Source organism: Carassius carassius, chromosome 27 (genome assembly GCF_963082965.1).
Source record: "Carassius carassius chromosome 27, fCarCar2.1, whole genome shotgun sequence".
NCBI lineage: Eukaryota > Metazoa > Chordata > Actinopteri > Cypriniformes > Cyprinidae > Carassius > Carassius carassius.
This window is the reverse complement of record NC_081781.1, coordinates 10,083,422-10,155,510: the sequence shown is the minus strand read 5'-3', so window position 1 is coordinate 10,155,510 and position 72,089 is coordinate 10,083,422. Positions and strand designations below refer to the sequence as shown.

At 38.0% G+C, this 72,089-nt stretch overlaps 1 protein-coding gene across 1 annotated transcript; it reads right to left on the bottom strand.

The window, feature by feature from the left end:
• Positions 1 to 31,160: 31,160 nt before the first annotated feature.
• Positions 31,161 to 51,952, bottom strand: LOC132106676 (NBAS subunit of NRZ tethering complex-like). Its single transcript, XM_059512582.1, has 4 exons — positions 51,900 to 51,952; positions 48,614 to 48,758; positions 48,283 to 48,409; positions 31,161 to 32,003 (listed from the first exon to the last, which is right to left on the bottom strand). The coding sequence occupies exons 1-3, from the start codon at positions 51,944 to 51,946 to the stop codon at positions 48,284 to 48,286; spliced, it is 318 nt and encodes a 105-aa protein (XP_059368565.1). The 5' UTR covers positions 51,947 to 51,952; the 3' UTR covers positions 31,161 to 32,003; position 48,283.
• Positions 51,953 to 72,089: the final 20,137 nt, after the last annotated feature.

Genomic DNA, 72,089 nt, shown 5'->3' with positions numbered 1-72,089 from the left:
AATTCGATGCACCTGTGCCTAGTTAGGGACAGCGGTTGGTGATTGGAGGATACGCTGGACAAGGCAGTACTTAAGGCCAAGTTATTTTACAGTCTGGCAAGCTCTCTTTGGTGTGTGTGAAGCACTGGGTTGTGCCCGTCTTGGTACGCTGCTGGTAGCTGTCTAACTCTCTCTCTCCCTCAGGCTGGAATTGTATGATTGTGAAGACATCGCGAACCTTAAAGGTTGAGAAGTGAACAGATTATACGGCGAACTGAGACGACGTGAGAAAGGGGATTGGAAGTGGCGTTGATGGGAGTACTAAGAGCCAGTCGAAAGTGCCCTGTATATTGACCTGGCGTTGTGTAGATCTCTCCAGGAGGAGGAGGGTGGCCCTACCCCTAATATAGTGTGGTGGGAGAGCCGAAGGAATACTTATTGAAGTAGTCGCAACGACGACATCACTAGCTAGGCCGCATATTCCATCGCCAGATCCGAACCAAGCGAAGTGAAGGAAGACGGGTGTCCTTTCCGTACACTGAGTGTGGTGGGTGAGTCTTCGTGCTGTGAAAACCTATAATTTTGACGTGGTGTTGTATATTGCTGTGGGCTGCTGTGTATTGCCGTGTGTCCTGTCAGATAAACCCCCGCCTTCACGCACTTCGGCGTGGGAGGACAAGGAGATTGCTGGTCCTGGCCTAGTTCAGTACAGTATATGTTGTGAGCGTGCTTCAGATCTCCGGAGATAGCACGGTACGCTGTGTCCAGCCCAGAGGTGAAAGCCATCCAAAGCAGAGTAACTGTGTTTTGTGTCTAAGTTGATACCTGTGGAGAGGAAAGGAAAGAGAGTGAGTAACACAAGGAGAAACAGAGGAAACCTGTACTTACAGTGCGCTGTGTTCAGCCCAGAGGTGAGAGCCATTCAAAGCAAACTAACGGTGCTATTGTGCCCAAGTTGATATCTGTGGAGAGAAAAGGAGAGAGAGGGAATAACACGAGGAGGAATAGAGCGAACCCTGTACTTACAGTACGCTGTGTCCAGCCCAGAGGTGAGAGCCATTCAAAGCAAACTAACTGTGCTATTGTGCCCAAGTTGATACCTGTGGAGAGAAAAGGAGAGAGAGTGAATAACACGAGGAGGAATAGAGCGAACCCTGTACTTATAGTACGCTGTGTCCAGCCCAGAGGTGAGAGCCATTCAAAGCAAACTAACTGTGCTATTGTGCCCAAGTTGATACCTGTGGAGAGGAAAGGAGAGAGAGAGTGAATAACACGAGGAGGAATAGAGCGAACCCTGTACTTACAGTACGCTGTGTCCAGCCCAGAGGTGAGAGCCATTCAAAGCAAACTAACTGTGCTATTGTGCCCAAGTTGATACCTGTGGAGAGAAAAGGAGAGAGAGTGAATAACACGAGGAGGAATAGAGCGAACCCTGTACTTACAGTACGCTGTGTCCAGCCCAGAGGTGAGAGCCATTCAAAGCAAACTAACTGTGCTATTGTGCCCAAGTTGATACCTGTGGAGAGGAAAGGAGAGAGAGAGTGAATAACACGAGGAGGAATAGAGCGAACCCTGTACTTACAGTACGCTGTGTCCAGCCCAGAGGTGAGAGCCATTCAAAGCAAACTAACTGTGCTATTGTGCCCAAGTTGATACCTGTGGAGAGAAAAGGAGAGAGAGTGGGTAACACGAGGAGAGACTGAGGGAACCTGTACTTACGCCGCTGCCTGTGGAGAAAGAGAAAGCGACCGCTGCCTGTGGAGAAAGAGAAAGCGAGTGAGCACCCAAGGAACGAACTGTGTGAACCAGTACTTACTGTGAGCTGTAATCAGCGAAGAGGTGAGAGCAAAACCAAGCTGAACTAACTGTGCCTGTGTGTCCCAGCCGTTGCCTGTGGAGAAAGAGAAAGAGCGTGAGCACCCAAGGAACGAACTGGGTGAATCAGTACTTACTGTGAGCTGTAATCAGCGAAGAGCTGTTGCCTGTGGAGGAAGAGAAAGAGAGTGGGCACCTCGAGAACGAACTGAGTGAACCAGTACTTACCGTGAGCTGTATTCAGCGAAGAGGAGGAAGAAGGAGGGCGCTACGGATACCTAAGACTCAGGCCGGGGCCCGAGCCCCACGCCCCGGATCCCCGTGGCCCCCTTGCTCCCTGACCTCTTCCCGGCCATAGCCCATCTGGAGGGCCGAGTCAGAGTTTAGTTTTAATTGCCCTTTCCCTATTCCCTAAGCTATTTTTAAATATTTAAATAAAGATTGTTTTATCACTTACTTGTTCTCGTGTTGCTTGGCCATTGGGTCGGGTTTGGGGACCTCCTCGAGGTGGAAGTTGAGAAGGGGTGTGGCTTAGTTAAAGCATAGCCAGCCCCTGGGTGTGACATATACACGGCCAGAAGAGTGAATGACCAGTTCATCTTCTCCATGCTGTCAGCCTGTCTGTAACATCGCCTGAATGCAGCCACTCATGGACTTAATAATCACCATGCAACCTGTCTCTGTCGGGTTTAAGAAACACCTTAGAGAGCTCAAAAAGGAATTATGACTACAGTATCATATACCATTTTTTTGCAAACTTTTTTATCTTATGCATGGCCACAACCTCATCAGTACGGTATTTCATCAACACCAAACTACAAATGTGCTTTTCTTTTCAAACTGTATTTAACGCTATCATTAATATTATTTAAAATAATAATAATTTTCACTACAAACAATAGATACAAGTGAGAATCAGTCTCAACAGGAAGTTGAGTCCTTTCCTTTTAATGAGTTACCGGAGCAGATGTCTTTCACTTGTTTTAAGGGCAAATGTATTTGATATTATACTGGTGTGAAAAGGAGAGAAGTGAGAGATGAGTAAAAATATCTACACTATAAAAAGATTAGTGCAATACAATGTTTTACAAGAGAATGCTATTTCTGTCTTTCTACTTCATAATTTCATGTTTAATTCAATGTGTCTCTTTAATTTGCGAAATTTAGTAGCAATTTCTGAGTGACAATAGTTTCAAAGTAAAGACTTCATTTATTATTCGTTCATGAACTAATTATATATGCAATAGATGGATTGATAGAGAATGAGAGAGAGAGAGATTGCATGCTTACATCACACGTGACTCATTTCCTTCCTCACAGACTGCATTGATACTCTTGCAGCTGAAATGGATTACGAGGAATTAAGATAAACCAGAAGAAAACCATCTGTGGAAATATGAAAACATTGTAAATCATGGCAGTCGCACTGAATTATGTAGTATAAAGCAAATGTCTTATTACCATAGTGGAGTGGAGGCCAGAAGAGAAATACTGAAGTCAAACAAAAAGCAAAAGGATGCTTTTTTTTTTTTAATTCTGTCATAGTGGTCCCAGGAAGTGAGAGAGAATGAAAGGAGAAACCCCTCATCTGCCCTGACCTTGAGTAATTGTGTGTTTTGGTAAATAAGCCATCCGGGACTAATCAGTGTGTAATTGTATTTGTGGCTGTATTAGGCTGCGGTGTATGTGGAAGGCTGGAAGGTGCCATGTGTGCAGCCCACTGCTCTGACCATGTCACTGTTTCCATTAGCAACCTGTCACCGAGGGTCCCTCATTGTGTGTTGCTACTTCCAATGGGCAAGATGTAGAGAGTGTCTGGGTCGCTATGGCTACGACTGTCTGGCGCTGAATCATCAACCTCTCCCGTGCTGGAACGAATTTGCATACAGAACTGCCAACCTTCACTTTTTCCACAGCAATCAGAAATATCCACGAGTGCCGTAATCCCATCATTCGGCACGACTTCGACTGCTCACAGCATCAAACAACATTCTGCACTATTTTGCCGGGGTGAGTCAATTTGGCCTGGGAAATGATGCAAAGACTGCTCAGTCACACATCTAGAGAGGAAGATTTGAGGGAAAGAACATATTTGTAAACATGAAAAGCTGGAATATGACCTCAAACATGTGTCACCAGTGTGATCTATGTTGAGAACATGCATAACATTGACAAATGCAACAGCTGTCTCAGCACAGCAGGAGGGGCACATGGACCTTACAAGAGCAATTAATTAATGAAAAGCTTTAATAAGTCTAATCTTTGGCCTCACTGAGGGCAAGCTATGCAAAAGTGAAGGAGAGGAAAAGGTAAGAGCATTTATCAGTTAAAAGGAACATTTGAACAAAAATATCTGAACAAATTTTTCATGAATGGCATGATGGAGAGAAGAATATGGGATGAGTGCTTGTGTGTACTGTTTATACCTGCCTGTCATATATTTAATGTAAATATATTACATATACATTGCCGATCAAAACTGTGCGATCAGTTATTTATTTTTTCAAAGAAGTCTCTTATGATCATCAAAGCCGGTTTATCTGATCAAAAATACACAACAAAAAGTAATTTTGTAAAATATTATGGCAATTCAAAATAATAGTTTTCTATTTGAATTTACTTTAAAATATAATTCATTACTTTGAAGAAAAGCTACATTTTCAGCATGATTACTCCAGTCTTCAGTTTCACATTAATCTTCACAAACCATTCTAATATGATCAATATGATCTAATTATAATCAGTGTTGGAAAAAGTTGTGCTGCTTAATATTTTTGGGACTTGTGATACTTCTTTCACTATTCTTTAAAAAAAAAAAAACAGTGTTTATTCAAAATATAAATGTTGTGTTACAATATACACTACTAATCAAAATTTTAGGGTCAGTTTTTTTGTTTGTTTAAAAAAATATATACTTTTTTTTTTTTTAAATAGCACTAGTAAAGATTTAAGCATAACATACTCCATTTATACCAAAAAAGAAAAAGAAAATGCAACATGTTGGAAACTATACAGCTATACAGTAACTTTGGCATCCTGATTCGAGTGTCACCTTGAGGTCCTTTTCTGATCTTTTTCCCCTCTCCACTCCCACTGCGTCCTATCCCCTCTCTCACTGAACCCTGTCAAAGGCAAAAATACAACAAAAAATGCAACCCCATAAATTAACTTAGTTGGAAAATGGCATACAAGGCAAAAACTTATTGGCCTGCAGTTTTCTCATTCTTCACTACGTAGCCTATGTCACTGGCAAATATGAAATCCAATGAATTAGCCTGTTTCTCATCTGACTCATCTCATAATGATCTGTCATTAAAATGTTACTAGGGCGCAACTTTACTGGGGCAAAAAGAGTCTAGCCCCCATACTGCACTTCAGTTTCTGGCCTGACTAAAAAAGGGAAGATCTCTGTTTTATTCATAGATTGCACATACAAGAACTATCTGTTATGAATAAACACACAAACCATCCAGCTGTCTCTATAATTTAATCAATCACCACTCTTGGTCTTCAGATTTGAGTGTTGTTGTTGGAGATAAAGTCACACAGGTGATTTTGAAGTTGGAATATCTGTTGAGTATGCTATGTTGAATCCTATTACCGAGGTTAATACTATTTATCAAGTTCCTCACCACACACAAACACACACACCTGGAGGAAAGCCAAGTGTGAAGTGTGTGAACTAGGATATATACTGATACTGGGCAAAGGTTCAATTATCCGCTTGAAGCAAGGATTCAGCTGGGCTCTTGTAAAGGGAAACAATCCAAGCCTCAAATCTTCGTCTTTCTCCTTCTCCCCCGAGGCCAATCCATTGGCAAGGATTAAAACCCCTGCTTGTCTCTTCCCACTGGTCTGGACATCTGAGCAGTTTCTTGCCAGGATGCAACTGAATGTTAAGCTACAGAGATTAAGTCTCTCACTGCACTTGTTGGAGGAGGATTGTAGGGACTATTTTGCCATCTTGCCGAAGCAGACGTTAGGGGTGGAGTCGAAGTGGAGTCACAACAATCCAGTTTAACCCCTGGGCTAATTTCACTTCATTAGCTCGGTAAGTGCCTTCAGTGGCAGATCTCGAGCAGTAGTTTGAGAGTCCAAGGTCTAAGTGATTGTGTGTACTCCAAGGCATACGAGGACAGCTGGATGCTTCTTTTTCGACAATTACTCGACTGGAATCACTAATTAAAAGTAAACATGCAATTGCATAAGCTAAACTTAATCGCCACATCTAATTAGCAACTCGCTCCTGAACGAGGCACCGGGCATGTGGACGCTACTCGGCATGACGCCAAAGTAATATAGCTGGAGAAATGTCATAGCTTTGTGGCCATTCTTTACCCTGGACTTTTTGGAAATATAATGGCAGTGTTTTGCTCATCATTGCTCAACAATTACTTAATGTGCAATTAGACAGAAATGTCACAGGTCTCTGGTGGCTTTCTGCCATTATGTGTCTAATGCATGCTTTGATTAGATGCTTCCAGGCATGATTTTCTACAATCCTCAACAGGTCTTTACCAGAAGGTCAAACTCACAGCCAGCATCCATGGCCTAAACAATGGCTCTTTGCGAGAGCGGAGATTGACACAGCCTGAATGTTTGTGTCCTCAGAAAGCATGAGGCAAGATAATTTTCGTACTGTACAAGGTGCTGTAGTGCTTGTATTGCATGTTTCCTGGATTTGAGGCCTTATTCAACTCAATTTTGGGGCCTCTTTGCTGCTTTACATTTCAGACATGGATAATTATCCTCTCAGAGATTTTTCCTGTTGCAATTTATTAAAAAGCCAATTTGACCCAGAACACAGGCACTCTGGATGAAATCCGGATTGGAAGTTAGAAATAGCTTTTATATTAATCTATCAGTTTCCATACAGGCAAAATCTCTGCAGCCAAAACCCGCCTAATTCTGAGGTAAATATTTTCTCACCGTACATTAATGAAAGCAAACATGTAAAAATTGAACATTTCTCACAAAAAAACATGCATAAAGTGTTCGCCAGTGCGTATCTGTTAGAAGCTGAGTGCTTTTACCTCATCAAGTGAGAAGAAGTGGCTGCTCTCTGCCTGATAAGAATTTAATTAATTCAATTTGTGAGGCCACTCTGAGTCAGCGCAAATCTCCAAATAACTTCTGAATGACAGTAAAAAGTGCACAAATGGTGATTGAACGCCTCTAATTTGTGTTTGTTTATGAAAGCTTTCAGTGCAAGACTCTGATTCGGAAGCTCACAGTGATAAGGAAAGAAAACAACACATTAGGGTCCACTTCACAGTATAATGGCATGCAGTTTTGTTTAAATTTCAACTGCAAGCATTATGGAAGCAATGTTTAAAAATGTGTTTAATGTGTTTAAAAAAAGTTTTTTTTTTATATATATATATATATATATATATATATATATATATATATATATATATATATATATATATATATATATATATATATATATATATATATATATATATATATACACACATATACTTTTGCAGGTACTGTGTGCTACCTGGATGAAAAAAAGTACAGATTTTTTATTTTTTTTATGAATTTGCCTTTGAAATTAAATGGTCTTTTCTGATGTCAGAATACTGAAAACTGACTGCAACATGACAGATATGAATAGAATTGGCCCCTAGTTTAAGGTTTGCTTAAATTTAAAATTTAAATTTTATAATGGATTATACGAGTACATCTGTAGTGGCTCCATCATAATGCTTTTCTGATGGCAGTTTTGCAAGACATAAAAATTTGACCAAAAATCCTGTGTGATTCATTTTATTGCCATTCTGTTTTTGAAAAGTAAAGAAAATAGGTTTGTTATCTTGAGGCAACAATGTGCAGTTAAGTTTAAAAAAATATAATTTGTAAAGGCAGTCTAGAAGTACTTCAGATAATTAAGTAACATCACACAGGCGTGTGCTGCAGTACTAAATACCAGTATGACTGTAGGCAAGGCTGTGGTTGTGGATCTAAAACACCTGGCTAGTTTTTGAAGAGGTGTTTTTATATAAACGGACAGGTGCAGAGCCTCAGGATAGTGATGTACAGGAGTTCACACAGTTCCAATCTGAGACTGTGAGAAAGAGAGAGAGATGGTTGACTGGAGTGTGAAATCGGTCTCTGACTGTTTTATGGTTTTAGCAGTTAATTAGTGCAAGAACACAACCATACTCAGATTCACACAAATCCACACACCTCAAATACACCAATTATTGCACAAATATTCTACCACATCTCAAAACATAACACAAACACAATTATGTTTCCCTTATACTCTCAATGCAGTAATTACTGTAGAACTTGCTTGATTTCTCTTAACAATGCTTCTATTCTTGTTCTCCCTTTCTTTCTCAACTTGTTTAATGGTACCAGTACCAATATTCTTATCAGAATCAGACTTTTAAAAAAAATTTAAGATGATGTCCTTGCTCACACAGAAAATCTGAAAATCCACATTGTATCTGCAGCCATAGACACCATATAATGCACATATAAAATACAATATACATATAACAATACAATATTCAGAGTATGTAGGATAGAAGAGAAATATTGAGTATGCAGAGTGTCCATTGGTCATGTTCAGTAATCTTTGTGGCCTGGTTCACTGTCTTAGATTAGCAGACCCTCAACAAGGAATAAAAGCTTGCAGCCAATTACTTTTTCAGCAAACTTGATAATGTGCTGTAGCAGTTTTATTAGCGCAGCCACATCAGACGATGACAGAAGACGTGATTACACTTTCGCTTTCGATTAATCGTCTGTGTTTGTATTGTCCCTTGGATAAAAGCATCTGGAAAATCAATAAATATAATGCGATATGTAAATGTGTTCTGTTGCGATGCTATGAACATGTAAATCTCATTCTTTCCAGTCAACCACCTATTAGCATTCCGATGCTACATTTATCCACCCAAATCCCTGGTAAGTAACGTGGGACGAAAGTAACAAAGTGATTTTCTCCGAGCCTCTTTCTGCATTTGCATTCCCAGCTATGACAGCATATTCAGCATGCAATCCTTGATGGAGCTGAGAAATATCATGTGATTTCCTCATCGTTTCCCAAAGTTAGGTCCGTAAAACTGTTTTCGAGTACAAAAAGTAAATTATTGAAGCGGTAATCTTTTCAAATTAGTCGTGTTGTTTTTCTTGTTTCATGTGTCACAGTAATGATCAATCTAAAGGTTATTTAGTGCTTTAACACATCCTAAAGTTTGCATTTTCATATTTTTTTCAGTATAAAATTAAATCGAGTTTAAATGTCAGGAGTTCCTGTCGGGATGAAAGTAACAGTTGTTACTTTTGTCCAGCTACAGTGACAAAAAGTATTTATTTTGTTCCAGTGCATGCTATATTGTAAATTTCTGTATCTTGCATTATTTATTAAAATGTTTATGTCATATTATACCAAAAGAATATGTCTGAGTGAGGTTCAGAAAGACAGACAGAGGTATGGTTTTATCCAGATGTTTTTGAGAGGGCATTTCTGGACATAGAGGAACATCACTCTCTGGGCAGCTGCTACGTCACATTTATATTTAGGTTTTAGCCATATCTTAGCCTTTACACCTCCACCTATGAATTTGCAGTGTTTCCAGATGTTTTAATGCAAACTTTCAATTTATGAATAAAAACAACTGGATGGAAACATAAATAAGACTACTGTTACATTATGTTTAGAGGTTTTTTTATTATGCTAATGTAATTAAATTTTTATATTGTACATTCTGTTGAAAAAAATTTATAAAAATACATTGAAATTGACAATAAAAAAAATACAGTCAGGTTTTGAGACATCTGATGAAACTTAAATTTAAAATGAAAATATGAAAATGTAATTTAATAATTTTTTTGCAAAGATAAAGGACAAAATATGTTTGCAGTTACATATTAACAAGGTTACAATCAGGTATACTTAAGAAAAATAAGAGTAACAGAAAAAAAATCTAGCTTATAATGTTGTGTTACTTTCGTCCCAACCGAATGGGGTCGAAAGTAACAACAAGTAGAAATATATCTCTGTCTACAACATTATCTTTTAAAATGATGTTTTTCTGAAAAATTGTACTTTCGCCCCTGCTCTCCCCTAAGATCTGACAGTATCGGTTCTGCTTTCGGTACTGGAGGGGAAAAAATTAATGTACAGTACTATGTATTTTTGCTTAATAATGTTATCGTGCACATTTTATCTCACCAAACATTTCTAATGTGCGATCATATTAAGACGTTTGTCTGTGAGATCTGCAAGATCTCTCATGCGCGCCGCGGAGGCTGTCTGTCAGTCACACACACCACAACGAGCGCGAGCGCGGCGCACACACACGCATAAGGGGCCATTCACATATCGGGTCTTTTGCATGCTCAAGTTCGTTATTTCAAATGTAGACGCGCACGCGGTGCGACGAGCTCGTTTTTTCCAGGCGCGTCCGCACCGCATCGAGTTAAAAACATCTCAACTTTTCAGAATGCCAAAAGCGCACCGCGGGTCATGTAACTTCCTCACCTTTTCCATAACAACGTTGAAAGCTCAGCCAAGATGAAGGAACAGCTGATAGCTGTATGTGGATTTTTAAATTAATTTAGTAGCAGTGCTACTGCAAGCAGTTTTTAGTGCTGCAAATCCATTTATCCATTGCTGAAATTTCCGCGTCTTCATGGAGAGAGCAGGTAATGGTTGCTTAGCAACGGCAGACTCCTCAGGAGCGCAAGTGCCCAAAGGCTTTGGGGAAAAAAATCAGAAAGCGGCGTGCCTAGCGTTTTCCACACGTTTTTAGACGCAATATGTGAATGGCCCCTTACAGTATGAAAACTCCTGCTTAATGCAAAGAGTGACGATGGCGGAGACAGCAAAACGTTCCAAAGTGTGGTTATACTTCACTAGAGTTGATGCAGACAACGCTGGTTGTCATAAGTGCAACAAAATTTTTCATGTAAGGGTGGAAACACAAGCAATCTGTCAAAGCATCTTTCAAAAGTGCATTATGTGCAGACAGAGAAAGTTTTCGACTGCCTAACACAACACAAAGTAACACAACACAAAGTACCGATAAGAATACCGTTAAAGTACCGGACCGTTAAGCAGTATCGGTAAGAGTAGTAATACCGTTAACGATACCCATCCCTACCAGCCAGTGGTTCGGCAGAAAATGCTGTAACTAAACGAGCTCACCCCAGGGTCACTTACTCACACATTTCGAGATGCCCATCACACTCTTTCATGTCTCTGCCTCTCTCTCTCTCTCTCTCTCTCTCTCTCTCTCTCTCTCAGCTGCTTTAATTACCCCTCCACTCAGTGTCATCTCATGTCTCATTTCAAAACTTTGCTTACAGAAAGAAACCCAAACTCTAATAGCAACTGTTCTAAATTCACCAGGGTCCACAATTTGCAAGTGTATTAGCTATATATATATACATATATATATATATACATATATATATATGTATATATATATATATATATATACATATATATACATATATATACATATATACATATATACATATATATATATACATATATATATATATACACATATATATATATACATATATACATATATATATATAGACATACACTGTATATACAGTATATGCAATTTATAGACTAATGGATACTAACTACAGTCAAACCAAAAATTATTCAGACACCTAACAATTCTCACATTATCACACTTTATTCACTAGTTTAGTTAGTTCAGAACAAATTCATCTTGATAATGTCAGATAACCTTGATAAAAAAGGTATGTAATGAGTTAGGCTGAATAGATGTCAGATGTTGAATTTAAGTACACAATTAGATAATGCCAAATTACGTCAACCAATTACCAAGCAATGCTGCTCAGTCTGTGGTGTAAAAAGGTCGCAAAGAAAAACACTTAAGCAAAAACATGGTCAGGTCAGAGTGTCTGAATAATTTTTAGTCATAGATTTTTTAGCAATTTTACTGGAAGTCCACTGTATTAAGAATTTTTTGGTAAACATGTCACAGTTTACTTTTTGCTATCACTTACATTAATAAACTAAAGTGTCCTACACTCACTAGTTAAGAAATATCAAAAATTATATCTGGTGTCTAAATAATGTTTGGTTTGACTGTATATATATATATATATATATATATATATATATATATACACACACACACACACACACACACACACACACAAACACACACTACAGTGCTCTCCGCTAATATTGGCACCCTTGGTAAATAAGACCAAAAGCGGCAGTGAAATTAAATTGCATTGTTTATCTTTTAGATCTGTCATCCCCAAAAATTTACTAAATTCAAAAATTTCATATTAGTAAAACAATTGAAAGTGGGGGGAAACTTACATTATGAAATAAATGTTTTTCTCCAATGCATGTTCGCTACCATTACTGGCACCCCTAGAAATTCTTATGAGTAAAATATCTATGAATTATATTTATGTTCATATTTACATTTTTAGCACACAAGGGTGACTAGGAGCATGAACTTGTTAAGCCATGACTTCCTGTTCCACAGGATTATAAATATGAGGAACACAAAGGCCAAATTCCCTTAATCATCCATCAGAAGGAGTAAAACCAAAGAATACATTTCTGATGTAGAACCAGATTGTTGAGCTTAACAAAATAGAAAGTGGCTGTAAGAAAAGAGCTAAAGCATTGAAAATCCCCATTTCCACCATTGGTAATAATCGGTAATAATCAACTAAAATGTTACAAATCAACCTGGAAGAGAACATGTTTCTATATCATCCTAATGCACGGTGAGGAGGAGAGTTTGAAAGGCCAAAGACTCTCCATGGATCACAACTGGAGAATTGCAGAGATTAGTTGAGACGTGGGTCAGAAAGAAAAAAAAAAAAAAAAAAACATCAAACGGCCCTATACATCACCATATGTTTTTCAAGAAAAAAAAAAACTCCTGGCTCATCCCAAAACAAACTCCACAAACTGGAACTTCAAATGGCTTCTATGGTCAGATGAAACATTTAAAAAAAGAGAGTTTTTTGGCAGCAAACCCACCAGATGGGTTTGGTGCAGACAGGGATAAAAAAGTACCCCATGCCCACGGTAAAATATGCTGGATCTTTAATGTTGTGGGCCTATTTTTTACCGGAGGTCCAAGACATCTTGTTCAGATACATGGCATCATGGATTCTATCAAATACCCACAGATAAAAAATCTAAACCTGACTGCCTCTGTATGAAATCTTACTATGGACCATGATAAGATTCTCCATCCAGACAATAATCCAAAACAAATATCAAAATCAACACAAAAATGTGTCACTGATCACAAAATGAAGCTTCTGCCATGGCTGTCTCAGTACTCTGACCTGAATCTTGTAGAAAATGAGTTGGGTGAACAGAAGAGAAGGAGCACTAACGTGGAGCTGGTATAATGAAGGATCTGGAGTGATTCTGGATGAAGGAATGGCCTCTGATCTCTTGTCAGATGTTCTCCAAACTCTTCAGTCATTACAGGAGAAAACTCAGAACTGTTATCTTGGGAAAAAGACGTTGCAATAACCGGGTGCCAATAACTGTGATATATATATATATATATATATATATATATATATATATATGTGTGTGTGTGTGTGTGTGTGTATGTTATTTGTTATACTTTTACAAAAACCAAACCAAAAAAAATAAAAAAGGTTGTGGATAACAATCCATATCCAAACAGTATTAAGAATCAAGTATATGTAAACTATAATTTTTTTTTTTATGAATTCAATAATTATTTTCTCTTGTGGACTATATGTAATCATCCGTTATGTGAAATATGATAGGAATAATCTTATTCAGGTTATTCCTCTTATTTTTGTAAAAGAATAAAAAATTTAATTAAATTAAAATTTCCAGTAATAATTATTTTGTGGAATGCTTATTTAAAATTTTTATTTTTTATAATTTTTTTTTTTTTTATATTTGTGACATGTGCTTGGTGAGTGTTAAATCTACGACACTATTGTCATTTCCTCTTACAAATTTTCTCTTTCTTTGTGCTTTCTTTCTTTCTTTCTTTTGCTCACATGGTGTTTCTTGAATTTATAACTTGTACCATTAAAGCACATATCCTGCTGCTCGTACGATGGCAGACACTTCCGTACATTCTGACAAGGGGATTTAGATTCCTCAGTGTTTCTCACATTCTCTGGGTCATCAGGAAGATGGTCGAGCTGCAATAATGAGGTAACAAGATGACACCTGCTCTGGCAGCCATAGACACCTCATACACACAGACGCAAAGCATAATGCATACACACATGATCACACATACCACAAGTCCAACTGGTCAGTCTAATGGCAGCACTGGGAATCACTTCACATATCTGAAACCAGTACTTACAGTAAAAAAATACAATAAAAAATAGTGTAGCCATGGCAACTGATCAGAGATTCAGCTATGGCTCTAAGTACCTGGACAGCTACACTAGGAGAGTTCTATGAGAAAAAAAAAGTTTCTCTCAAGTATAAATACACACGCAATGCTGGGGTGAGAACAGGTCAAGGCTTACTGACAGAACAGGCACTTTTGGGGTCACTGATGTGAATTTCCAATTCTATACATTCACATATATCTCTGTCTTACAGGCACGTGCACACATAGACATCAAAGGGGGCTTGAGCACCTGCCCTTTTTCTTCCTCGAGAGAAAGTTTCCTTTTTCTGGGGAGTGTTTTTTTTATTTTTTATGAATGAATATATGTATGTTTGTGCACGTGTGTATTTCTGTTTGCGCACAGCTTTCCCTGTCATACAAATAAAACATATCAGGTTGTGTTGGGAAATATTGAGACTTTCTCCCCTCCGCGTCTCCGTGCAGCACAGCAGTGTACCACACATTGATCGGCACATGCATGCCATTGAAAGGCAGAGAGCCACAGAAATGAAGCCCTCCCTCCCTTTCCAGTTGTGTTGGTCTTGGTGTGGAGGTGAGTGGTGATGAAGAACAGACTTAGCTATCTGTGCCTCACATTTTCAGCTAATTATCCAAAAGACAAAAGGCAATTATAGTTAATTTGTCTTGATAACATCCATGACTCACAAGAGTGTTACCATTGTTGCTTTTTCACTGCATATGGCTCGGTACATTTCACTTTTGGGGGGTTTTCCACTGGGGTTAAGGTTCCATGTAAACCGTACCCATTACTAAAAAGTGATGTGTAAAAAAAGAGTGTTCCTGTGGCTCAAGTGGTAGAGCATTGTGTTAGCAGCTCAAGGTTGTGGGTTTGATTCCCAGGGAACACATTTGTTAAGAAAAAAAAGAAGAAGAAGAAAAAGTTAGCCTGAATGCACTGTGAGTCGCTTTGGATAAAAGTGTCTGGTACTGTAAATGCATAAATGTAATGTAAATGTGTAAACTCTGTGAGAATCGTCACAGAACTTGTGACACAAACAGCCAGTGAGGGTAGTGATGGGAAGTTCTGATCATTTTACCGACTCGGACCTTTGAGTCTCTTTCAGCAAAATGAACAAATCTTTTTTTTTTTCGAGTCACTTCGTTCATTTTAGCAAAATGTAATTCAAATGTTATGTTACTTCCCTAACACATCTACTACTTATGCAAACGTTGATCACACTAAAAACAATAGAAAACTATATTGCTATAAGAAACAGAAAAGATAATTCATTATTTACCTGGGTCTTTAGCCTATGATTAGCTCACTTCACCATCTGACAAGTCTTCCGGTCTCATGAGAAATAGAGTCCCCCCTTCGAAATCGGGTCCGCTTAGGACCCCAAATGATCCCATTGACTCAACAAACTTTTAATGGGTATTATTTTTAGCGCTTGACTTACAATTCCTGCAAAATCAAACTTTGATTCATGTCATTTGAACTTTGTTATAATGACCATTAATGTCTTTTAAATGACATGTTTCATATGCTATTATACAACCGTGGCTTTCTATGGAAAGATTGCTATCAAATAGCACACCTAGGTTCCTAACTGATGATGAAGAATGGCTGCTCTGTCAATTCTTCATCATCAGTTAGGAACCTAGGTGTGCTATTTGATAGCAATCTTTCCTTAGAAAGCCACAGCACTGCACATTTTCCATCTCAAAAATATATCTAAATTACGACCTATGCTTTCAATGTCAAATGCAGAAATGTTAATCCATATGACCTCAAGGTTAGATTATTGTAATGCTTTATTGGGTGGTTGTTCTGCATGTTACCTATTAAACAATGTATAGATTTAAAAATCTTGCTTATTACTTATAAAGCCCTGAATGGTTTAGCACCTCAGTATTTGAACAAGCTCTTGATACACTATAGTCCTCCACGTCCACTGCGTTATCAAAACTTGATATTTTGATAATACCTAGAATATCAAAATCAACTGCGGGCGGCAAATCCTTTTACTATTTAGCGCCTTAATTCTGTAATTACTTACCTAACGTTGTTCGGGAGGCAGACACGCTCTTGCAGTTTAAATCTAGATTAAAGACCCATCTCTTTAACCTGGCTTACACATAACACACTAACACGCTTCTAATATCCAAATCCGTTAAGGATTTTTAGGCTGCATTAATTAGGTAAACCGTAACCGGGAACATTTCCCATAACACCTGATGTACTTGCTACATCGTTAGAAGAATGGCATCTACGCTAAAATTAGTCTGTTTCTCTCTTATTCCGAGGTCACCTTAGCCACCAGATCCAGTCTGTATCCAGATCAGATGGTCACTGCAGTCACCCGGATCCAGTACATATCCAGCCCAGATGGTGGATCATCACCTAGAGAGGACCTCTACATCCCTGAAAGACTGGCTTGCTTACTGGAGACACTTCATTTACTGCGATATCATTGACTTGATTGCAAATGATTGCACAGATACTATTTAAACTGAACTGAGCTGGATGATGACATCACTGAATTAAATGATGAACTTCCTTTAACTCTCTCATTTTGCCTTATTGACACACTTTTTTCCTAATGAATGTTGTTTAGTTGCTTTAACACAATCTGTTTGGTTTAAAGCATTATATGAATAAAGGTGACTTGACTTGACAACCGAAGCTATAGCCTTTAGGTTTTGAAATCAAAATTTCTCATTCTCGACTCGATTTTTCATGACACAGGTTTGAGTCGTTTCTTCATCACGTGACAGACCAATAACTTAACCAATGCAGTCTGAGCCGGTGTCATGAGAAATCAAGTACCCCCTCAAAATCGGTCCACTTAGGACCAAGTTGGTAGCTGTTTTAAATGCCTTATAAAAAGTTGTTATCGCGATAGCTTGTTCTAAGTGCAAATGAGTGGTGTATAAGTTAACCTAGCATGCAAATCGGGTTGCTGTACGCCACGTGAGTAACCAAAATGTTTTTGATTTAACAACCTATAGCTTCGGTTATATACTAGCATATGAAACATGTCATTTAAAGACATTGATGGTTATTATAACGAAGTTCAAATTACATAAAACAAAGCGTGATTTAGCAGGAATTGTAAGTCAGGCGCTAAAAATAATACCCATTAAAAGTTTGTTGAGCCAATGGGATCACTCGTGTCCAAAGTGGACCCAATTTCAAGGGTGGACTTGATTTCTCATGACACCGACAACTGATTAGTTAATCTCTTGAGTCCTCGGTTTGAGTCCTTCATTCATCACGTGACAGCACCATAAGCTATCAAAACAGTATTAATGTATTTGTAACTGCAGGTTACAAATGTCCTGCATTAAACAGTGTGTGAATGCATCTAAATTTCCCTTCTAATGCAGCTTCTGTTTTCTCTGCATTGCAGATTTTGTGAATACTGATTCCATTTACTTGGCAACAGCCCAAATTACTTATTATTCTAAGTTACTGATTCAATTGAAGAATTTGACCCTAAACATGATGCACTTTTAGAAAAATGGCTTTATAAAAGGTAAAAATGCCTATAAAATGTAAAAAAAAAAAAAAAAAAAAAAAAAAAAAATCAGTTTATACTTATTGGAAGTGATTAATTTCTATCACCTTTGTGAACTGATCACCACACAGAATATGAAGAGTATCAAAAACTTTAGGAGTCCACGGTAGTCCCTAATATATCAGCACAACAACACACCCAGAAAAATATTATATAATTAGTGTAAAATCCCCCAAAATATTGAGATATATTATTGTTAATATTGCACATGCCTAATAATGTTTTGTTTAGAGAAAAAAATATGAGAAGTGCCCTTTTTTCAACTTGAGCCCCTGCCCCTCAAAATGTCAGTCCACGTCCCTGATGTCTTACAAAACTGAAAACATATTTCAGCCCAGCTTTACACTATGTGTAGTGCTAGAGAAGAAGAGACTAACAGATCGACAGACAGATCGACAGACGGACGGACGAACAGATAGATAGATAGATAGATAGATAGATAGATAGATAGATAGATAGATAGATAGATAGATAGATAGATAGATAGATAGATAGATAGATAGATATACTGCAAAGGAGCACCTGGATGTTCCACAGTGCTACTAGCAAAATATTCTATGGACAGATAAAACCAAAGTTGAGGTGTTTGGGGAAAACACAATGTGTGGAGAAAAAGACAGAGCACACTAACAGCTAAACCTCTAAAAGTGTGGAGGCACCACTGTCACCCCAGGGCCTGAATAGTTTGCTATCGTTGATGGAAAACATTGAATCCCCAAGTAGCTAATCGGGACAAATAGCAGGTCTGCCAATTTAAGGCCAACATAGTGACATTATGAGCCACAACACAGAAGTAAGACAACAACAGAAATCCTCCAACAGAAGAAATCGTCTCAGGTTACGAATGTAACCATGGTTCCCTGAGAGGGAACGAGACACTGCGTCCTCTGAGGGGACACTATGGGGAACACCTCGTCGTGACCCGTGTCTGAAGCATACTTTGAAAAACGCCAATGTGTTGGCCGGCGACAGCCTCTGACGTTGCTACCGGCGCGACTATAAATACGCGCCTGTAGGACCCGTCACTTTATCTTCTTCGTGAAGCTTGCGTCCGAAGCATGGCAAGGGAGCTAGAGGACGCAGTGTCTCGTTCCCTCTCAGGGAACCATGGTTACATTCGTAACCTGAGACGTTCCCTTTCAAGAGAACTTCGAACTGCGTCCTCTGAGGGGACACTATGGGGAACAGTATACCCACGCCGCCATGCTGAGGGGAGTGCAGACCAGAATCATGGCAAACACTAAGTACCAACTCTACCGCTTCACCGGGAGTCGCCCCTGGGACGGTTTGACGGCTGTCTTATGACATTATCCCTTACGGCCAAAGGCCTAAGCTACATACCCAACTTACCTGTAGGGCCCTGGCCCGGGGTAGAGCTGAAGGCCTGGAATCACAAAAGATTCCTTTAAAGGGATACGGCTAAGAGCCTGGCACTTTCCTCTACCAAGTCTTTGCCTGTCACACAGGGGCTACTGCTAGCCTTCGCAAAAACTTGCCGAAAGAGCTGTCCCAACAGTACTCTAGTAGTGGCGCCCTGTTCTAGATAGGTATCAGCGGATACCTGGGTGGAGTGGTGCCCAAGATGAACGGGGCTTAACCGACTCAAGAAAGGGCACGAAGCAGCCGCGCGAAGCCCTTACCATATAGGATTTTAGAAAGAACGCAGAGTACTAGCGTGCGAACTTACCACAGTGTGGATTTCAGAAAGTGCGCAAAGACTTCACGTGCACACTTATCATAACATGGATTTACAAATACTGTTCTAAGGACGGGCTCTCGTGGAACTCTGATAGAGCAGCTCGTAGATAGAATGGCCCGGGAGCAGAGCAATTGGAGGAAGGAACGTACAGATGAAGCCTCGGCCACGCCTGTACCATGGCATCCAGCCCCACATGCAGCTGGATGAGTCAGAGGAAGCCAGAGTGGATAGTGCGACGCTCTCTCGAGCCGCAAAACCGATCCACCCAAGTCTGGCCAACCTCTCTAACTCTGCCTCACACCTTGGTGTAAACGGCGCCATTCCCCGAGCCTCAGCCCCTGCCTCAGCAGGATGCCTGCTCTCACAGAGCGTCTCAAAACAGTATGTGGTACTGGAGCGCTCTGAAAGAACCGAGAATCAGTCTCCCAAGAGAGGAAGACTCAGAGCTCCGAGCAGCATGCTCATAGGTGACCCTTTCAGAAAAGGGGAGCGCTGCTGAAATACCCGAGAATTGCCCACACAGCCCCCCCCATGTTGAGGGGGCTTGGGGTGTACAATAAGTACACACCGGTTGGATGAAGCCCAAGGAACACCGGGGCTAATCATCTCAAGAAAGGGAACGAAAGCGGAGCGCGTAACCCTTACCATACAGGATTTTAGAAAGTGCGCAGAATCTTGCGTGCACACTTACCACTTTACGTGGATTTCAGAAAGTGCGCAGAGTCTTGCGTGCACACTTACCACTTTACGTGGATTTCAGACAGTGCGCAAAGCGTTAACATGCACACTGAGCACCATATGGTTTTGAGAAAGTACACAGGCTTAGCGTGTGTACTGAAAGCTTACCTGACAACCACAGTATGTGGGAGCTCACATTCAGAGAGGCCTGTGAAGCCTGCTACCTGATAACCACAATATGTGGGAGTTCACCTACAGAGAGGCCTAGAGAGGCCTACTACCTGCTACCAGATAACCACCTCAAGTGGAAACTGAAAGTAATATGGAACTCGACTCCGGGGAGGCCTGGTGAGGCCTACTACCTGACAACCACAAACCGTGGGAGCTCGCTTTTAAGTGGAAACGCAGTATGTGGGAGCTAAATCTCCAGGGAGGCCTGGTGAGGCCTACTACCAGGCAACCACAATATGTGGGAGCTCGCCTTCAGAGAGACCTGGTGAAGCCTACTATCTGAAAACCACAATATGCTATTTAATGGAAACGTACAGTATGTGGGAGCTAAATCTCCAGGGAGGCCTGGTGAGGCCTACTACCTGGCAACCACAGTATGTGGGAGCTCGCCTCCAGAGAGACCTGGTGAAGCCTACTATCTGAAAACCACAATGTGCTATTTAGTGGAACGCACAGTATGTGGGAGCTAAATCTCCAGGGAGGCCTGGTGAGGCCTACTACCTGGCAACCACAGTTTGTGGGAGCTCGCCTTCAGAGAGACCTGGTGAAGCCTACTATCTGAAAACCACAATATGCTATTTAGTGGAAACGCACAGTATGTGGGAGCTAAATCTCCAGGGAGGCCTGGTGAGGCCTACAACCCGAATTCCAGAAAAGTTGGGACGTTTTTTAAATTTTAATAAAATGAAAACTAAAAGACTTTCAAATCACATGAGCCAATATTTTATTCACAATAGAACATAGATAACATAGCAAATGTTTAAACTGAGAAATTTTACAATTTTATGCACAAAATGAGCTCATTTCTATTTTGATTTCTGCTACAGGTCTCAAAATAGTTGGGACAGGGCATGTTTACCATGGTGTAGCATCTCCTTTTCTTTTCAAAACAGTTTGAAGACGTCTGGGCATTGAGGCTATGAGTTGCTGGAGTTTTGCTGTTGGAATTTGGTCCCATTCTTGCCTTATATAGATTTCCAGCTGCTGAAGAGTTCGTGGTCGTCTTTGACGTATTTTTCGTTTAATGATGCGCCAAATGTTCTCTATAGGTGAAAGATCTGGACTGCAGGCAGGCCAGGTTAGCACCCGGACTCTTCTACGACGAAGCCATGCTGTTGTTATAGCTGCAGTATGTGGTTTTGCATTGTCCTGCTGAAAAAAACAAGGCCTTCCCTGAAATAGACGTTGTTTGGAGGGAAGCATATGTTGCTCTAAAACCTTTATATACCTTTCAGCATTCACAGAGCCTTCCAAAACATGCAAGCTGCCCATACCGTATGCACTTATGCACCCCCATACCATCAGAGATGCTGGCTTTTGAAGTGAACGCTGATAACATGCTGGAAGGTCTCCCTCCTCTTTAGCCTGGAGGACACGGCATCCGTGATTTCCAACAAGAAGGTCAAATTTGGACTCGTCTGACCATAAAACACTATTCCACTTTGAAATAGTCCATTTTAAATGAGCCTTGGCCCACAGGACACGACGGCGCTTTTGGACCATGTTCACATATGGCTTCCTTTTTGCATGATAGAGCTTTAGTTGGCATCTGCTGATGGCACGGCGGATTGTGTTTACCGACAGTGGTTTCTGAAAGTATTCCTGGGCCCATTTAGTAATGTCATTGACACAATCATGCCGATGAGTGATGCAGTGTCGTCTGAGAGCCCGAAGACCACAGGCATCCAATAAAGGTCTCCGGCCTTGTCCCTTACGCACAGAGATTTCTCCAGTTTCTCTGAATCTTTTGATGATGTTATGCACTGTAGATGATGAGATTTGCAAAGCCTTTGCAATTTGACGTTGAGGAACATTGTTTTTTAAAGTTTTCCACAATTTTTTTACGCAGTCTTTCACAGATTGGAGAGCCTCTGCCCATCTTTACTTCTGAGAGACTCTGCTTCTCTAAGCCAAAGCTTTTATAGCTAATCATGTTACAGACCTGATATCAATTAACTTAATTAATCACTAGATGTTCTCCCAGCTGAATCTTTTCAAAACTGCTTGCTTTTTTAGCCATTTGTTGCCCCCGTGCCAACTTTTTTGAGACCTGTAGCAGGCATCAAATTTTAAATGAGCTAATTAAGTGGATAAAAGTGTAAAATTTCTCAGTTTAAACATTTGCTACGTTATCTATGTTCTATTGTGAATAAAATATTGGCTCATGTGATTTGAAATTCCTTTAGTTTTCATTTTATTAAAATTTAAAAAACGTCCCAACTTTTCCGGAATTCGGGTTGTACTACCTGGCAACCACAGAACGTGGGAACTCACCATCAGAGAGGCCTGATGAAGCCTACTACCTGATAACCACAATATGCGGGAGTCCACCCAGCCCCTCATGTTGAGGGAAGCGATGCTTGAGGTGTATAGCAAATACACACCAGCTGAATGAAGCCCATGGAACCCAGGGCTAATCATCTTAAGAAAGGGAACGAAGCGGAGCTCGTAACCCCTACCGTACAGGATTTTAGAAAGTGCGCAAAGTCATGCGTGCACAATTACCACTTTACGTTGATTTCAGAAAGTGCGCAGAGTCTTGCGTGCACACTTACCACTTTACGTGGATTTCAGACAGTGCGCAAAGTGTTCACGTGCACACTGACCACCATGTGGTTTTGAGAGAGTACACAGGCTTAGCGTGTGTACTGAAACCAAGCATCGCAGAGGCGCTGGATCGCAAGGGAGAGGTGAGCTCCAACCCTCAAGCGAGGGGAGCATCACCTGAGGCAGTACATATAGAGGACTCCGTAACCACCACCTCCCCGGATGCGCCAAACGGCCAGGCGGCCCCTCAGGGTGACCTGGCCGGACATCTATGGAATTCCCTGCAGTGCTGTGCCAATTCTGATGATCAGCCAGGCTCCTCGGGAGGGGGTGTGGGATGGGCAATCGCAGAGCGCTTGCCTCCCACGCGCGGGTCTCACTCCGCCTACCAAAAGCCTGTGATCTTGGCCACCTAGCTATTTCCAGAGCACTGTAAAGGAAACTCACAGAGATTGTTAGTAGACATATAACCACCAGCAACATAACATCCATAAACAGGTAAAGCAAGGGTTACGTACTCACCCACCCTCCTGTACTGGAGTCCCGCTGCGGGGCACCTCCTTCTGGCCCGGACCGTCAGTAAGGCGGTTACTATGAATATAGAACCAACCAAAACCTCATAGGTCCAGGAAGGAGACTGTTATGTGAGAGACTGTCCACCTAACCTCTATCAGGTGGAGAGCTGGTGGCTACAGGGGAATTAGGCAGGGGAGGAAAAACAGAAGTTAAAACAGAGGTTAAAAACATCCGGAGCTACTAGGTTCTTTCTATCGCTCTGATCCGGGCGAGGACGCTGCCTCGTCTGAATCACGTCCCTCAGACCCTGCTTACCTCTCCGTGACCCGCGGTTCCTCTTGCCCCTGCCCTTAACACTAGCCTTCTGCGCCCGTCTACGATCCTCAGATCGAGATGGGCCAGGACCCCTTCGTTGTTCGGGCTCGGACCTGGACCTTTGTGGAATGAAGGATTTAAAAGGCCGCCTTTAAATCCTTGCGCCCTTGCCTCCCTGAACTTTTCGACCACCATCTCGACGGAGGTACCGAAAAGCTCAGAAGGCGAGACCGGAGCATCGAGAAGAAAACCCCTTTCTTCCCTCCCGATGTCTGCCAGGTTCACCCACAGATGTCTCTCCGTTACCACCATGGCCACCATAGACCTGCCCAAGGCGGAGGCGGCCTGCTTGGTAGCCCGGAGAGAGAGGTCTGTGGTGCGGCGCAGCTTGGCTACCTGGTCAGGTGAAAGGCCCTCGCCTGTATCCAGGTCCTTCAGCAGGCCAGCCTGGTAAGCCTGAAACCATTCATCGTGTGCAACGAAGTCACCGCCTGACCTGCTGCCGCGTATGATTTGTCATCTAAGGGGCTTAGATGGCAAAGAGGGAGATTTAAGAGAGGACGTTTCCCCCATAGAGAGATAGCTAGCCAGCATCTCTCTACAGGGGGCATCCTCTCATAGCCGTTTCTGTGCATGCCTTCGATATCAGCATAACTCGTATGCTGAAACCGATGGATGTGAGCGGAAAACAGCCTCTTCCATTCCTTTTCGACTTCTGCATGTAAGTCAGGCAAGAATGGAAGGCTCACCTGGGCTGGAGGGCTATGGTCAGACAAATAACGCTCATCGAGGCGACCTCACGACGTTACTTTTCTGGCACGCTTCCATGGCAAAACTAATTTTGCAGCTAACAGCTCCCCATACGCAGGGCAGGAGGATTGAGAAGGCTCAGCCTCAGCTTCTTCGCCACTCTCAGACATCTCCTGCTCTTCCTGGGTAAAACCCAGCAGAGTACTAACGTCAGTGCAAGAAAGGGTTAATGACAACGCATCTTCCTCCCGAAGTTCACTCTCGTTTGCCGCCGGAGAGTGTGAAAGGAAAAAAGTCCCTCTCTACACTCCTCAGCGAGATCCACCTGTGATCCCGACGAGCTCATTCTCCTCCGTGCCTCGGCAACGGCGGGTCCTGAGCTACGGGATCCAGATGGCTGTCCCTCTTTCCTCGAAAAGAGAGACAAACGAGAGCGGAGCTTTCTCACAGAAAAACGCTCGCAGTGCACGCAGATCGCCCCCTCAAGGACATCGCGCGCGTGCTCTTCGCCCAAACAAGAGACGCAAAGAGTGTGTGTGTCATCGGGTGTCAGATAACGCTGACACGGACGCACACACTGTCTAAACGCCTTGCTAGTGGAAGCCATGATGATAACAATAATAGAACGCTCTTACCGTTTTGGTCGTTTCTCAGATGCACGCTTCAAACAAGACAGTCAATGAAGACGAAGAAGATGAAGTGACGGGTCCTACAGGCGCGTATTTATAGTCGCGCCGGTAGCGACGTCAGAGGCTGTCGCCGGCCAACACGTTGGCGTTTTTCAAAGTATGCTTCAGACACGGGTCACGACGAGGTGTTCCCCATAGTGTCCCCTCAGAGGACGCAGTTCAAAGTTCCCTTGAAAGGGAACTTGTCCTGACCTGAACCTGATTGAGATGCTTAAGCATGACTCCAAGAAAAGCAAGCCACTGCAGAAACTCAAGAATGATGCAGTGCAGAATTCCTCCAGACCATTGTGCAGATCCAATCCGCAATTACAAGAAATATTTGTGCTTCCAAAGGAGGGTCAAACTTATTATATCCAAAGATTTACATACTTATTTTCACTTGAATTGTACACACAGTGTATCAAGACGTGAACCTAGTCCATACATTTTTAACAAATTCATAGTGAGAATCAGTGTTGGGGAAAGTTACTTTTAAAAGTAATGCCTTACAATATTGCGTTACTCCCTAAAAAAGTAACTAAATACATTACTTAGTTACTTTTTATGGAAAGTAATGTGTTACATTACTTTTGCATTACTTTCACGTTACTTTTTAAATATGAGCAGGGCTTGATTGTTTTTAATATAAGAAGTTCTATTTATAGCAAATGTAAAAGCCCTTTCACACCAAAAAGTGTAATGAATAAACCTCAGGCTGAAGGAAAAGTAAATTCACGTCTGTACAGTAGAACACAGGAGAAGAAGGTTCAACACTCTTCAGCAATAAAAAAAAAACAATGAAGCACAATTGTTAGTTTATCTAAAGTCATTTTTTAATTATTAGTATGGTTGAACTGGATCATTAAAGGTCAGCAGCAAAGACACTGTTAATAAAATGGGAATAGATACATTTGTGTTATTTAATATATTTAGTTATTGCAGGTTTGCGTTATATTCTGAGTTTGCATTTCACTGTTTTGATTAATTTTGATGAATACTAAATCTGTTTTGTTTTTTGTTTTTTTGTGAGTGGGATGAATTAATGCACATTCACATTTAGTCTAGAACTACAGTAACATGTTCACACAGCGCACACAACGCCTCCATACTTCCGATTTCTCCCAATATGGGAACAGGAGGCTTGTCAGTCAAAAAATGGGAATACAAAGTAACTGGCGTTACTTTTTTGAAAAAGTAACTCAGATATTTTCTTGTAAATTAAAAAGTAATGCGTTACTTTACTAGTTACTTGAAAAAAATAATCTGATTACGTAACTCGCGTTACTTGTAATGCATTACCCCCAACACTGGTGAGAATGGACACCTGAAGGTTTCTGTTACTCTCAACAACAAACATAAGGCAGAACAAGAGAGGATGCTTAAGTTTCGATTCACATAAATTCAATATATTTCCCATTATTGTCCAGCAAAAATCATACTGAGAGATAAATCACATTTGCAATCATTGTAAACAATGAGTGGAAGCTAATAAGATGCATTTCTGCACCACGCTTCCCCACCAGGGCTGCGGTACCACCTCTATAGCTACATAATGCATTAGAATCTCTGCTAAAAGAGAATAATCTCCTTTGCGAGAATAATCTCTGTAAAGAAACTATACTGAATGGTACAATTTTAGGTGTCTCACCGAGTAGTGCTTGTGTAAAGTTGTGTGAAACGTGTGTATGTGTGTATTAGCTTCTGAAGACCTGCTGTGCTCTCTCTCAGCCTCTCTAATCTCCACTGTTTCATGTCTTGTCAAGTGGTTTCCCTCTCATCCCACGAGCCCTTTCTTGCTCTCTCTCACCCTTATCTTGGTCTCTCTCATCTCTCTACCCCTGTACTCTGGTGCAACAACGTCTCTCATCATTTCATTCTCTTTCTTTGTCTCTGGAGGGGGTCAACAGTCTGACAGAAAATGTGTGTAGAAAGGGATGTAAACACACAACCTTGCAGAAAAAGACGTGTCCCCTCAGAGACTCATGAGGGCATGGGGGTAAACTAACAAGATTTTCCAGTATTCGCCAGCTTTTCTAGGAATTTACTTGCTGCAGTCACAGTGTTAATAAAATCACTGACATGAAACAATAAACAATACTTATTAACAGTTAGTTCCAATTTTTTCATTTTCATGGACTCTTTCTACTTGCTATTATTATGCCAGTAGGTGGTGACAAATGTAAAATTTTTACAAGATTTTTGCCGCATCCGAAATGGAATACTTCCCTACCTACGCTGATAGGTCATGTGATAGTAACAACATGGTGGATATAGTATGTCTGAATTCCATTCGTACTACACAAATCCATATTGTATAGAACATACTTTTTTTAATTGTTGCGAAGTAAATTCTAATTCAAATGACAGTACGTGATTTCAGATGCACTGTTTGACTACTTAAAAAAATCATTCATTTAGCTGATTTGTTCTACAGTGAATCATTGAATCATTCCCTCAAATGATTCATTAAACAACACTGATTCATTAAGGAACAAAACACTACTGTGGTGTTTGCTTAGAAACACAGAATGGTTGGTTATGTTTTTACTGTGTTTGGAACTGTTTTTGTTGGTGGAGCATTAACTGGTTATAATTGGTCTAAAATATATGTGATTTATTATTAACTTATTGTTTAAAACTCCCATCAACAGATGAAAACTATAAATCACCACCACTGAGTCACCGTTTCTCCAGTCCTTATTTTCGCTTTCTGTTTAATTCCTCTCGCACTTGTTTCCCTTGTAACGTGCACAGCAGTCCTGTAGAGAGGAGTTAAATGGCTTGTTTGAGAGAGAATGATAACCTTTCTACAGAGACGCTGCTTTAGTAACATTCTTAGCTTTCTCTAGTTCTCCTCATCCCAGCACAACGCTCTCTGACTCCTGCTGAAAAACTTTATTTATTCTCACTGCTCACATCTGACATGACAATTAAACCATTTTGTGTTCTTTCTAAATGCTGATGCTGGCTTTTAAGTGAATAATTTGACAAAGAAAGCAATTGTATTATAATTATCGAGTAGATGGAATAAGAGGCAATTCTAAACTAATCATGCCATCAAAGCCCACTCTCCACAGGTTTAAACCCACATGAACATCCTCATTTCAAGCCGGTATAATAAAATCTGGAAGAACACACCTGAAAAGATGTCTGTTCCTCAAAATTCAGTATCAAAGGAAGCATCTGACACATTTTAAGATCAAAAGCAGAGCACATCTGAAGTTAAAGGATTGTTAAAGGCTTAAAACAAGTTCAACTTTATCTACAGAATCTGTGGCATGCTGTCGATTAGCACAGACAATCATTTAATTCCTCAGTTTGTAAAAAACATTCAATAAACATGGTTACAGAAATGCACTTATGATGCAAGGGCAGTGTTCAGTCTACAATCTAATTATGTGATACAGATGCAGTTATTGTGGGTGGAGTTTGTTCCATTTACTACTTTATGAATTATGCCGTCACTTCTCTTTCTGGTATCATTGTGCTTAACTGTACAAAAGTTACCAGGTTTACTGGTAATTTGGAATTGACTCTTGGAGTAAGTGCTTCATGCATTGCTAAACTATCGATAAGGACAATTATTAGACAGCAAAATGTCCACCAAGCTTTACTATTGTTACCATACTTTAAAAGATTATTTCTTTAAAGTTGATTGTGATTTTACGAAACTAAGGAACAAGTCAAAATAGATTTCGAATCGACAGCATGTCATACACACTTAATTTTGTATAACTTTAAAAATTCACTAGTAATCCTTCCTTCTGTATCTTCCACAGGCACACTAACATCAATTGAGCCATATTACACAGTTCATTAAACTGATTAAAACCCGCTTACCTTTTTGGATTGCTTCAACAGATACATCACACTTCAGAACTGATGGCAGGTAGTCTTTAACTGCAAGTAAAAACCCTGCTGAAATATGTGGCTAAGCTAAAAAACTGGCAGTCAGCGTAATAATTGTCTTCACTAACCTTAATGAGGTTCACAAACAAATAGTGGTTGTTTCCAGTGAGCTAATGCTTTCAATTGCAGCCCATTATTCAATCAACTCTGTTGGGACTGTAAGTCACACACAATCTTCTATTTATGCAAAACATGGCTGTCAGCCTCAGCGTCTCATAGGCTGTTATTATCATTATGCGCGGCGTAAGTGTGCCAAATTAATGAACACTGCCTCTCGCTGTCTAGAACGTTGACAGCCACCTAATGATGAGGTGCCGTCTACCTATAAGCTATGGTGTAATTACTATCTCCTACAGAACACACACTCTCACACCATGGAGAATGGTGGTGTAAAAACCTATTCTCAAAAACACAATCACACGGCGTCTGTTCCCCCTCTCTGGTTTTATTTGCTGATGTGTAATAAGGTCCACAGGGCAACTTGTGTGCGTGTGTGTATCTGTCTGCATTTTATTCCGCATGGATCAACAGTGCAGCAGAGTTCAGAAGTTCACAGAAACGGGGACTCCTCAGGATTAGGCTTGCAAATACTCTACTAAACTCCTCAAACTGGATTTAGATGAGTATTGTGCAATCTTGGCAGTTTCTCTGAAGCACTCTGTCATAGTGGAGGGACATTTTCACATGGTTTATAACGTTCTTGATGTCTTAGAAACATTGTAACAAATGCAAACTGTACATAAACAGTTGCAGGTATACTGATACTGATTGCTAATTGTTTTTAGCCTGATCCTGAATATATTCAGCCAACGCTGTTTTGCTATCACACGCATTTGGTAAAGGCAATTAATCTGTGCTATAACTCAAACAGTGGCAGAAACAACATCACTTACAATTATGAGTCATGATGATGAGAGATAATGACTATGTGGGTGCTTATGCTACAATATATTTGCTAATCATAACATGCGTTATGTATCTTTCTCCCTTGACAAAGACTCTCGTGGGGGGTGAGATAACAATTTACAGCCTGCAAATAAAGCGGAGCTCAAACATGACGGCAGCATCAGCCTTTTGAGGGTTAGGATTCTGTGTAGAATTAGATTTCTAATTGAAGTCGATTTGAGTGGTGCTGGAATGTATAATCAGAGTCCTCAATCAACCACTCCAGACATTTTTATGCTTTCGCCATCCTAGTTTTCCAAGATGTCACAACATACTCTGGTTGTAAACACCAGATAAATTTCAATTCCTGAAGAAACTGGACAACCTTTAACAGGTGAGAATGTGTTGGTATGTGGTTTTATATGTATTAACAATATTACAGGTACTATGTTTCTATTTTTAATCCCCTTTAAGTTAACATCTTCTAAAATCATCTGCATCTGCTTAATCATCTACTTTATATTCATACATACGTATGATAGCGAATGTACAGTCAACTTGCTCTTGAGTGTTCACGGACCAGCTTTGACCATTCCAATTTGGCAGACAGCTTACGTATTGCAGACTATAGAAAACAGCTACTATTGAGGCATCTATGGATATATAGCTATGCGTGTAAAAGCAAAAGCCCTTTTAAAGAAAGTCAGTTCACTCTGGGACCATATTTGCACTGCCCTCAGACAGCTATTTTAGGCATGCAAATCTTCAACTACTATCTACTTGAATAGTTAAATATTGAAATGTCAAAACCTGCTTGCAGTAACCTAGCATATACTGCCCCATGCACAAAAAAAATTCAGGTTTGTCCAGCCACTGCATTGCATGTGCAACCCTAAACATGCATTTCCAAGAACCAGAGCTTAAAATGGCATCTGTAGTGACGCAATGACTTCACTTTATGTAGGACTTTTTGTGAGCACCAGGTTCTAATACTTAGGGTTAGGAGTTTTCTTAAATGAGTATGAGAAATAGTGCATCACTAATAATAATATTGGTGTTCTAGGCTGTCTGGAAACATTTATTTTTAATGCATTTTTCTAAATACTAATCCCCCAAGGATATAACCTGTACACATATATATATATATATATTTTTGTTTGTTTTTGTTACAGTGAATACTTTGTTGCCCAAAATGTGCAGTGCACCAAAACAGTTATAAACAAAACAGATAATTAAAGCAAAATGCAACTTTAAAGTTTTTATGTTTTTATTTAGCACTCCAGATATATTTGCCTAAAATACATAGATGAGTCAGCATTTCTGCTTTGCTACCCAACACAGGTTGTAGTGTGTCTGTGTGCGTTAAAACAATCACGCGGCGAGAGTCAGCCTAAAGGCCTAATCTGTTTTCTTCGAAAATAATTAATAAACCTACAAAAGAAAAGAGCAGAAAGTTGTGTGTGGAAATGATCAACCGTGAAGTCACACATACACACACACACGCAAAACACTCTGTCAGCACACATGCAGCGTTTTCAATTCCGACTTCGGCCTGTAATGATTATTAGTGCAGGCTAGTGTGACCAAACAGCCGAAGTAATGTAATTACACCCATGTCACCGAGCTTCAGTCAGGAGAGAGAAAAACTACAGCGAGAGAAAGAGAGAGAGAGAGAGAGAGAGAGAGAGAGAGAGAGAGAAATGGGAAGGTGATATGAGTCCTTTGCCAGCGGGTAGAAGTCCTGTACAAACAACCAAAAAATATCTTTACACAGACAGACAGGCATAATCTCTTGGTGTCAGTCTGTACCCACACGCACTCTTCAAAGCACTTTTCTAATGACAGAAAGGGCGCTGTTGAAGGTGAACTACCCTGGGTGGGATCTTCTGTGGGATAGGAGCAAGGACCTTGCCTCTGCACTGTGGCCAGCCTGGTGGAGGTCATGGGCAGCCTTCTCCACATCCCATTCCCCCGGAGCCAGCATGTGAGAGACCAGTGAAGAATACAGAGCTGTGTCCTCACACCTGATCAACATCCCGGCATTCAACAGCAGAGACAGGAGCTCAGGGTCAAACACATCCTCAGTCACCTACAGAGAGAGAGAGAGAGAGAGAGAGAGAGAGAGAGAGAGAGAGAGAGAGAGAGAGAGAGAGAGAGAAGCCATGAGAGGGAGGCAAAAGAAAAAAAAATCAATTTCAATAAACACTCCAGTGCGACAAACAATCTGTGCATGAGCACAGACTTCACCCAGCACACAACACACAATATATTACATTTTCCATCTTATATAAACAAGTAATTGTTATAGCTACTCTGTCTTAATATGGACACACAACAACAAATATTCTTTAACTTAACTATGATTGTTTTTAAATTTTCTGTCCTTATAAACATGCCTCTGTGTATGTGTGTATATATATTTATTATAATGCTGGAAAAGTGCATACACAGGTGTAAATATGGACACAAAAAACTTTTTTTAACTTTACTATGATTTTTTTTGTAGCTCTTCTTTCTTCTTTTAATCACAGGATAGTCTATTAAAAGCAAGGCAAGGCAAGACAAGGAAAGTTTATTAATATAGCACATTTATTACACAATGGTAATTCAAAGTGCTTTACATAAAAAAGGAAAGTAAAATAAACATGAAGAAAAATAATAACAAAAATAAAACAAGCAATTTTAAAACTGAAAATTAATTAAAAATTTACTTATTTAAAATGAATTTTAAAACAGTTAGAAATAGAAAATGATTTTACATAAAAAACAGTGAAATTACAGTGCAATCAGTCCAGACATCGCACAGTGCTCATTCAATAAATGCACAGCTAAACAGATGAGTTTTGAGTCTAGATTTAAATGTGACTGGTGTTTCAGCATCTTATCGCTTCTGGAAGCTGATTCCAACTTAGACACATGGAATAAGAACATAGAAATACCAGGTTCCCATTACTTCTCTTTTACATTTTTGCAGGACAGGACAGCTCACTTCTTCTGAATATGCAAAATATTTATTATTTATTATTAGGCCACATTTGTTTGCCTCTCTGTGCCTACAAACTGTATTTTGATTCTCAAAAAAATTCTCAATAAAAAAAACATTTTCATTGATATATTTTACTGTTTCTGCTGTCAGACAATGGAATGAATATGAAGTAGTGACTGAAACGTGACTTCATAACCAGCTCACCCTTCCGCTATATATACAGTACAGCAAGAGGAGACCCTGTTACTATCATACTGTCCATTACCCATTTTAAAGTCAAACTACATTCCATTAAGGTGAAAATATTGAAAAGTCAACCCTTTAACCATAATTGTTTGGTAATTAAAATCTGAATGTTTGTTGAAATTTAAGCATTTCATTATTTTTGCAAGAAAACAGACCTAAATCTTGAGTTTTGCACTGTAAAACAGATATTCTGAAAGCATCACTAGATAAATAAACCTGTCTTTTGCTATGGGTTTGATGTTTGCCGCTTTGCTTTATCTGAGGTGTCTACAGCGATCTATCACGCCACATTAAAGAGCTCCAAAACAGTATTTATTACTTTAATTTCCTAATACAATGGACAGAATTTGAAATCTGATACTCTTTCATGTTCACAAAGCACCAAGCTTAGCCCACTGCAATTTACTGGAGGGGAGGCGTACTATATGTTTTGCTCATTCATCAACTGAAAACAGCATTGATTGGGATTGAAGAAAAGATATTGGTTCATCAAAATGAGAATCTATTAAAATCAAAAAACTTTCTTTTGTTTTACCCAGCCCTAGAATAGTTCGTTTTTTTTAGTGGCCTCCGCTGTCACAGCAGTGTGTGTGTTGAATGTGAAAAGTGAAGCACAGTCACTGTTCATCTGTTCTCTTCATAAATAAATAAACGCATAATCCTATGCTCGTACACGTATAAAAAAACAAACAATAATGAAAACAAAAATAAAAGCAATTCAATGTGTTATTATAATTAAAAAAATTTAATTAAAATGACAGGTAATAGAATTTATATGACCCTGTCATAAATAATGATGGACAATGTTAATATATATATATATATATATATATATATATATATATATATATATATATATATATATATATAATGTACATTTCTGAAACTATATTTTAATTACTTAAAACACTGTAAAATGATCTTATCAAAACAAAAAAACCTGCCAGAAAAGCCACTATTACACAAATAAACAGACTAAATCTTGCCGCTTCCACCTCTGAATAGAGCTCATAGACTCATGCCTGCTTTCCCCTGGGTACACTATATTCTGTTTATCGGTGTTATCTGGTGGCCATGTTGCACTTGCATGTCTGGAGGAGGTCACATGTGATATAAATGAGTTCAGAGAGAAATGTCCCACCCTCCTGTGACCTCCGGCCTGCTCAGAGAGACCAGGAGCACCTCTCTCATCTTTTAAGCATAAATTATTCAACTGCCGGCTTTAGAGGTGGAGAACACAGAGGAGTGGTACTGTAGGAGTCAGAACACTGGAAAATCAATTATGTGCTAAATTTGATTAAAGGCAAGTCCAAGCCAAGAGATATGATGCCCTTTAACTGCGTGTGTGTGCATCCTCATATTAAATGTGACGTGACATTAATAGTGGATATAATACTCAAATGCAGTTTATATACACTGTACTGACCTCACACAAAGGTTTCTAATGCCTATGGAATGAGTATAGATTTACAGTGATCTTAAAGACATACACACTAAACGTGCGGTCACATCAGTGAAGCTTCATGGACAAAAAGGTAAATTTTATATTGTAAATAAATGTAGCAATACACACAGATCAAGCAGTTTCTATTGCTCAGCACCAGGAATCCACATGATTAACTGGAACCCACTGTAAAATCTGGGTGGGGAAATCCTCAACATTCCTGATATTGTGGAGTCCTTTTGAAATGACTGGATTTCACAAAGATAAATAATGGTGAGTGTACCCACTACATTTCGATAGCATGTGAACATTTCGGATATTTTTTTTATTTCTTCTTCTATATACACATTTATGTCTACAAATGAAAGGGAAAGTAAGGAGAGTAAGGAGAAAGAGAGATGGTTGGTAATCAAAGCTCTCTGAGGGATACAGACACTACAGTTAGGCATATTATCAATGATCATGGTCACATTCATCCATTCACGCTCACTTATCATTTGCATGTGATTCTGAGAAGAACCAGATTATTAACTCTTCAAAAACCAAGCACACTACACCAGGTCTTTAAAAGCAGTTTTTAACAATTCAGTATGATGGATAATTCAAAGCAGCATAATCTTTGTTCCTGTCTTAATTCTCTACAACTGTCGCCATATCAATCCAGTGTTGTAGTTGACAACATTTCATTTAAGTCCAAGTGAAGAGCAAGATTCATATTTCAGACTGATATTTTCATGGTCATAGGTAGGCCTGGGTATTTAGGTTGATTCTTTTTAAGGCACCGACCGAATTGCCTCGATGCTATCGAGTACTGAAAAATGTTGACTTGTTCGATACCACATTTCAACAAGGGGATAATCTTAGTGAGCCAATAAGCAGGCAGCGTGCTTGCTGTGCTTAAATCATGTGCTGGTGATTAGCTACTGTATGGTAAGGCATCAAGAAAAAACACTAGTTTAATCCAGTTACACCCAGAGAAGTGGCTCACACATGAGGTTTTAGCATGTAAGCGTCCAATCACCCATACACTAATGTGTTTCATTTAAAAAACAATGTTTTATAAAGAAAACGATCCTCGTCCATACTGGTGTTTACACGGCATTTCAGAAAAGATCTCCAGCTGCACTTACATGACCGAAAACACATATTATTTGACCATTCATGCACACTGTAGTATCAAGCTACAGTGCCCTCCTCCATAAGTATTGGAACAGAAAAAAAAAACAAATTGTTCTATTTGCTGTGGAGTAAAGAAATCTGTAATTTAATAAAAAATGAATATGAGACAAAAATACAGAATGTCACATTTTATTATTGGGTGATTCAACACAAATATGTTTTACCAGCTAAGAAGATCAGCACTTTTAGAGTTTCATCTCCCTATCTGATATGAGCATAAGTATTGGAACAGTTGCCTCACAGGCCTTTCTAAGTGTTCAGCTGTGTCCTGTTGCATTAATTCTTCAGATATTAAAAGCAGGGAATGTGTCTTATCAGTTATATCCATTGCTTCTGCATTCTAAGTCTTGCATTTGATGATGACACAAACAAACCAGGATGAAGACGAGGAAGCTGACTCTGAAAGAAAAGCAAGCAATTTGGATGCTTGAAAAAAAGAGGAAGCCAATTAGAACTAGGAAAAACAAAGGGCATGGAGAAAACAAGAGTTTGGCGACAACAGCAACCAACGACGACCTGATCGGCTGAGAAAAACAACAGTAGTTGATGACAGACAAATCATAAAAGCTGTGAAAATGAACCCTAAAATACATGTCAGTAAAATCACCAACAACCTCCAGAAAGCTGGGGTGATGCTTTGTCAATCTACAGTTCACAGGAGAGTTTGACACAGAACTACAGAAGCTACACCTCTGATCAGCACCAAAAATAGAAAGGCAAGATTCTTCACAAATGTGAGCCAGTAGAGTTTGGGAACTGAGTTGATGGACCGATGAGACAAAGATTTTACTTTTATTAGACCTTTATCTAAGTGATTGGAAATTAAAAGTATGGAGAATAAAGGGAACTGCAAATGATCCTAAGCATACAACCTCATCTGTAAAGCTTGGTGGAGGTGGTGTCATGGCATGGGCATGCATGGGTGTCTCTAGAACAGGACCTCTTCATTTTAATGACGACTTAATGCATGATGACAGTAGCAGAATGAATTTGGAAGGGTACAAAATCATCTTGGCTACCAATATTCAAGAAAATGTCACCAAACTCATTAGAAAGCACTTCATATTGGATCAGGACAATGACACAAAACCCCCTGCAGTTCAGTCAAGGACTGATTTAACATTAATTTCACCAGCTGAAGAGGAGACTAAAGACAGAAACTCCCCAAAACAAGCAACAGTTGGAACTGGCTGCATTAAAGGCTGGGGAAAAGTATTTCAAAGCATAAGACCAAGAGTCTGGTGATGTCTATGGGTTGTCCATCAGTAAATCACTGAAAAATGAATAGAAATGATGATTCTGTCTGAGCTATGTGTTTTAAAAGAAAAAAGCACTAGTGTAAACATAGCCTAAAAGATGAAAACTATTTGCACTGATTTATTGTGATGGTTACATTTTGTTCGTTTGTGCAGTGGTTCAGAAGAGAGACAGAAAAAATAAAACCTTTGTTTTTTGAGATATTGTGTAGTGTAATTAAAATGTATTTCATAAAATTGTTTTGAAATCAAGGTATTGTATTGAAAATGTCTGAATGATACCCAGCCTTAATCGTGGTCTCGTCCCTCTGGTCTCAGTCTCGACTCAAGACTCAAATGAGCTGGTCTTGGCTACAGTAATGTACCACTCTGCAGCCTCCTTCTCTCATTTGTTGATGAGTTTCAATTTGTGAGAATAACTGATTATTTATTATTGCTTAGCTAGATATTCTAGCAGTAGAAAGATGTGTAACTCTATAAAACCATTCAAAATGCACAGTCTTCTGTTAAAGCAAAAACATGTTTTTATAGAGTCTGAAACAAAAACCGCTTTGAAGGCCATACTTCAGCTATTATTAGTGTTCGTTTTATTAGCAGAATTAAATGAGTTTGAAATTAGCAGCATCTGGAGGGAGTGAATTACACAGGCACAGTTGATGTTAACAGTTAACAGTTTTGGACACATACAGAATCAGCCACACAAAATATCCACACTGGAGTCACCATCAAAAACAAGACATCTCACCTAAGCCACATTTCACAAGTTGAGACCGCATTGAGAAGAACCTTTTAATGTAGATTCATTTACATCTTAGTGCCAATTCATTCTTTTTGACATTAAAACTATTTATTTTTCTGGTGACTTGTTTTTTTTTCTTGTTTCTGTGATGGTGAATTTCTCCTCCCCTGCTCAAAGCCTTGTACTAGTTTTGCACTCTTTTTTCTTTTTTCCAGCCAAGACGTCTGTGGAGAGCCGTTAGAAACAGCACAGATGGACCTGAAAGGTCGAAGAACAGCAAGTGCAATGAGAGAGAGCAAGAGAGAGTGAAAAACAGAGTGAAAGAGTGTGTTAGAGAAATTGAGAGAAAAGGATTGAAGGAGGGAGGGAGGAAAATAAGAAGATGAAGGGAAAAGGGAAGAGCATGGAGAGAGTCAGAGCTAAAATGTCGAGCGCTGAACTGTGAAGAAAGACCGGCCAGCTGTAGAAACCACTTCATAAAGAGGGAGAGAAACAACGAGAAAGCGAAAAACAGCATGGAGGAGGAGAGAGAGCTGGCTGGCACAAGGCATTTAATGTTTCAAATGCATGCTGAAGATAAAACGCTGTGGCTTGTGAAAAATCATTTGAAGGAATGAAGATGTGAATATGAGAGAGCAGTAATCTGCTGTTTAAGATATTCTACTCATCACCTCCTTCCAACAGACAGACAAAAGCAATCCCTCATTCTCCTTGATTGGAACTCCATTTCTGATCATTTCAAGGAGAAAACTGAGACAGAAGAAATAAAATGAGAGAAAGAAGAGATGCAAATAGCACTTACTTATAAAGTAGGCATATACTGTATATTCAGTCACACCTTAATATAAGTCGCAGATTTGAAAAAGTAGGAGATGAAAAATACATATTCTCAGTCACATTTTATTATTAGCTACATGTTATAATATATGGAATAAATGTTAAATACATTTATATAAACGTATAAAATAAATTATAGTGGTATTCACAACAAACCTAAATGAATTTAAAGTGAAACTCAATTACCAGCATGTAGGAAATGCGCTATACAAATAGTTCATGTGCCATAGTTTGTCTAACAAGAACAAACTCTGTCAAAGTTAACTGTGAAGAGAGAAAAAAAACTAAACAAAAGAAAACATGAGATAAAATAAGTCTCTACTCACAGACCCATTTCCCTCAGAGACCAGTTTTTACAATAATATAAAAAATTTATTAAAATTACCACTTGCGATGTCAAGTTAGCAATGCTAGTATACTTTGATAAGTTAATAAATTGCAACATGTTTTTAGATTATTTAAAAACGGCAACTTATTTCACCTATAGGCTACTTATTAAGGGCATTATTTTCCATCAATCAATCCATCGCTATATATCTGTATATAGATGTATAAGAGAAAGAAAGAGCTGAGGTAGGCACATTAGAGAGTGAGGAAGGAATGGATGCATTTATGTATGGGTGGCCAGACAGGAATTCTTGGCATGGCAGTAAGTGTGGAATGTGTCAGAAACGGAGAATGAGAAAGACAGCAGATCTGTGCAATCCCTCTCCTCTGGACAGACAAGAACAGAAAATGAACAGAATGAGAAGATGGCATACAGATAGTATTTTACTATATTCAGCTACAGGTGTGTGCACAAGGTCATGTATCTCAACCCTCTTTTATGGTAATTCTTCAAATATTTGGTGTTGTATTGTTAATACATACTTGATGAGGGCTTATTGATCCAACTGGCAACTCAGGAAAAGCATTATATGCTGAATCCTATTTCATAAAATATATTTTTATCTAATAAAATTGTGCTGAAATATTAAGAACAATTTAATTCTATATAATAATAATAATTCTACATCTAAATTATATATTTAAGACTTCGGGTCTTTAGCGACTTTAGTGTCTTTCACTACACTCTCCCTTCTTCATTTTTTAAAGTTAGACATCAATTTTTTGTTGTTCGTATATTTTTCCTGCGCAACAATATTTAAATATCTGACTACTCAATACATGCAATTCACCATTAGTCCTCAAAGTGTCTGATAAACAATGATGACGTGATGTTTCACTTATAATTACTGCAGCCATAAAACAAAAATATATCATCAGCAAAAATTGAACTGGCATGAATATCTTTACTACAGGGCAATTACCTACACAATGAAATATAAATGTCACTGTCATTTGATGGTGGATGTGGTAAATAAGTTGCCATCCAAATATTGATTTTGAAGTCAATGAAAATGATGAAAATGAATGTACTGACGAAATACATTCTGAGTTTGTTTGCTGTGGAGTCAAGAAATCTGTAAATATGATTAAGAGATGAATATGAGACAAAACTACAGAATGTCAAATTTTATTATTGGGTGATTCAACACAAAGATGTTTTACCAGCTAAAAAGATCAGCACTTTTAGAGTTTCGTCTCCCTATCTAGCTTATTTTCTCTCCACAGCAAAGAAAGCTTTTTTGTATTTACTATTCCAATACTCATGGAGGGCACGGTATATATGTAGCCTAATAATAAAATGCAACATGCATTTTATTATAATATATATAAATGATATATTTTTTTAGAAATTAATTAAAAATATATCATTTATATATATTATAATAAAATGCATGTTGCATTTTATTATTAGGCTACATTTAGAAATAATATGCTAAAATGCAGGTAAAGCAAAATAAAAATATAAAATGTTTGTAAACATTATGCTTTACTGGCATTTTAGCACATTATTTCTAAATGTAGCCTAATAATAAAATGCTACATGTGCCTACGAGACTCATGTTTTTTCCCTCTCAAAATGCAATTTCACGTAAGTAGCATTTTTTTAACAATGCAGCAAACATTTTTAAATATCCTAAAAAGTACTTTAATGTCTTTAAAGCATTATCAGGTTGTTGTTTTTGTTTTGTTTAGTAACCTATAATTTGGCCAAAATCTAGAAAAGATGATGCTGTATTGGCTGTGACTAAGTGGGTTAAGATAGGCTACCAGATCTCTTCTTGTTAGGGTAGAAAACGCTGTACTTTATTATTATTAGATGATGATGATGATGATGATGATGATGATGATTATTATTATTTATAGGCAAAGTAAAAAACTTTATTAAAATAAATTAAAATAATGTTATTAATCAGTTTTTTTCCTAGACAAATCGGTTTCAGAACGATAATAATACAGAGGAATGCAGTAACAGAAACGTTAAAATATAGATTCTGCTCGCAGTGACCTGATTGGATTTTTTTTTTCTTTCATTTTCAAGCCCTGGTCAAAACAATATCTTCTTTTGTGTTCTGCAGAGGTTAAATAGGTTTGGACCAACATCCAATATTTTGAACATACATCACTTGAAAAGAAGAGAGAGTGAGTAAATTTACCTCTGCCTCTGAAAATGCCAAAAAATGAACTTTTCAAGCTGAACAAACAATATTTGATTGAGGCTGAGTATATTGCTCACAACGATCAGTGGTCCAAAACATCAATTGCTGCCAACAAATGGAAATAAAACGGCTTGATTTTTGTTATGGGGAAATGTCCTTTAAAGGCCCCAGCAGAGAGGTTAATGAAGCAACTTTGATCACACTGGAAGTCAGAAACATGAGCACACGAAACCATAAATATTTCAGACCATAACCTGATAAAATCCCAGATAAAGGTAAACCCATTGATCTAGAATAAAATGCCCCATACTCTCTAGGGTGGCCTTTCCTGTGTGTGTGTGTGTCTGTGTGTGTGTGCGTGTAGGGCTGGTTGCATGTTTGTCATTGGCACTGTATCTGTGGAAGATGAACTGATTAAAAGCATAAATGTTCACACAAACACAAACATGTTGGTTTTTCTATCATATTAGTCACTTCTATTGACCTAGTGTTTTTTTATATAGTGAGTTAATTATATTTTCTATCCTCTAACCATCTTTTCATTAAGACATTATTTAGTTGTTTATTAAGCTATTTTGTTGTGGGGACTTTTGGTAAGGGATTCGGGTGTTTTCCATCCCTGTGTGGACATTTTGCTCTCACACAAATAAAACCACTCATTAACACAGCCTATTTACATATCCACATAATGTTCACTAATATCTGCTAATGCACACATGGAATACGGAAAGAGCTCGTAAAAAAACTATGTTTTTGACTCATAAATTGTTTAGTTTTTTTGGCTTTTGTGCTGGTTGCAATGCAGCTTTAATTGGAATGACGGAGGGTGTTTGCCGTCTCATAAATGATGCATGCTTGGCTTTTCTTTTATCATTTAAATCATAAAGCTGGTTTGGATAAGGACAGAGTAGGAAGAGGAGCAGGTCCAAAACACAGCCGGGTCTCTGCAGTACCTCTTTCAGAGCAGCCCTTGTGAAAACACCAAGCAGTTTTATTATTACAGACGACAGCGGTAAAGGAGGGGGTGGATGAGAAATATATAACCACAAACTATTACCCGCATATTGGAGTTTAGCAAAAATCTAATTAGGTGTAAACCAGAGAAGGTAAAACCGAAGGGAGGTAGAAAAGAGATACACAATCACAACGACTCATTGATAAGTCTGGTCCACACTGCAGTGTATTTGGCCAAGAATCTCCTACTCATGAAGAGATCATATGATTGAGACGTTATTCTGAGTTCACCTGCAGTTTAGGGACAGTTTAATCTTAAATAGATTCAGAGGCTGCGCTGCAAAAAATCTTTTACTTTGACAGACAGCTTTGTAAACCTTTTGTCACACGCTATTTTTACCCATCAGATACTGTAACGCTTGATGTACTAATGTGACATTAATCTAACAAGAACATGCGTGGCAATTTTTTTTTTAGGTCTAACATAGCATGTTGCAGCTTCTTTGTCTTATTCTGCTCTCTGTTAACTAACAACGATCAATACGGCATTTATTAATCTATGATATTTCTGCAAACAGTAATACAATTTATTAACATCCATTATTGCATTATAAACAAACATGAATTGAAAATTAACAACTGTTATATTATAAATTAACATTAACCTAGTATAATGCAAATGTTTTATCTTTCATTATACCTAACTCATTAACATTTGTTAAACCTAAAAGTGCAATCAATTTATTTTCTCTTCTTTACTTCTAATACCTATTAATATATCATCACTGTTGGAAAATTGCTGAAGTAATACAACCATTCAAAAGATCAAATGTAAGATTTTTAATGTGCATGAAAGAAATCCATTATGCTGCATTTATCTGATAAAAAAATGTAGTTAATTTTTTTTTTTTTTTTAGTATATAGTTTCTGTGCTGAGTTAACAGAATTTCCCTGAATCAATAATGACAAAAACATTGTTTTTTTTGTTTAAGTCAGGAATTATTCTAAAGTAAAGGTAATGGACTGAGAACTAAAGATACATAAAGTGTTGAAGTACCAACAATTTCCCAGCGAAATAGCTTCTGGGAGATTTTGCTGAATGCTGGCATGCCTGGAGATGGAAAGAAAAAAAAATGACCCTTTTAAAAATGGCCTATACCAAAATCATTCAGCCGAACTGTCGAATACTGTCCCTTTCTTTCATGTCCTCTTTCTTCACATTACAGGCCAATTCATTCACACTTCCTGAACTGTGATTTCTTGGAAACACATTGGATCGAGTGAACTGCAGAGAAGAAAATTAAGACGTGATTGTCTTAATGGTGGACTCCTCACATCTCTAGGGTCAAATCTTCATGGTCCAACAGATTCTGACATCCGGTGTTCTAATCCATATGCATTCTTCATCAATTGGCTTTAAACTGTCTAACTGAATCTTTTCTGTCAGTGAAACAGCGTCTCCTGAACAAATGTTTTACAAGATCGTTTCAACAGCAAGACTGACAAGGCTGTCACATAAACAAATAGATACACGCAGCGCATTACTAGCAAAATTAATAACAGGCCACTTAAAATTGCAGAAAAAAATATATAATAAAAGAACACAATAACCTACATAATCACTTCATAATTTCCTCCTCTATTTTTGATTGTTGTTCTTAATTAAATAAAATGATCTCCACAAAAACAGCCTCATCACAGAGAATAATAAAAGCCATGCTTGTTCAACATGATTCATATTCCGGAGCAATAAGTCCATTATAAAACACAAGCTTATTATGAGCGGAAACAATGCACATCAGATCGCACAATACAAACAGAGATGGGCCGAACGCTATGTAATTGCTCTCGGTACAGAAAGCCAATTGAATGGCACTGATGAGTCTATTCAAATATAATCGGAGGGGAAAAAGGAAGCATTGGGGCTGAGGTGTGACCGAATATGTGTGGAGAAGACAGAGCTGAAGGAGTCAAATATGAATGATACTTGATTACTTTTGTGAAGATGACACATGCTTCCGCTCGACATCTACGGTTGGAAGTCCTCATCAAAAACGTACATAAAGAATTAAGATGTTGTCTGGAATTAATTATTCAGCGTTGTTAATGTGGTTGAACATCAGCAAAAGTTTAAAGCTTGCCAGAGGAGTGAATTTATGCAAAACAACGATAAGAATAAAAAAAAATCTAACATAATGACAGCTGCAACTGCTCTACTGAGAATGAAGCAAAATGTCAGGCTTTTAGTAAGCAACAGTTTGGAAGGGGAAACGAGGACAAGGTGTGTGTGTGTGTGTGTGTGTGTGTGTGTGTGGAGGCTGGAGCATGGCAGAAGGGTTAGTAAATAAATAAAATTCTTTAGCGTTCAGAGGGGAGTGCCCTTTTGAAGCAAACTCCCTCTACCACTAAAGATAGATTACAACATGATAAACTTACCAAGAAGAACAAGAAACACAAACCACCAATCACATTGTGTTTGATGAATTAATTGTCATACAACTAAATGAGATTAATGGTATAACAATAATTGTATAAAATAATATATATATATATATTTACAATTTTTTTTTTAAATAAAATACTATAAGAGGTCCACTTTAGTATTATTAATTTTGCATAAGTAATATGTCAGATATTTACAAATGTTTAAATTATTTATCTTGGGGTCCATTTTAATCTTAATATTATGTTAAACAATAGGTAATGTTTTAAATATTTACAAATGCTTAAAATATTTCTTTGGGTTCTTTAATCTTGGTCTTTCCATTCACATCAATGTTTTCTTGGGGCAGAAATAACCTGAATATTATATTGGGGTAATATATTTTTGTCATTGAATATTAAAATAGTATGTACTAGTAATATATATCTGTCCCAATTTCTTCACTAATGTATCATTTTAAGGCGATCCATATCATAAGGGTGAAAAATAATATTACAATAAAGTCAAACCTGAGAGCTGAAACCGGTTAACATCATGTGTTTGAGTTTATAATACACCACTGCACCATAAAATTGCACATTTCATTGCAAAAAGAAAAAAAAAACAATAATTATTACAAACATCTACAGTTAGATCAAATAATCATGATCAGGCTTAATAATCTGGGACAGAACACCACAATTGAAGCCATAGACAAGCATATATGCGCACGCAAACACACACACAAACACAACAAATCTTCTTGACTCAAAAATAATTTCTTTAAAAAAAAGTCAACAACATACCCAAATTCACCCATTTCTTTCTTTCTGGCTTCCCTCCATTTCTCTGCCAGGTTTGGAGATGAAAGCACATCACCTTTGCCTCGAGAGAAGGAGATTACCCTAATTTTAAGTGAGCTCTTCTCAGTTTCATGGCTTTATCTGATCTAGAGTCAGTGAGAATGTGAGCTCTAATTGATCCTTCTGAGACACAGCTTATCCAGTCAGTTCCCTAGTCAGTTTTTGGGCTATGATGAATTTTTAGGTGAACAGCATCGCGGTGAGATGTGGTGGTAGCGTGGCGGTTCAAGCTGTGCTATGATCAGGCTATGATAAGGGACCTTGTTAAAAACAAACTTCAGTCAGTCGTTCTGAAAGGTAGGATCCTTTGGAAGGATATGCAAGTGCAAGTTTTGTCAGACTTTCCCTCATGTAACTCCTATCATCATTAGGTGTTTATGAATATCGTTTGGTTTTAATAACTGTACTACTTGGTGTTACTTTGATTTCTCAATATCACCCCTTCAAAAGAAAAAAAAAATATTTGTTTTCGGTTCTCTTTTTTAATGCTTTCAGATGAAGAGTGCACTACTTCCAATCTTTTACCATATTTAATTCTGCAGATTTCCTTGTAATTACTGAAAAAAAAGAAGAAATGAAAGGTATGCAAATCCATTGTGTCAACACATGATCTGCTGAGACCTCCACCATTGTGCAGCTGAGCAAGGCTTTTAACCCTTGGCTTATATCAGGGAATAGCAGCAGAAGTTAGTGTAGAGTAAATTGCTTTAGATTAAAAGCATGTAGATTAATGCAAATTAATCAAATCATGTTTTCAAGGTCTATGGGAAGAGTCTACGTGTTTTTTTTATTTTTATTTTTTTTATGTGTAGCCATTCCCACAACAACCATTGCTTATCTAGCCCTCTAGCAGAGCTGAGAGGATAAATTAAGTGATGGTGCTGTGAGGGCTTGGTTTTTATCTGACCTGCAGTCAGTGAGAGATAGAGGTTACGGTCAGAGGTAAGCTTGCTCTGATAGCACATATCTGATTCACAGTCACTTCTGGTGTCAACAGTCAGTTAAGTTTAATTGAATCCACATTACTAGTGACAGTGGTTGCTAGCTGACAAGAATACACCCTTGACCGTTAGACTTGTCCAGCAATAGGTTGTGAATGATATCTCTTTTTCTCATTATTGCTGTTAGCACAAATGACAGGAATACTTCAATTATTTAACCTATAGGCCACTTTTAGAAAATGCAGAATGTCCACAGGGCAATGGATAAAATAGCCTGGTTAGATTTTAAATGACCCTCCAATCGATGACTTATCAACTATGTTAATTTCACTAAAAACCTTTGATAATATGATCTGATTAATCTCTAGATTACATGTAATTTAAAATATTTTTAAACCTTATCTACTCTGCAAGCGAACAATATGGCTACCGTTCTTATTATAATGAGCACAGAAGTGTTGCTATTGTTAACTTAAACTAAAACTAAAACCGTTTAAAAATATAAAAAACTAGAAGAAAAACTTAAAAATTTACACTGAAATTATAAAAGCTGTTTTGGGAAATAACTGAAATATGTTTAAGTTTCTATACTTAAATTACAAACGAAAACTGAAATAAAAGTACAATTAAATTAAAAGCTAAATACAAATTTCCAAATGCACATACAATTTATCTAAAATGTAAAGAAACTAAAAGTAATTCAAAATATTAATACACACTATAATATTTTATAAGTCATACTAAATAATACTGCAGAAATGCCTCCTTAAAACTAGGGTTGGCTATTGACATTTCACATACCAGTTCAATTCGATGCACAAGCTCTTGATTCAAAATAATTAGATTTCAATTTAATCCAGTGTCACTAAATTTGGATATACATCAGGTACATGTCACATGTCATGTCAGGTACACAACATCAACACAATATTCTGCTATATTGAAGCCTGATCATGTAGATTATTATAGACTGATGTTGTTCTGATTACTTTGTTAATAATAAAGAATGTAGTGAAGCACACAGACTATATAATCATTGTGAAATTGCTGTTTATTTTGCTGCACAGGCAGTTAATGGGTTAATGCGGGAGACGAGCGAGTTAGTTTGGCTGCTGTGCCTGTGATACAGCTGTTCTGCATTTTGATTCAAAGTTAAGACAGTGTCTTTTGTCTGTCATTCTTCAAACATTACAGTAGACCTATTTTGGTTTACAAACTGTATTGTTTTATCAGTTAGTCACGTTAGCACTCGGCTAACATAGACTATTCACCATTATTGATTTAAGTGTTCACAGTTTAGCAGCTAAACTTTAGCTGTGTGCACGATTCGCTTGCATAAGTGTTATGTATTTTGTCATTATTATAAGAAAGGATTTGAGCACTTTATTATTGTTTTACGTAAAGGTTCTTTGTCAATGGTAGTGCTGGCTAACTGGCTCAAAGACTCCTCTCTGTGCCAATCACAACAGGCTTGACCAGCTGACCAATCAGAGCAGAGTAGGCTTATGGAAAGGAGGGGTTCAAATCATTTTGGAATCAATTGGCAAATGACTCTAATATTAAATGTATATTCTGAGAAAATTTAAATGTTTTGTGACCTTAGATGTATTTAAACCTGCTGTAGGAGACTCCAGCACAATATTAGGACACTTTAAAATACCATATGACATGCTCTTTAACGCCAGGCATGCTACTAGTAATGTTTAGCAACATTTTGTTCACACATCAACAGAAAACATCAATGAAGATTGGTTGAAATTCAAAAATATTGTCAACAAAGCCATGATTAAAACATTGTTCCTGTACCTCATTTGTTAAAGTGTTGAACTAGGAATGCCAAAGTCATGGATTATATTCCTAGAAAACAAACAGAAAAAAGTCATCGTAAAATAAATAAATAAATAAATAAAAGAAATCATTGTCGTGAGAGAAAACACAGTCAAAATGAAACTTACATCAGTGATGTTTTTGATCTGATCCTGGGTCAGTTTGCAGATGCTCATCCTTGCTCTCTGTCTTCAACTTCAGAGCAGGCAGCCTAATCCCAGCATTCAACAGCAGATAGCAAATGTACCCAGTGCACTAGAATAAATGGAAGTGAAGTGTGAATTTCACGCTATTATCAACATAGCAGAGCTGCATTCACAGTAACAAGTTACAGGAAAAGCACAGAGATCTATTACAAAGGTAGAAGAGTTGTTAGCATCTTCACAGATTCTTTTTTTGTACTCTAAACATGCTGTCAGTGCCATTAGTGTGTAGTGATGATGACACATACACTCTTACCTGTGTGTTAAGTTTGTGTTTGGTCAGGTACGGTGAGCGGGACATGGTCAGAACATCATCCCAGATGTTGAACTGATAAAGACTTGAGGAGTGTGCAAGCAGGACGGATGTAAGACCCACCCAGGGGAACTGCTCCGTCTCCAACCTGTGTAGAGAAAAGACCAACACTCAAAACAGAGCTAAAGATGTAATGACATCAAATAAGAATCATGGAAGTTCACAAGGCACCGTCAAACATTTAATAGGAGAGCTCTGTATAATGAAAAAAAAAATCCAATCATAATTATCATGGCATATTAGGCGCGTGCAGCTATAAAACAGCGCATATGCTTATCTCCTGACTTTTACGAGAGATGAGAGAAGCTTTCTAACAAACTCCACTGCCGACTGAGATAAACACACATAATCACAATCAAATGTAATCGCACACACACATACAGATTCCTTTTATAACTGAAGTTGATCTTTCATACACAGAATGTTTTATTGTAGATAATAACATAATCCACAGTTACAGAGACAACGAGGAACCTGGAAAACGAAATTACATTCATTACAGCACTTAAAGGATACATAGATTGGCTATGAAAATTTAAACCTTATAGGAAAGGTTCATAAACAAAATACAAACCCAACCTCATGTTTTTGTTCACTTAGATCTTCTCTGCTGTATAAAACAACAGTTTTAACTATAAAAGAACCATAAAAGGTGCCATAAAATGGTCTATATAACTAATGCACTGTGTTCCAAGTCTTCTAAAGACATAAAATGAAATTTAAGTTGATCTGCTACAGCTCTTCAATCACAGGTACTCGAGCAAGTTTGGCATTGTGGTGTTCGGTTACAAGAAATGCAAAAACGAATTATGTTTGATATTAGTGACATCCAATCTATGCCATTAGCATATTTGGCTTAGTTGACTTAAATCACACAAAAGCTATCATATGACTTAAGATGATTATAGCGTACGAGACATTTAGACCACTTGTATGCTTTTCCCCCCTCCACTTTCTGGAATTTAACTGTTCACTGTAAGAGTTCACAAAATTCTCAATTTTTTTTTTACTGTCTACAGAGACTACGTGAGTATATATTAAGAGTACCACCAGAGCTTCTATTTTAACTCATGTTTGGAGAATAATTTAAGGGATAGTTCACACAAAAAATACAATTCTTTTATCAATTAATCACTCTTGATTTGAAACTTTCATTCTTTGTTCAACAACAAAGATGTTTAAAGAATGTTGGTAACCAAACAGTTCTAGTGACCATTGACATCCACTATATGAACAACAGCAACCACAACAAAACAATTTGTTTTATCTTTTATGCTCCACGGAAGATAGAAAGTCATACAGATTTGAAATGACAAAAAGGTGAGCAGTGTTGGTGAAAGATACTTTTAAAAGTAATGCATTACAATATTGCATTACTTTCTAAAAAAGTTACTAATTAGGTTACTTAGTTACTTTTTATTGAAAGTAATGCATTACATTACTTCTGCGTTACTTTTAAATTTAATATAAAAAGTTCGACTTTGGCAAATGTAAAACCCTTTCACATAAAAACCTTCAGGCTAAAGGAAATGTAAATTCACGTCTGTACAGTATAGAACAAAGAAGAAGAAACTTCAACACTTTTGTTGAAGAAGAAATGTTATTTTATCTTGTGTAGTTTTTATTAGTATGGTTGCGTTGGATCATCAAAGGTCAGCATCAAATTGGTTATTAAAATGGATTGTATTAAATACATTTAACATATTTAATGTTACATTTAATGTATTTAATTGCAGCTTTGAGTCATATTCTCAATTGCTTTTAACTGTTTTTACTAATTTTGATGAAAACTAAATCTGTTTTTTTTCTGTGTGTGTGTGTGTGTGTGTGAGTGAGATGAATTAATGCATGTTCACATTTATTCTAGAACTAAAGTAACATCTTACTTCCGATTTCTCTCAACAAGGGGACAGGAGATCTTTCAGTCAATAAATGGGAAAAAAGTAACTGGCGTTACTTATTTGAAAAAATAACTCAGATATTTTCTAGTAAATTAAAAAGTGATGTGTTACTTTTCTAATTACTTGAAAAAAAAAGTAATGTGATTACATAACTCGCATTACTTGTAATGCTTTACCCCCAACAAGGCGAGTAAAGGACAACAGAACTCCTTTAAGGCTCTACAAGCAAAAGGTTGTGCTGAATGAAACCTTTGGAGTTCTAATTGGGAAAACATTAGATATACTTTAAAAGGATCATGCTGTGGCCAGTGTCATGTATCCTCTAAGAAAAGAATGCCACCCAGAACTCTGTGGTGTGTCGATTTAAATTGATTTCCATTCGGATGGCCTTTTCTGGGACTAACTAAAGCAAGACAGAATGAGGAGCGACAAGACAGGTGTTCAGGAGACAGCAAATGTGCCATCTGAATCTTAAGTGATGATACACACACCCGGTGCACTGTGTGATCACAAAAGCCGCACATGGTCACATGTGAACTTCTGTGAATAAATGAATGTATAGTCAAGCTCTCCTTTATCCTCTCTACATTTGCTCCTTATCGCACTCACCTTTTGTTTAAATGCCAAAGCGCATAGTGACAAAGTCACACAAACTCATACGGACACATTAACACACACACACACACACACACACACACACACACACACGGATGCTGTTCTTCTCTAAGAATGTTAATTCAAAACTCTTCATGAAAACAAAAAACCTCAAGCTATTTGAAAATGTGGCACAATGCATAATCAGCCGGCTTATATTCTCTGTTTCTGTCTATTGATCCAAATACAGAACAGCTCTCCAATCATCAGCACTCATTCTGGCAACCTCGGCTTTAACCTCAAAAACTCATTCAGCTATATAATACACAACAATTTACCTCATCAAACCTACAATCACACTTAATGGTCTAATAGCACTCCAAGTCAAAGACATTTAATGAGAAAACAGCTTGATATATTTATATTTTTATCTTATATATGCAGAGAATAACAAAGATATTGATAGATATTGTTTGGGAAAAAATACTTGTGGCAAAAGTGATTGCATGTGTACTGGTCTCTTTAAAATACTTGTTTCTGATTGGTCAATCGTTGCATTCTGCCGTCAGATATTTAGTATAATGGCCATTAACATTGACTGTTGTGTTTGCCAACCAATCTTCTACATTTTTCTTTGTTTTATGTATCTGTTAAGTAGTACATTATACCTTATATAATATGTTTTTTAAGTGAATATTTCAATTGGAAATTGAGTGTAAACACCAAAGTCTCACCTGCTGTTGTCAAGAGTTTGCTTTTCCTCATCCTCGACATCTTTCATCTCACACTGAGAAAAAGGCGGGAAACAGAGAGAGAAAGAGAGAGAGAGAAAGAGAGAGATTTACAAAACTTTTGACTGTTCAGTCTTGACGTCTATTTGAAGGCCAATTCAGAATGCTAATTTGACAAGGGTTCCCTCAGGAATTACTAATGAGTTTTTAAAATATCATTTTATGAGTAATATCTGTGGTTGACAGTATTGAAGAGACTTTAATATCTTACATATTGTTTCTTAACATGTTATGCAAAACCATACTTCACATTTTAATCTTAAAAATGTTATTTTAAAACAAAGCTGCTGTATACATAACTACAAAATGTCTGCTTAATTCAATAACTGGTGTAACCGTTATGCAGCAATTTGTTTGCAAAGCAATTTTGAGGTTTGACTGTAATGTACAGTAACATTCAAAAGTTTGTGAAGGGCATCTAGTTTCTATTTTAATATGTTTTAAAATGTACAGTAATTTATTCCTGTGATGGCAAAGCTGAGTTCCCAGCAGCCATTACTATAAGTGTCATATGATCCTTCAGGAATCACCAAGAAACATTTTGAACGCTAGTATATGTTATAGAATGAAACGGGGAGATAACATTAACCATAGTCTCAACAAACTTCCTGAGGGAATCCATGGCTTGCTAAATCTCTCCCTGGTTTTTAGGACTGTGAACTGAACAGCTATATACCAAGCACAAGAATAAAATGCATGACCATGCAGTAAATATGCAAATCTTTGAGACTGAAGGCAGAAGATAAAGTGTTTGGTTTATCAGCTAATCATAAGCCAAGACTAAATATGTGAGAGGTAGAACATCTTTCAGGCTACAGCTCTAAATGGTAAAGACAGCATGTTTACAGATGGAGAGAGCTGGCAAGAGAACGCACGAATAGCAGAAGGGCTAAACATGAAAAGACAAAGCAAGCGAGATAGAAGGAGAAGGAGAGAGGGCATGAAACAGCTAGACTGGGACACACAAACACACACACACAAACACACACACACAGAGAATGCATTGACTTCTATGGCAAAAGGAGTGAATTCTCCCCTGTGGTGACTCTTATTCTTGTTCTCCTCCAAAAGAGGAAGGCGGAGAGAGAAAGTAATTAATTTCCCTTCAGTGCAACGGGAGCACAATTTAACAGCTGAGAAAATGTCTGATTTCTGAGGGGAAAAACAAAAAAAGTCAAAGAGCCATTCCATGCTATGGTACCAGCATGCTCCAAGAAATGACAGAAAATAGCTGAAACTCAAGGGGGCAAAATAACAGATCAAAATGACTGCGGGGAAAAAAATGAGTTGGAGTAAAACTAAAGGATATGACAAATGATGTGGTTTGCCATTGTGATGAAGGTCATAAAACATATGCAATATCTGTCTATATGTGCCCATACATAGGCAAGTAGCATCATGTCCATTTGAATAAGCACTTTTTTGAATCCTCTTCAATTTTTTAAGCCTAGTAGACTATGAATGCAAGGCAAAATGCAAAAACAAAACAACTATACAGGACAAGCGGTTTGGAGAATCAATGCTAAAATGAAATGAAACAAACTAAAATACATTTTGTAATAAAATGTATACATCAACGCTACTTTTATTTTTGTAAAAAAAAAAATTTAAGCATTTATGCATAAGCCATTTTTACATTTTAAATAAATATATAATTTACTTATATATTAAAACAAAATATATGCATAGTTGCAACTTATGTGAAATGAATTTCAATCATTTAAGAATAAGCCATTATGTATGGAATGAATGAAAATATTGCAACAATTTCATCATATTGGCATGAAAGTCTCTAATTCCCACACTTCCTTTCACTCTCTTGCTGTCTACTGTCTCACTGTTATTCACTGATGTGAAAATCAGTTATGCTGACACCTCGGCCCGAGTATTTACAACACCATAATTCCATTCAACCACCATCCTACACATTCAACCCTGATGTCACATGGTTTATTTTACCGATCTCCTAGCTAGGTTTCTGGATGTTGATTGTGTTTCTTACATTGCTGTCTATGCAGGGTCAGAGAGCTCTCAGAATGCATCAAACATATCTTAATTTGTGTACCGAAGATGAACAAAGGTGTTACAGGTTTGGAAGGACATGATGGTGAGTAATGACAAAATTTTCCTTTAGGGGTGGAGTAACCCTTTCATAACCTGCCTATTAAACCCATTACAGCCAATCATGTTTGACCTACAGTACACTAATTATGATCTGAAAATAACCATTGAGGCAACACATAAACACAGCATGCATTCCAGAAACATATAAATCTCTGTCCTAACTGGATAAAAGGAGTACACTGTAAAAAATTACTCTTGAGGGTTTTAAATACAACCCATGAAAATCAGTTTAAAAATAATGGGTACATTCTACCTACACTATCTATTTTTTAACAGTATTAACTGCAAGACTAAAAAAATAAGTAAAATTTACCCCTAAATATTAGCTTTGGCACTGCAAAGTGCGCATGCGTCAACATCCAGGCGGGAATCGCGGGAGTCAACATTTTCCATGTCATTGGCGGTGGATGAACATTGATTGGTGAACCTACAGGTACGTTTTTGTTCAACTTGTTGATATCATCATCATGAATGCAAATGTTAAGTTGTTTAACGGTAAAATCTACCAGAAGAATAGTCATTTCTCTGCCTCTGACTTTACCAGAAGAATAGTCATTTCTCTGCCTCTGACGCACCAGCGAAACTGTTACACATGAGTGGTTGAACTTGAGCAAGTGACGAAAGAGAGCAATGGACGGTTGATGTAACGTTACTATACAGACGACAAGGCGTTCAAAGCAGAAAAATAGCAGTAAAGCTGTCAATGTGGTATGCTAGATAATTACTGTTAAAGTTTTCTTGCATTTATCTGTTGATATTGAGTTTTGTGTTAGAAGGGATCAATTTATAAAAGCCATTTTATTATTATCATCATTTACGGATTTATAATTAACATTTGCCTTTCTGTGGGCGTTTTTAAATTAATGTCTCTTTAAAAAATGTGTTTTGGGGGTTTATAAGATCCAAATTTATTGTCAAGTAATGTTAATCAGCCTATGTTTGAAAATAGTTGTTTGTATAAGTGCGTGCATCTTCCAATTCCTTTGTTCATGTGCTTCATTCGCAGTGTTGGGAAGGTTACTTTGGAAATGTAATAGGTTACAGATTACAAGTTACCCTGTTTAAATTGTAATAGTAGTGTAACTTTTTCAATTACTTTATTAAAGTAATGTAACTAATTACTTTTGAGTACTTTTTGATTACTTTTGTAAATTTGTGAAAATTAAAGAATAATAAATAAAAGCATATACATCAACTTAAATACAGTTATCTAATAAGCATGTGACGTATTCTGTGTAATAAAATCCTAAACATTGGTGTTTCTTTTAAACTGCTGTCTCTTTGTATATGATGATAGTTTTCTCAAAATAAGTAAAATGCACATGAAGTGACACAGAGCAGTTCTAGAAATTATGTTTATGTGCTCATGTACTCCTATATTGAGGCAGCAGAGGTTGAAAACACTGCGAGCTTCAGCAGGCCTATGTGTAGAAAATGAAACCATGTCTTTGCCATTAATTTACAGGAGGGGCGGACTGGGAAATAAAATCAGACTGGAAAATTCAAACTCATACAAACAAATTCATGGACAAAACTATTTTTTATCTATTTTAAATCTTTAATTTGGGGACATGCAAAATAATTAAAAGTTCTCTCCTGAACTGCACCTTCACTTTCATTTTTCTCTTCAGTCTCTTTATTTTGCCGTTATCCATCTCTCTCATGACTTTAATACTTAAGATTGAACAAAACTATACTTTACAATACAATACTCTCTACAATACTACAATATCTTTATAGAAAAATCCTATATATAATCCATATTTTTCCCTTACAAAAATTAACCATGCTTTTATTAGCCTATATAAAAGTAAAATAACCTTGAGTAATTTTTTTTTTTTTTTTTTGCAAATGGATTTGTATTTATTTTTAAATAAATACATTTGTAAAATAATTTTACATTTTTGGTTATCACAGTTAAACAATAGTAACCATTTTCTCTGGATTTATAGTTAAATATTAAAACGTTAATTTTCGTAAGGGTTGTGTTGTTGTCTGTCGTAGCTCCCCCTAAACCTATAAAAAAAATCTGAATTTTTTTCAGCTAAATTACTACTGTATCATTACAACAGATAATAATGATGTCCTTTATATAGTATTTTGAGTAATGACTGATGAGCAACGTGCTGCTGCTTGATTAAATAAATAAAAAAACAAAGACAAAAAAGCATCTTTACAGATGAAACTGACCTGAAACCCTGAACAGTAGTTCTGCTTCTCTGCTCCAGCTGTCCACTCTATTCTTTCTTTCTTTCTTTCTTTCTTTCTTTCTTTCTTTCTTTCTTTCTCTTTCTCTTTCTCTCTCTCTCTCTCTCTCCGTTTGGCGGAGGCGCGGAGAGCGCGCGAGTCATGACTAACAATTCATGATTTATTAGAGATTTAATTATCAAATGGCGGATTCGCAAATGATCGCTTTAGTACACTCGGCAGGCAACTATACAATAATGATATTAAATAGTGGGGCAAAATCGGCTGCCACGCCACCGGGAATTGTCCTGGTTCTCCCGGTGTCCAGTCCGCGCCTGATTTCCACAGACACGCAGAATGTGCAAGTCATATATTGCATTTTTGGGGCTTAATATTCACAGACACTAGTCCATGTCATGTTTTGATTCAAGTGTAGGCTACTGACCTACTTTTGATTTAGTCATCCTAAATGTGGCATATTCCGTCCGAGTTCCGTTAGGCATTCCGTTTTTATGACTGGATTCTATAAACCAGACTGTGTTTCCGCATCCCGGAAATTATTAGGGCGGTATGTCTCAGAATAGTCAGTGCAATTTGGGAAAGAAATCAGTTAAATCTGTATGTGGATGCGTGTAAATATTCAAATGTAATCCCCTTTGTAATCGTTAAAAATTTAATAAGTAACTGTAATTTAATTACTCATTTTTTCGTAGTAACTGTAACTAATTACAGTTACAATAATTTTGTAATTAAATTACGTAACGCCGTTACATGTAACTAGTTACTCCCCAACACTGTTCATTCGTGATCATTTATATTAAGTATTTAAAATGCAAAAATGTCAAACTTTTACTACTGTGATGTAAACAATACTGTGTACTAACTACTAACTGTGTGCTGGTGCCTAAGTGTTACGTTTAGAAATTTGGCATTACAGCTTATCGGCCTCCCACTGAGCACATGGTTAGCATTAATATGCAGCGATTAGCATGTGCTCTGTTAACGACAAAAAGCAAAGGATTGAAAATATGTCATTTTTTTATGTTCCTAATGTGATCTGTAACATAGGCCTAACAGTTGTAATGTTTTTATAATTGATATATGTGTTTGAGTTAACTTGGATTTTCAAATACATTGTACTAACTTCTAGTTGGTGGAATTATTTAGAAAAATATGAAAAATATAAATGGATATGAATATAAATTATGTACAATTCATTTTACAGGAGTGTGATAATCTAATAATTTCAATATCCTGTTTCCGACATATTTTTTTCTGCTGCAGAAAGATCTATATGAAGAAGAAAGAAGAATTCATAGCAGTTATCAAGACAAGTTAACTTCAGACCCCCAACTAACCACTGAGTCAATGGATGTTCTAGCTTATTGGAAATGAATTGGCTGTGCAAAATATGTAACTTTACATCATCCAAACGATTGGATCTATTAAAACACTACAGATTGCAACATGGGCATTTTAGTCGAAGCCAGTCCATACCCTGTCTACATTCGAATTGCCTTTAGGCGAATTCACCTTTAGGACATGGGGTGCGTTACGGACACATTTGTCCAGATTTCATCCACAGACATCTAATCCAGGCCAGCTCCTTTCATTCACATGCATAGTGTGTAAATCAAGCCATTTCCACACAGAAAGACAATATTTTGAGCACATGGGTGGTCATCTTAAAAAGCATGAAACTGTGCCTTGTGTTTTCCGAGACTCTGATTACAAAACAAATGTTTACACAACCTTTCACAGTCATAAAAGCAGGAAACACAGCCCCCATTCAGTGGAAGATTTTAAGACCATTGTTTGTCAAGAACACCAAAGCCAGATTCATGAAGAAAGCGATTCTCTTGAAACTGAAAACTACTGTGGCTTTGTCCTTAAGGAGGATGAAGACATGAGCGAAACAATTGTCAAGAGACTGGGCTTGCTCATCCTTAAATTGGAGTGCATTTTTAATGTGTCTAATACATGCATAGATGTAGTAGTAGAGGAACTTAATTTCCTTACATCGTCTGCATCTGGCCCTGTTATAAAAAACATTATACTGAACACTCTAAAGAGGCATGGCTGCATTTTCGAAGATTCTGTAATTTCAGAACTGGTTAAAGATCTTTGCCAGCTTAACCCTTTCTGTGCAGCTTTAGGATTGGACGGGCCTTTAAGTACACACTATAAAAGAGAACAATTTATAAAGGAGCATCTTTCACTGACTGAGCCAGTTGAGTACATACTTGATTGCAGCAAGAATGCAACCTTACAGTATGTTCCGATTCTCCCATTATTGTCTCAACTTTTGAACAATGGACACATTCAGGACACAATTTTACACAACCGAGGCCCTGCAGTTCACGGGTCTCCGAGGCTCTTCAGTTTTCTATTAAAATGTTTTGGTAAGAACATAAAAACAAACACATATTAATTGGCCTGAATAGTGTTCCTCATTCATATGAAATACTAACAGCAGCAGAGATAGCGAGCTTGGGGTTTTAGCAGAGAACACTGAACTTCTTAGATTAAATAAGGTTACAGGTCTAATACTCTACCAGGCTTCATCAATGTCCCTGACAATGTTCTCAGTGTAGATGGTGGGTTGAAAAACATAAAAGCTAACCGGTGACAAAGTAATACACAAGGTTAAAGGGTTCCATTGGCCTTATGGAATTCCCCTAGGAAGACTAGTCAGTGCACACTTAGTAGAAGAAGCACTCAAGATGACATGTGCTCAAAATGCCAGACAATAAATAAATAAGTAAATAACATAATATAAAACTGCAACCATGCACAAGACAATTTTTTGGGGAAAAGAAAAACTAGAAACAAAACACAAAATGAAACAAAAACAAAGCAAAGCAAAGCACAAAAAAAACAAGGCAAGGCAAAACCAAAGATAAAACAACAAACCACACACAGACAAAACAAAGAAAAAAATTTTTTAACAACACATTTACCGGGAAAATTATTTTCATTTACTATATTGAATTAAATTCACATTAAAAGTAATTGGACATTTTCTGTAGAGCATGATATTTCAGTAGAGAAAGCAGGCATGTTTTTTAGTGGAGAACTTCTCTGAGGTGCTACTTTAAATGCCCTCTGCTAAGCTTCATCTATTTCCTTGACAGCATTCTCAAGTGTAGATGACGGGTCAAAAAACCCATAAGCTAATCAGTGACAAAGTCGAAGGGTCCCTGGGACCATCTTCACCTCCACTCAAATACAAAATCCCCCTAGAGAGACTAGTCAGTGTGCACACTTAGTAGAATACACGCCTAAACCTGAAGCAATGACAGCGTGTGCTAAAAGCATAGCCAGACATATCCACACTATATTCACCCACACACAATTCTGAGAGAAAGAACGACAGAGACAGGGAGGATAGAAGAGGACAAAACACGGAATAAAGCGGGTCTGTTTCGCTGAACTACATCCACACACATCAGCACGAGGGCAGGAGGGAAAGTTGAAAATAAAATAATATGACATATCCTCCGCCCTCCCGTATCCCATCATCCTTTAAAACAGACCCCAGGGGAGACGACGAGTGCCTGTGCTGGTGCAACCATTCTCCCTGCTTCAGAGCATCTGCCCACGCCACCAAAAGACAATCTGTGTGTGTGCGTGCGGAGGGGGATCCTTAGACAAATTGAATGAGTTTGCGGCAGTGCCATCAAGCTACGCCACACTTCAAGGCATCCACCCACTCCAATGCCTCCCACCTGCAGGAAATCTCCCTGCCACATGCAGACACACAACAACTGCACATTTATGGGTTAGTTTGGTATGTGTGTGTCCGTGTATTTGCACTCGAGTCCGTCAGTGTGGAAATTCTCATATACAGGGATTTGCGGTGTTGGAGCAAGCTGCTCATTTTTACTCGGCTGGGCTCCATCTCAGCCTGTGACAGCTAATGGTTGCCTACCCACACACATAAACATACCACTCCAACCATGAGGAGCTTTTAGTTAAATGGCACCAAATAGTAAAAGGCTGTTTGTCTGAGGAAAAAAATATAATCTTGAAGGAAATATAAAGGACTTCTTCAGTTGTTTTGCCTTATCTATCTAAATGCAAAAAGAGCAGATGGTTAGCAAGCCGGCATTGGCAGTTGTGGCTCTCTGGATGCTGTAAACATCAGAAATGGCTGGCTTGTAATTACCAGCATTTAACTGGACAGAACAAGAGCGGGTCCCTTTTGTCTTATGGCATGCTTGTACTTCAATGGCTACAAAGCTTCTAATCAGTCAGGCTGGTGCTGGGAAGGAGACAGGAAGTAGTGTTGCTGAGGAGGAGATGGACCTCTATTGATCGTTGTAGTATTTAGGCACAATAAGTGCACAGTGACAAGCCGAATCGGCTTGTACTTGTGATTGTAGTTATATTTAGACGTGCTAGCTAGCCCAAATGCACTTGAACGCTTATGAATAGGTTTACACATCAATGCAAAGGGATAAAGAATTGGACATGCACGTGCACACACACATACATTCACAAACTGTCTAATCTTCCCAAGTTGCTGAGGGGCGAACTGACCTGAGAGGCAACAGACAGCCACTCATCAGGGGGAGGAGCGAAAGAGAAGTAGAAAAGGTGGGCATAAAGAGAATTCTAGGGAATCAACACCAGCTCTCTTTTTCTAAAAGGAAGAGTACAGAGCAGATCTCTCAAAGAGAAAACAGCTAAAGACGGGCAGCTGCACAGAACTCCCACGTGAGCCTGTCGGGTTAGTTCAGGTCCTGGATTCGGATTGGTTAATAGAGCTTCCAGTTATGATAAAATACATTTAGACTATGATGAGTATAAATGACATATGGAATGATAAATAGAATGATATATGAACAGAAAGAACTAGTACAACTGGAACACAAATAGAGTGATAGATAGAAATAGAGTAATAGGTAAGATGATAGACAGACAGACAGACAGACGGAACGATAGAGAGAACAACAGATCAACAAACAGAATGAAGAATGATAGAACAACAGACAGACAGATACACAGATAAAGCTGAAAAAATGAAAGAATTATTAAAAGAAAAATAGATATAGATATAAAAACAGATAGATATAACTAGATATAAATAGATAAATAGACATAACTATAGATAGATAGATAGATAGATAGATAGATAGATAGATAGATAGATAGATAGATAGATAGATAGATAGATAGATAGATAGATAGATAGATAGATAGATAGATAGATAGATAGATAGATAGATAGATAGATAGATAGATAGACCCTGAAAGTCAGTGGAGTCCAAGACTAAAACCACATTGGACTTATCAATTTATGGGTAAACAATCTATTTATTTTCTTTCCATTTCAGTTCTGTGAGTTTCATTCATCTCCACGCTCATGTCCATGCTCACTAACCAAAAGTAAACCTGCATATGCAAGTCATCAGTAGAGTACAGAGTCAAAGTGTTTGGGCAGCTTACACTGGTAAAATACAGGCCGGCCCTGGTGGGATTAGATTAGTACCTCTGGCCTCCAACCTGGCCAATGTCAATTACAACACTCAGCAATTTTCTGAGACTGATCTCCGGTCCAGCAAGAAAACAGCTGAAAAAGAAAGTGAGAGAGAGCACAGATATCTAAGAGCTGACCAAACCAGGCAGATGTGGCTCATATAAAAACAGATATTTCATCTTCCTCTGATTTCCTCTCCATAACACCACTCTGAAGAGTATGTGCAGACAGAATACAAGCAAATGAATAATAAATAACTTATGCATAATGAATAAATTAAGGCCATCCTGAGCATAGAGCAGGGAGGAAATGTCCTTAAAAGGGATTAATCCATAATTAACATCTTGTTTTTCTATTTATCAAACGAAAGGGATTCGTGGTGGAACTGAATAAACTCCAGACTCCACCGGCTCGTGGACTGAGGATGAAACAGTCAGTAAGAGGACAGACTCAGTTGGGCCTGAACATCAGAGGAAATGTGAACCATGTGATTTCTGCAAACTTATCATACAGGTTCAGTTCGAGTTCTATAAATGTCTTTCAGTCAAAAACAGAGAGAAATCCTAATGCACCTTTCAAGGGTGCTTTGCAACACATCTGCACATAACCTGCAGAAATTACTAGACCAGTATAAATGAAACACTAGGTTGATTTATCCTGGTTTATGGTAGGGCTGTGCAATTAATCACATGCAAATGTCATGTATATCTAGTCAGTAAAGGCCAGTAAAGGCATTCACTACACATAGTTCACTGAAAAGCAAGGAGTTATCGCATTCGAAATCTAATTCTGTTCATCTGTGATTATGAACACGATATTGCCTAATTGTTAGTGAACTTTGTCTATGTGTAATGAATACCACTCAATCTGAAAGCAGTTGATGTAGATTTACTACATGACAATCACATGTGATTAATTGCACAACCCTAGTTTATGGTGGATAGATATTGCTGGTCAGGGGCCGATATAACTTATAACCAGAATAGAAATGGTTTTCAAAAGCAAAACTTAACTAGTTAATATAGTTAACCATCCTAAATGATCCAGAACAACAGAATAGCATTCTGAGGTCCTGCAATCAGAACACAACAACAAAAAATATGTTGCTAATTTAGTTGTCAATTAATAAACATTTAGCTGCTAATAATAATAATATTGCTGTTATTATTATTATTATACACTAAATGAAAAGTGCCTTTTTTAATACATCACTATTAGGCAAGCACCCCATCTTGTTTCTGTGGCTCAAGAGGCCTATAAGGTCAGTGTTGAGTACAACTCATTCTTTTCATTCACTGAAGATGATGTCTCAGGAGGGATGAAAGACAGTGTTGAAATGGTGAGCTGGTGAAAAGCAGGCAAGAAAGAGGACTGGGGGGTGGGGGGCTTGAGACATGTCGTGCCTGGCCTTTGGAAGGAGTATAAAATGTCTTATTAATATTCATTGACCTACTGCCTAACTTCCACTGTTTCCCCAGTTCCCTGCCTAAGAAGTGATAGAGGTCGTTCGGTTTAAAAAGACAGGAGAGGAAGGGATGGGGAGGAGAGGAGAGAATCAAGAGACATAAAAGTACGAGCCAAATCAAGATACCCTGTGCATAAGAACAATTGAACCTCTGTATCCATAAGAGGGAGATTTTCTGGTAATGCCGACAGACACCCACACACACCAAATCCTTTTTGCTCCATATAAAGATGGCGGCTCCCAGCTGGAGGGCCCTTGAGTTTCCAAAAAATGATACTCCAGGGCGTAATCTCTGTACCTCTTCAGCGGCCTGTGATGCGCGCTCTAGCATGGCGCTGCATGCTTATGTCAGTGAATGCATGATGTGTGTGCCGGTGCAGAAGTGTGTGTCAGCATGACTGCACGCAAAAGCCGAAGGGATCTGATGTCTGTGGATCTTTTTGGAGCTTTGGTTCTAAAACTTTACAAAGATGCTGCTGCAAGAATATATAAAGAAGGCCTGGCAGCTGCAATCTATGGGCTTGATTTGGTGATACAGAATATACAGGAATTTTCCTGCACTGAAAACAAATATAGAGTTTACATAAATGGCCACTGTAAATGAAATACTGATAGCTATTTCTATAAATATAAACTAGCATTGTATATTTAGCCTAATCTCAATGCATTGGGTTACACAAACTATGTAACATGAATCACACTTCACAAAACCAGGCGATAGCAATCAGATTAAGGCAACAATGAAATGTGAGCTAGCTTTTAGACAGGAACAAAAACTAGCTAAAAATATCAATCAGAAATAATGTGTTTCCAATATATTTGAAGGGAAATGTGTGAACCGGACAATTGCTTGCAACAACCATGAAGTCAACCAGTTAGATCAGAAAGGTCAGCCATCATTTGGACTAAACCAGAAAAACTTGTTTGAACTTTTCGTAATCTTTTAAATACAGTCAATTACTGAAGTTTTCTGTGCAATATTAAGACTACATTAACTAAGCTGCAGATGCTTAGATGATTAACTAAAACTTATATTTCCTAAAAAAAAATCCTAAAAATTTGGTGTCTGTAATTTTTTGTAAAAAGTAAAAACATTTAACTTTTGATATTTTAGTGGAGTCTGTGGATTCATTGAGTAACTATAATCACCTGATGTATGTCGTTTGTTATATAACTACTGAGAGACAAAGAATTGTCGGTGATGAAGGCAGATAGACAAAACTGAAATGCTTGTCTTTTTTATCCCCTGCTTTTCTTTGATCCCAATAAGATTTAAAGAGTCAAAAACAAAAGTGAATCCCATTGCAAAAAACAAAAAAACACCTGAACAATCCACATCCTGGCATTCGCATAGCAGGCAAAGTAAAAAAAAGCCTTTAATTATAAGACAGGGCTACATATTAAAAAAACACCAACACCCTGAAGAAGGTCTGCTTGGGCTCATACGTGTTGGTGTTTTTTAATATGTAGCTCTGTCTTATAGTTAAAGGCTTTTTACTTTGCTTGCTATGCTAGTGTCAGGATGTTGATTTTTCTGTTTTTTTGCAATGGGATCTACTTTTTGTTTTTCGACAATTTGTTCCCTCTCTGGAGCACCCATAGTCTTGCTTGTGATTACATGATGCGACCTTGGTCAAGATTTTTTTCTAAGATTTAAAGAATGCAGACCAATCTTAGTAATGTTCAAAGAAAAACAACAACAAACACAACAACAACAACTTTTCTATTTTAATACATTTTAAAATGTAATTTATTCCTGTGATGGCCAGGCTGAATTTTCTGCAGACATTACTCCAGTCTTCAATGTCACATCATCCTTCAGAAATCATTCTAATATGATGATTTGGTACATTATTATAAATTTTGAAAACAGCTGCTTATTATTTTTGTGAAAACCATGATATAGTTTTTCAAGAATCTTTGACAAATAGAAAGCTGAAAAGAACAGCATTTACTGGAAATTAATTTTTACTGGCACCAAACTTTTGAACACTACTGTATATAATTATTAATTCATACATTTATATAAACTATTAAATAATCAACAATCACTATAATAACTGTACTGGAACACTACCAACACAGACCTCCTCAAACATTGATGCTTTTTGTTGTAAAGGCATTGCAGTAAGACAAAATCCCAAGCTTTGCCTGTCTCTCACCTGATCCACGTTCACTGTAGCTATAATATGAAACATCAATATCTGTATCACACTGTGAATGTCCAAGCATTTGAAACTACACTTTTACTCTTGTATGCTAAAGAGAAATGCAAGCTTTACTCCGAAGTATTCTTGACATGCTGCCACCTGGAAAACATGCATAATGGCATTTAATATTTCAATATTTGAATAATAAAAGCCATTTGTGTTGATATTTCAGACTCTACCACATATTTAATTCATTATGCATGCGTATGGGAGGGGCTCATGAATATTCAGAGAAGGGTTGAGGGGGTGTACCACTTGAGTGCACTACAAGGTTGAGAGTTTCTGTGAAAAACCATTTGTTTTTCAGCAAACCAACAGTCATTACATTACCAAAGAACACAGCAGAGACTCAATCACTACATCAATGATAATCACATCCTTTATTCCCAGAACAGCCTGAATTTTGGGTTATAATGCTATTAGGCCAAATGTGAGACAAAATGACAAGTCACAAATGACTTCTGTGCAAATATGACCACAAAGAGGACATTTTAGTGGTTACTTTGTTTCTTTTTCTGCCAGGCAGCCTTTCCTCCTGAAACTCTCCAAAATTTCTTTCCACATATCAATAAAATGGGGTTTGATTAGGGATGCACACAACTAAATGGACACAATTTGAGAGCTGAGACTTAGCCTCTTATCAAAAGCAACAAAACACAAAGCTCTTTACAATTACTGGATTGGGGTGTGCTACAAATAATGTTGTGAAGGGTGAAGGGAAAAAATGCAGACCTGGCAACCCTGATTTGAACAATCGTACATTTTTAAGGTGTTTTTGATTTGATACTTTTTTTTACTGATTATTGACTCACCCCCATGTCATCCAAGGTGTTTATGGGATTTTTCAGGTTTTTGAGGAAAATATTCCAAGGATTTTCTCCATATAGTGGCCTTCAATGGGAGACAACAGGTTGAAAGTATAAATTGCAGACACAAAGCTCTTTACAATTACTGGATGGGGGTGTGCTACAAATAATGTAAGACATCAACATCTTGGATGACATGGGGGCTAGTAAATTATCAGGAAATTTTTATTCTGGATGTGAACTAATCCTTTGATAGGCCCTGAAAACAGGCACTGGGCAAGGTTTTTTTTTTTTTTTTGCAATCTGTCCAGTTTTAGTGAGCCTCTTTCCAGTGTTGTCTCTGAAAGCAGCTGAACATGGACAATGTTATCGATGACACTGTCGTTACGGGTGGTTGTTTTCCAGTTACTGTAGAGCTGCCAATGTTTTTGTTTTTCGCACCATTGTCTGTAAGCTCTAGAGACTGTTGTGCATGAAAATCCCCCGAGATTAGCAGGTTCTGAGACACTCAAACCAGCCCAGGGAGATGAGGTGGAAATGGAATCTGAAAATGATGCGAGACAGACTAAAACTCACCTCGATTTCATGGGCATCACGGCTTAACCTGTTGAAGCGTGTTCAGAAAACCGATAAGCCACACTTCCAACAATGTCTACAATGTACAATCTGAGGTAGGAAGAATATTGTGCTATTTATGTGCTATAAAGCACAAATTTTGTGTATTGATATATATGTATATATATATATATATATATATATATATATATATATATATATATATATATATATATATATAATGTCAAGCCCTGTATATATATATATATATATATATATATATATATAGGTCCTTCTCAAAAAATTAGAATATTGTGATAAAGTTCATTATTTTCCATAATGTAATGATAAAAATTAAACTTTCATATATTTTAGATTCATTGCACACCAACTGAAATATTTCAGGTCTTTTATTGTTTTAATACTGATGATTTTGGTATACAGCTCATGAAAACCCAAAATTCCTATCTCAAGAAATTAGCATATTTCATCCGACCAATAAAAGAAAAGTGTTTTTAATACAAAAAAAGTCAACCTTCAAATAATTATGTTCAGTTATGCACTCAATACTTGGTCGGGAATCCTTTTGCAGAAATGACTGCTTCAATGCGGCGTGGCATGGAGGCAATCAGCCTGTGGCACTGCTGAGGTGTTATGGAGGCCCAGGATGCTTCGATAGCAGCCTTAAGCTCATCCAGAGTGTTGAGTTTTGCGTCTCTCAACTTTCTCTTCACAATATCCCACAGATTCTCTATGGGGTTCAGGGCAGGAGAGTTAGCAGGCCAATTGAGCACAGTAATACCATGGTCAGTAAACCATTTACCAGTGGTTTTGGCACTGTGAGCAGGTGCCAGGTCGTGCTGAAAAACAAAATCTTCATCTCCATAAAGCTTTTCAGCAGATGGAAGCATGAAGTGCTCCAAAATCTCCTGATAGCTAGCTGCATTGACCCTGCCCTTGATAAAATACAGTGGACCAACACCAGCAGCTGACATGGCACCCCAGACCATCACTGACTGTGGGTACTTGACACTGGACTTCAGGCATTTTGGCATTTCCTTCTCCCCAGTCTTCCTCCAGACTCTGGCACCTTGATTTTCGAATGACATGCAAAATTTGCTTTCATCCGAAAAAAGTACTTTGGACCACTGAGCAACAGTCCAGTGCTGCTTCTCTGTAGCCCAAATGGCTTGACCTGGGGAATGCGGCACCTGTAGCCCGTTTCCTGCACACGCCTGTGCACGGTGGCTCTGGATGTTTCTACTCCAGACTCAGTCCACTGCTTCCGCAGGTCCCCCAAGGTCTGGAATCGGTCCTTCTCCACAATCTTCCTCAGGGTCCGGTCACCTCTTCTCATTGTGCAGCGTTTTTTTGGCACACTTTTTCCTTCCCACAGACTTCCCACTGTGGTGCCTTGATACAGCACTCTGGGAACAGCCTATTCGTTCAGAAATTTCTTTCTGTGTCTTTCCCTCTTGCTTGAGGGTGTCAATGATGGCCTTCTGGACAGCAGTCAGGTCAGCAGTCTTACCCATGATTGCGGTTTTGAGTAATGAACCAGGCTGGGAGTTTTTAAAAGCCTCAGGAATCTTTTGCAGGTGTTTAGAGTTAATTAGTTGATTCAGATGATTAGGTTAATAGCTCGTTTAGAGAACCTTTTCATGATATGCACATTTTTTGAGATAGGAATTTTGGGTGTTCATGAGCTGTATGCCAAAATCATCAGTATTAAAACAATAAAAGACCTGAAATATTTCAGTTGGTGTGCAATGAATCTAAAATATATGAAAGTTTAATTTTTATCATTACATTATGGAAAATAATGAACTTTATCACAATATGCTAATTTTTTGAGAAGGACCTGTATATGTATACAGGGCTTGACATTAACAACCGCCAACACAACAAATGCGGGAGGATTTTGCTCTTGGCGGGTAACAGGCATTTCAACTAGCCACTTTGGCGGGTTGAATTGTAGTGTTTTTAAAAGGCATCTGAAATAAGCCATATTGCAGTGTGACACTACGACACTACAACTCCCATGAATATTAGATGCACACTAGTGATGCGTGGGTCGTTTTTTTTTCCAACCCGCGGGTCCCGCTTTTATGAAGGTTATGAGGCGGCCTATTATAATTCAGCTATCAAACTGCCCAGCTATTTCACTTCAGCAATGCATTTCACAGCGCGCGTAAATAAGGATTAGCGCATGTAGCCGGTGAAGTCACTATCCACAAACAGACGCACATCGTCTGCAGAGTCACTATCCACAAACAGACCCACATCGTCTGCAGATATAAGGTATTTCATTGCACTTTAACAAGTAATCTAAACGGCCTATATATGTGCAATATTTTAAACGAGCCCTCAGTAACTGAGTTTAAAGCCACAGTTATGTTAGTGTGCATCTCATTCTTGTTTCTGTTGCGGTGTGTGGTGCATCGAGCTCGTCATGGGGTGCGTGGTCCGGAGCACTGTATGACTGGTGCATCAGTTCAATTCAACTTTTCTCCAAATATATGAACTTACCTGTTTTGAATAGCCTACTTTATATTTAACATGTTTGTTTATGTCCAATATTAGTATAAACTGTTGGACTTCAAATTAAATCTACTATTGATTTTCACTGTTGACTGATTTTGCAGAACATTTAGACTGATAACTTCCGTGCACAGATGCGGCAAATTTGTGACGTGCGATATGACAGTTGCGTCTGACTATATATGAACTAGCTGTTTTAAATACAGTATTTTTATATTTAACGTTAGTTTATCAGTATGTTTGAAAGTATTTTTTTTTCCGATTATTGATGATTCCGGCTCTCTCTCGGGCACCTGCGTGGTTTAAAACACCAAATAGTTATGCTATGACAAGAACAAAGAGTCTCTCTCTTGCTGCTCCCATGCACAATAATATTGAAAGGTCGATCTGATCTGATCTGTTCTGATCTACAACAGTGTTTTGAGTCCAACTTTTGAGTTCAGTTTAGAGTGAGATTCTGGGGGCGTGGCTTTGTTATGGGGGAGGGGCTTAGTGAGGGGCGTGGCTTGGTATGGAAAAAAATACAAACACAAAATCCTTGCATTAGCAGAAGTGTGGACGGCTGATACAAGCATTTTTTTCTTGCCTGTCCCTGACACTTTAGATAACATCCTATAACAGAAAATTCTAATTTATCCATACTGACACCGCCAAATATCAAATATCTGACTTGACATTCTGTTTAGAAAACAATAATTAACATTTACTACTAGGCATTAGGGCTGTCAAAATGGCTGAAAAACTAAATTCGAATTTTTTTACTTGTATATTATCAAAATTCCAATTATATTCGAATTTAAAATGCATAATTTCAGTTAGGGTGAAGAGAAGCTTTTTGCTTCTATCCTGAATCCACAAGAGGGCGCATCGAGCAAAATATTACTAATGCACGTTTAATAAATGCATTAGAATACATGAGTGTTAAGTGAATAATATTTAAAAAATGTTTATAAACCAATTATAATTAAGTTGCTTAAACAGCTTCATGTATACATGCATAGTTTAATACAGAGCGCGGAAAGCCAATCACAGAGTCCATTTTACATTTAAAAACATGAGATGCAGTGGGATGGGAAAAACCCACCATAAATTCTCGAGATAAGTTTTTTAAAATTTAATTTGAATTTTACATGGCTTTCTAAACATCCGGCTCTCTTGTGAGAGACGCGAGTGTGCGAAATGCGTTCTATGTGAACAGCTTGATTTAGGTTTTGATGTAAACAACATCTTCTCCACATTGTTGTTTTTTTTTGCGCAATATTTTGAAAGAACATCGCTGCAGCACTGCATCTAGTGGCTTTGGAAAGGCTAACAAGAAAATTATAATGCAATGAAACTTACATTATCATCGCATCTCGAGCTGCACTGATAAAGGCCAAAATATACTTGGGCCGTCCGCATTCACGCACCGTCTGCAATATGTCATTTTCATCATCAAGAGGGCTCGCGGACAGCGGCACCCCCCGCCCTCGTGCAGGCAATTTATGAGACGTACAACAGAGCACGCACGAGGTGAATGATGAGACAGAAGTGGTACTGCGTGTCGAGCTCATCCGTATTTGGAAAGTTTGGAATGTGAAGTATACCCGGGCAGGGCCTTAAAGCAGCCTCCTTTTTTATTTCAAATTCGTGAACATCTACCTCAAATGCTGCAAAAGCAGAACTGTTAAAATCATCAAAAACTCCGTCCACCCCAGTAACCATCTTTTCACTTTGCTGCCATCTGGTAAGGGCTTCCGCAGCCTGATGGCAAAATCCGAGAGACTTAGGAGGAGTTTCTTTCCCCAGGCCATCAGGCTTCTAAACTCAAACCAGCCTCTTAACATCTTCACTTAATATTCACTTTATCAGTAAGATGTTCATCATTCACTACCTCACATTGACTTACTGAAAGTGTCAACCTGTTTGCACATTTGCCTCTTGTACATTCCTGTGTATCTTAATATTTAAGACTACAGTATAACGCATATTATGCACATTGCCTCTTGTACATCCCTGGGTATCTTAATATTTAAGACTACAGTGTACTTTCATGCACATTATTTCAGAATCAGAATCAGAATGAGCTTTATTGGCAGGTATGTTCACACATACGAGGAATTTGTTTTCGTGACAGAAGCTCCGCAGTGCAACACAACAGCGACAGAACAAAAAACACAATAGGAATAAAAAATACAAAAAAATACAAATAGGTGGGTAAGGAATGACAATATACAAACTGACAATGTATGGCAGGTATATTACAATGAGCATTTATGTATGTACATGTATATTTTGTGCAAAAAATGAAGTTATCGCTAAGTATGTAAGATAAATAAGTGTAGTGTGTATAAATATAAATAGTGTGGTGTGTTTCACACTTATTATCAGCTGTTCATAAGATGGATTGCCTGAGGGAAGAAACTGTTCCTGTGTCTGGTCGTTCTGGTGTTCAGAGCTCTGTAGCGTCGACCAGATGGCAACAGTTCAAAGAGGGAGTGTGCTGGATGTGAGGGGTCAAGAGTGATTTTGCCAGCCCTTTTGCTCACTCTGGATAAGTACAGTTCTTGAATAGAAGGGAGGGTTGTACCGATGATTCGCTCAGCAGTCCGGACTACCCTCTGTAGCCTTCTGAGGTTCGATTTAGAAGCTGAGCTGAACCAGACAGTTACTGAAGTGCAGAGGATGGATTCGATGATGGTGGAGTAGAACTGTTTCAGCAGCTCCTGTGGCAGGTTAAACTTCCTCAGCTGGCGAAGGAAGTACAACCTCTGCTGGGCCTTT

Bases quoted from the DNA above. Each gene is read 5' to 3' on its own strand.
- LOC132106676 (XM_059512582.1), bottom strand. From the start codon at position 51,946: ATGAAAGATGTCGAGGATGAGGAAAAGCAAACTCTTGACAACAGCAG. The intron at 48,759-51,899 runs GTGAGACTTTGG...TTCTCTACACAG, and splicing joins CAAACTCTTGACAACAGCAG to GTTGGAGACGGAGCAGTTCC. The intron at 48,410-48,613 runs GTAAGAGTGTAT...CATTTATTCTAG, and splicing joins AACACAAACTTAACACACAG to TGCACTGGGTACATTTGCTA.